This window comes from Rhinoderma darwinii, chromosome 3, assembly GCF_050947455.1.
Source record: "Rhinoderma darwinii isolate aRhiDar2 chromosome 3, aRhiDar2.hap1, whole genome shotgun sequence".
NCBI lineage: Eukaryota > Metazoa > Chordata > Amphibia > Anura > Rhinodermatidae > Rhinoderma > Rhinoderma darwinii.
This window is the reverse complement of record NC_134689.1, coordinates 95,053,068-95,125,156: the sequence shown is the minus strand read 5'-3', so window position 1 is coordinate 95,125,156 and position 72,089 is coordinate 95,053,068. Positions and strand designations below refer to the sequence as shown.

General features: G+C 41.3%; 1 protein-coding gene across 1 annotated transcript; it reads right to left on the bottom strand.

Moving 5' to 3' along the window:
• Window positions 1-19,543: 19,543 nt before the first annotated feature.
• Window positions 19,544-46,649, bottom strand: LOC142751045 (epithelial sodium channel subunit beta-like). Its single transcript, XM_075860012.1, has 10 exons — window positions 46,303-46,649; window positions 42,935-43,056; window positions 42,275-42,438; window positions 40,603-40,707; window positions 32,811-32,931; window positions 32,643-32,715; window positions 32,296-32,353; window positions 27,799-27,857; window positions 20,928-21,003; window positions 19,544-19,937 (listed from the first exon to the last, which is right to left on the bottom strand). Exons 1-10 carry the CDS (start codon window positions 46,647-46,649, stop codon window positions 19,599-19,601), a joined length of 1,464 nt encoding a protein of 487 aa, XP_075716127.1. The 3' UTR covers window positions 19,544-19,598.
• Between the last annotated feature and the right edge of the window lie 25,440 nt (window positions 46,650-72,089).

The window sequence follows — 72,089 nt, the reverse complement described above, 5'->3', positions numbered from 1 at the left end:
AAAAATTATTATGTTTAACCCCTTCCCGTTACAGCCATTTTGCAGATTTTCATTTTCGTATTCCTCCCCACCTTCCAAAAGCCATTACTTTTTAATTTTTCCGTTGATATAGACTGCCAGTATAAGGATATACTGTATTACATTAGTATTGCAGAATATCATGAAGCCATCCAATGATCGCTGGTTCAAGTGCCCTAGGGGGACTAATTAAAAAAGTTAAATACAGGTAAATAAATAAGTTTTTCCAGTTTCCTATTACATTATATGGTACAATAAATGCTGCCGTGAAAAACTACCACTCGTCCCACAAAAAACAAGTCCTTATACTGTCAGGGATCATTAGCATGTATAATGTTTGCAAAAAAATATTATCCTTACATGTATATATATATATATATATATATATATATATATATACATATATCAGTATATTACACAAAGAACTTGAATCTATGTAAGAAGATCGAGCCTGCATAAGGAACAAGCCTATGGAGACACCGCCCCTGGAATGCAAGAGGAGTGTACAGATGAACTTACAGCTGAATAGAGCCAATGGGGCTTAAAGAGGCTCTGTCACCAGATTTTGCAACCCCTATCTGCTATTGCAGCAGATAGGCGCTGCAATGTAGATTACAGTAACGTTTTTATTTTTAAAAAACGAGCATTTTTGGCCAAGTTATGACCATTTTTGTAGTTATGCAAATGAGGCTTGCAAAAGTCCAAGTGGGTGTGTTTAAAAGTAAAAGTCCAAGTGGGTGTGTATTATGTGCGTACATCGGGGCGTTTTTAATACTTTCACTAGCTGGGCGCTCTGAAGAGAAGTAACATCCTCTTCTCTTCAGAACGCCCAGCTTCTGACAGTGCAGATCTGTGACGTCACTCACAGGTCCTGCATCGTGACGGCCACATCGGCACCAGAGGCTACAGTTGATTCTGCAGCAGCATCAGCGTTTGCAGGTAAGTCGATCTTACCTGCAAACGCTGATGCTGCTGCAGAATCAACTGTAGCCTCTGGTGCCGATGTGGCCGTCACGATGCAGGACCTGTGAGTGACGTCACAGATCTGCACTGTCAGAAGCTGGGCGTTCTGAAGAGAAGAGGATGTTACTTCTCTTCAGAGCGCCCAGCTAGTAAAAGTATTAAAAACGCCCCGATGTACGCACATAATACACGCCCACTTGGACTTTTACTTTTAAACACACCCACTTGGACTTTTGCAAGCCTCATTTGCATAACTACAAAAATGGTCATAACTTGGCCAAAAATGCTCGTTTTTTAAAAATAAAAATGTTACTGTAATCTACATTGCAGCGCCTATCTGCTGCAATAGCAGATAGGGGTTGCAAAATCTGGTGACAGAGCCTCTTTAAGCACGTCCCACCTTTCTACAGAGAAGATTTTTGTAACCTCTTTGTTCAATAAAAAGTTAGTTGTCCTTCCTGCTTCACTGAGGGAGGATGTGTACCAACACTATTCTGCCTGGTATATTTCTTCCATGCATGCACTCAGTTTCCAATTTACAGAGGTGGCTATTCGGTGTGGAATAACAGGGTGAAGGAAGTTACCCTGACAATACGGCTATATCAATGGAAAATAAAAAAGTTATGGCTTTTGGAAGGAGGGGAGGAAACAACTAAAGTGAAAATCTAAAAAATGACTGCGGGGGGAAGGGGTTAATTTCTTGGTTATTTATCAATTCCTCATGCGATCTTGTTGTGGTAACATCTTCTTGTGTTGACATTTCTGTCCCCCCTTCTGAATCGTTTTCAGACACCTGCTTGCTGGTGGTTTGAGCAGATTTATTTGAGTAATTTTTTTGAAGAATTGACAAAATCTTTATTTATAGATGACACTTAACTTGCTAAAACAAATGCGCAGTTTCAGACTTGTTGTTAGCATCTGAAAATGAATCTGATTTGTAAGTTTCTGTTGAACTCAAACTGACTCTGTTACAATTCGAGTCGATATATCGTGTCCAATTATAAACTTGTTCTGATTGATAATCAAAAAGGTTTCATTATAAATTTATCTTCTTAGTCTCCATGATGATTGGCTCCATTTTTGCAATACAGTTTATTGATAATTTTTGCTATCAGGAGCTCAGAAGGGGGTTGGGACCTGAATGCAATACTTGGAAAAGAAAGAAGAAATCCAGCAGAAGTAAAATCCTGACTCTTTATTCCAATTTACAAATAGGCAGGTAAATATTAAATCAGTTTCTGTATTCAATGCCAACTCGTCTGAAATACCGATTAATGTGGCTTTAAAGAGCAATATGGCACAACTGGAACGACTTATGGGACAAGAATTTGGTGAGAATTTAGTTATCTCCTAAGGCCTTCTATTCCACTAATAGTAACAAGGTCCCTGTTTTGATTAAACAAAATAGTTGTGAATTTAGGAAATATAGGATAATAGTTGTGAATTTAGGATAATACCTGTATTTTATCATGATGACACTTTGGTCAATATTTTGGACAAGGGTTGGAGAATAGTTTCCAGAAGAGCTGCCACGTCTAGAAGCATTCTATGTGCTGGTCTAATTTTTTTTTAACACCAAAATGGTTTCCAACACATGCTTAAAGAGGCTCTGTCACCAGATTTTGCAACCCCTATTTGCTATTGCAGCAGATAGGCGCTGCAATGTAGATTACAGTAACGTTTTTATTTTTAAAAAACGAGCATTTTTGGCCAAGTTATGACCATTTTTGTAGTTATGCAAATGAGGCTTGCAAAAGTCCAAGTGGGTGTGTTTAAAAGTAAAAGTCCAAGTGGGCGTGTATTATGTGCGTACATCGGGGCGTTTTTAATACTTTTACTAGCTGGGCGCTCTGACGAGAAGTATCATCCACTTCTCTTCAGAACGCCCAGCTTCTGCCAGATCACGCTGTGACGTCACTCACAGGTCCTGCATCGTGTCAGACGAGCGAGGACACATCGGCACCAGAGGCTTCAGTTGATTCTGCAGCAGCATCGGCGTTAGCAGGTAAGTCGATGTAGCTACTTACCTGCAAACGCTGATGCTGCTGCAGAATCAACTGTAGCCTCTGGTGCTGATGTGTCCTCGCTCGTCTGACACGATGCAGGACCTGTGAGTGACGTCACAGCGTGATCTGGCAGAAGCTGGGCGTTCTGAAGAGAAGTGGATGATACTTCTCATCAGAACGCCCAGCTAGTAAAAGTATTAAAAACGCCCCGATGTACGCACATAATACACGCCCACTTGGACTTTTACTTTTAAACACACCCACTTGGACTTTTGCAAGCCTCATTTGCATAACTACAAAAATTGTCATATCTTGGCCAAAAATGCTCGTTTTTTAAAAATAAAAACGTTACTGTAATCTACATTGCAGCGCCTATCTGCTGCAATAGCAGATAGGGGTTGCAAAATCTGGTGACAGAGCCTCTTTAAAACCTATAGTTTTTTTTCCAACTGTGGACATCAGATTTGTGAAGTTTGCCCATATTCCTAGGTATGCAAACCATTCAAATTTTATCAAATGGACGTTCCTTTAAAATGAAACGATACTTAAGCTGCAATACATCTAATGTTGTATAAAGCACTACAAAATAAATTCCGAAACCTTCATCAAACCCCAAAATGAATTCAGGCCCCAGACATAAGACCCTAAAATGTATTTAGACAGCAAAGAGAATTAATTTCTGTATCAATATGTACAGATATGCAGTGCTGGGTCCAAAGGGGTCTGCCTCTGGTGGAGGCCCCCTAAGTTGTCCTAGGTAGTGGAGGCCCCATTTGCTATTCCTATAATCCGGCCCTGTAACTATAGCATCTATGTGATCTGACTACACCTCCCTATGAGATGTATGGGCATTCCATGCACGGAAGAAATACAAGAACACTATAATAATGTAAGCTGGGCTAGGGGATGTTTGGAATTACTTCATGTGTCTGCTGGAGTTTCTCTTTTATAGTGCTGTCTGAATTTTTTATCCTAGTAACTTACTTGACCCAGATCATCCGATTTTAGGATGTTTCTGGCATAAATCTAATACTTTTAGCTACTGGCTACTTTATGGGTCAATCATCAATCATTAGAAAACTTGTACAGACTATACTATGAAGACAAGTTACTGTATAATGAAGTCAATTTTTATTTTTAAAGAAGTTTGAAAATTTATTTTGATCAGGGGACTAGGGATAATTTGTTGAATGTAAATAACCACACCACACTGTATGACATTGGGCTAAACAGCCACAGCAGCCCTTTATTAAATACAATTGAATAATATTGAATAATATAAATTTTCCTCGTTCCTTTACATTTTTTCTCCTCTTCTTCCCATTAAATGACCAGATCTCTCCTGAATTGATGCCATGACAAATTTTCTTCCGAAAGAAATCCTAAAATGGGGCGGGAGGGCAGGAGGGAAAACAACACCTTGGAGCTCTTGAGGAGAAAGAGGGGGCTGATCCTTCCCTCCACCACTTAAAGAGGCTCTGTCACCACATTATAAGTGCCCTATCTCCTACATAAGGAGATGGGCGCTATAATGTAGATGACAGCAGTGGTTTTTATTTAGAAAAACTATCTATTTTTACCACTTTATGAGCGATTTGTAGCTTTATGCTAATTAGTTTCTTAATGCCGAAGTGGGCGTGTTTTTACTTTAGACCAAGTGGAAAAATATTCTGCAACTCAGACAGATTTCTCAATTTCTTGCATTGTAACATATTTTTCCTATAGGCTCATATTGTAATGTTTTCCACAACATGTTTTTACACTGCAGAAATACAAGGCGAATACGCCACATGTGACTGCACCATTATTCTTGCTTCTTAAAGACATCAGAGTAGCCATGGTGGATAATGGCTTTCTCAGGGATTTACAATGTACTGTATCCTAATGTGTACTTAAGTGCTTACTATGCTTGGCTTTCAGTAAATGGTCATTTTAAGTAACAGGGTTACATTGCCTATAAAGCCTTACATGGAAAGCACACAATAACTAGGAGTCATATAACAATAACTCATACTGGGAAAGTGTAACCCATATGTATATGAAGACAGAGCTCTTCCTTCATTATTGTTTACACACTTGGATACATACACGCACCTGCAGGCACATCCCTCTAATCCTTTCTACAAGTAGAAGACGTAATACATTTGGTTAAATGAAAATCACAGGATTATAATTCCTTTTTATGCAGAATTTTACTTATGTTACTATTCTGGGACACGCACTGCCGGTGTGCAGTTGTTTCTAGGGTACCTCTACAAGCTTCGAGGAGGCGATACCTCCCAACTTTGCAAAGTATGCCTTTGGGAAAAATGTTCCAAAAAAGCAAGAACTAAAGAAACCTGCTTGCAGAATATTTTTCCCATAGGCGTAGATCGTAGTTTTCCGCAGCGCAAAAATACAATGCACGTCCGCCATGTGTGACTGCACCCTAAGGGTTATTTCCGTTGCTACTCAGAATCAACACTATAGTGCCAGGACTGACTACTAGTATATTAATGGCTTTTCAGAGACAAAAGCATTGGTCTATTTGTTTTTAAAGAGCAACTACATTTAGATTTCAGTCCATAGTAGTATATTATTGTACATATGTTATCCTTCAGTCCTGGAGGTAGCGCGCTGTAAAGTTCCACTCACCCCTACATCTGCCAATTGTCTAATGCTTCTAGAGGTAAATGACCTCTATAATACCTTTGTAAATTCTCGGAAGCAGTCTATACTGGTACTAGTGTTTGCCCAAGCTTCATGATGCATTCAGTCCATGCCTCGGGTTTGTTAATATTTATGAAACATCTTTTTGCACTATATTATCAAAAGTTCAGTGTGTGCAAATACAAGCAATGACATAAAATCATTTTTTAGACACACACAGTATATATTATTGATTTTATTCAGAATTCGTATTTACCTTGTGTTTTTTCCATGCACAGCATTTCATATACAAGATGTAACACATCATGTGATTGCATATTGGTCAACCGTTTAGTGACCAGCCTATTTTGCGTCTCAATGATCATGCAATTTTAATTTTTTTTTGTTCATCGTCACATTTCAAAAGGCAGAACTTCTTTATCTTTCTATAGACATAGCCGCGTGAGTGCTTGTTTTTTTGCGGGATGTGTTGTATTTTTGAATGGCACCATTTTGGGGTACATATATTTTATTGATTCACTTTTATTAACTTTATTTTAAGGGGGTAATTGAAAAAAACAACAGCAATTCTGCCATACTTTTATGTGTCTTAAATTTACGCGGTGTACTGGTTGGTATAATTAACCTAATAACTTCATTTTGCAGGTCATTACAATTATGGCGATACCAAATTAATATTATTTGTTATGTTTTACTACTCTGCACAACAAAAACAATTAAAAAAAAAAAAAGGATTTGTTTTTGTGTTGCCATATTTTAAGAGCCATAACATTTTTATTTTTCCATTGGCGTGGCTGTGTGAGGGCTAATTTTGGTACCATTTTGGGGTACATTCGATTTTTTACTTTCATAGAATTTTTATAAAAAAATTTTTAAGAGCATAACAAAAGAAAAGAAATCCAAAGAAAAGATAAAAACATATAATAAAATAAGTTTGTATAGTCAAGAATAATCAATATAATCATATGGTCAGAAAACAAAGTCTTGTAGACCGCATTATTCTAGAAATAGCAGTGAAAATTGAAAAGTTTGCGGCAAGAAAACAAATATAAGGACAATGGCCCTAGAACAGGGATCAGCAACCTTTGGCCCTCCAGCTGTTGTGAAACTACCATTCCCAGCATGTCCTGACAGCCTTTGGCTGGAATAAGAAAGCCTTGGGCTGTCAGGGCATACTGGGAGTTTCCGTTCTACAACAGCTGGAGTGCCGAAGGTTGCTGATCCCTGCCCTAGAATATAGTATACAACAACAGACACAAGGGGATCGACAAGACAGACAAGGGAAAGAGTGTGATGGGAAGGCTAGCTAGCCCACAAAAAAACGTAAGAACAATAAGGGTATGTGCACACACAAAAGAAAAAACACCTGAAAATACTGAGCTGTTTTCAAGGGAAAACAGCTCCTGTTTTTCAGAAGTTTTTTTAATCAAAGTAGCGTTTTTCGCTGCGTTTTTAACGGCCGTTTTTGGAGCTGTTTTTTTTGTAGAGTCTATGAAAATCGGCTCCAAAAACGGCTCAAGAAATGACATGCACTTCTTTTTCGCTGGCATTTTTTTACGCTGCAGTTTTGAAAAACGGCCACGTAAAAAACGCCTCGTCGGAACAGAACGCCGTATTTCCCATTGAAATCAATGTGCAGATGTTTGTAGGCATACTGATTCCGATTTTTCAGCTGTTTTTCTAGATGTTTACGGCCCGAAAAACAGCTGAAACCACTCCTTGTGAACATACCCTTAGCGTGATTATCCTTCTAGATACAAGATCCAGGGTCCCCACACAGCATCAAGCAATGAATGTGAATCTTTCAGGTGCACAGCGAGTCTATCGTTCACCATAATCCAACCCAATTTATGTTTGACTAGATCCAAAGAAACCGACCAGGTTTTCCAACTTCTCGCTATAGATACATTCAACTTTTTGATTGCTTTTATTGTATTTTTTGGAAGGCAGGATGAAAGGAAAACTTAAATTCTGGCATTGTTTGTTATTTTATTTTTTATGGCGTTTACCCTGTTGGTTAAATAAGGGGCTGTTCACATATGCGTTGGAGGCTCCGTTACCGGAAACACGGATACCATGCTCCATTACTGGAAACACGGACACCCTGACGGAACACCGACGGAACCCATAAAGTCAATGGGTTCCGTCAGGTTCTGTCGGCCGCCGGTGGTGTCCATGATGCAGCAAAACCGTTGCATCCGGCATTCCCTTCTGCTCCTCTGATGGTGCAAAATAATGGAATGTCCTGATGTGAACAGCCCCTTACGTAATATTTTTTACGAACGCAGCAATAACAATTATGTGTAGCCATCTCCACTGCCTCTGACGCTGTCCAATCAGCACAAGACAGCTTATGACAAATGTGTTTGATTAGAAGTCTCCTCCCAGAGTAGTCTTGCGAGATCATGCTGGGCAAGGCTTGAGATAAGCTGACTCGTGCTAATTGGACAGCATCAAAGCAGTGAGGATGGCTCGACCCGAGAAAATACACTGTAGTTCATGCCCCCTTGGCTAACTACAGTGAATTACCATATCAGGAACCAAAATAATGGTGCACAATTACTCAGGAATGGGGAGGAGCTGATAAAAAAAACGGTGATGTAGACAAGGAGGGAGTGGGGTAACAGGTCCTCTTTAATGTTTCATGCACACGGCTGAGCCATCTGCAGGTGGATGTATGGTAGCACATGGAGTCCCAGAGATTCCAAAGTAGAGCCGTCGAAATAGACAAAAAGGTCTATAGACCCCATTTGAGCATCAACACTTTTTTGGCATCTGCTGGGCAGGTTTATGTTTTAGTTACTGTATAGGAAAGCGCAGACTGCTGCTTTCTCGTATATAGTCGGGAACTGAAAAAAGGTATACCGTGCAGTATATTTTTATTTGCATTTGGGATTTTTTTTTTAGATATGTTATTACATGGAATACAGTGGTACATGCCATGGCTTTACGTTCAGCACAAATGTCCGGCATATACGCCAAACATAACGTGACGTGCACAGAACCTACATACACACAAATAAATTAATGACAGAAAATTAAATGGGAGTTTGTATATGAGTGTAATGTAAAGACCAACTTCCAGACAGCCAATATTCCAATTGTAAAAGCTTTGATATACAAAGTGAGAGTGATTACTATAATTGGTTTATAACTGTCAGTATTCTTTATTTTCACCGACATCCAAGATGGATTCACCATGCATTTCTTCTCTTTGAAGCAGTGCTGTAGTTTTGGTTCTTTTGAGAAGTGCAGCTAGTCGTGTGACTAGTAGCCATTGTTAATGATATGGCAGTTTATCTTCCTGGAAAATAATTACGGCATTGACATTGCTAATTGACTGCTAAAAAGAGTCACAGATTTATTGAGCATTTCCTTTCAATAATTACACCAGCTCATACATAAAGGTCTGACATACCTGATGCTGAATGTGAAATGACGGTAGCGGTGACAGAGAATATATCCCACACTCCAACTCTCTGACAATATCGGAGCTCTGTGCCCGACGTCAGGAGTATTTTACATGACTACAGAAGTTTTATCATTATGTATGAATGTCACTGAGAAGAGACGGAGATGTCAGCGTTTCAGGATAATCAGCACCTTATAAAGAGCCTAATGGGCCTGGAGCTCAGAATTAGAACTGATCCCTGCAATATACAGTAGAATGAGAAAGGCACAACATATAGAGACTGCTGGTAGACTGAACTTAAAGGGGCATTCCCATCTTGATAAATAAACCTAAAAAGCTCATCAACTAAAAGTTATGCACTAAATACCTTTATTTTTTTGAAAAGCTGTTGTTTTGGAGATAATATACTCTCTGTATATTGCTCGTTGCCTAGAGATCCGCTAGAAATCCGCGCTCGCCTTGGGTACCGCCTTATGTACCGGCTGTCCCATCGTGAGCGTATCGGCAGGGGTGGTGGTCGCGAGGAGAGTTAGATAGATATTGTTTTTGGTAATGATGTGTGAAAACTGGTAGTTGCCAGGAATACGATTGGCCTGGTTGAGACGATCGTTTAGCCGCCTTAAGGGTATGTTCACACGAGGGCGTCCGTAACGGCTGAAATTACGGGGATGTTTCAGCCTGAAAACATCCCCGTAATTTCAGCCGTAACGGCATGTGCAGGCGCTTGAACGCCGCGTCAATTACAGACGTAATTAGCGCTGCTATTCATTGGAGTCAATGAATAACGGCTCCAATTACGGCCAAAGAAGTGACAGGTCACTTCTTTGACGCGGGCGTCTATTTACGCGCCGTCATTCGACAGCGGCGCGTAAATTACGCCTCGTGTGAACAGACAAACGTCTGACCATTGCTTTCAATGGGCAGATGTTTGTCAGCGCTATTGAGGCGCTATTTTCGGACGTAATTCGGGGCAAAAACGCCCGATTTACGTCCGTAAATAGGCCGTGTGAACATACCCTTACTACCGACGCTGCTAGTACTACAGTATCTAGCAGCGTCGGGTGAGGGCAGTAAGAAAGCAGAGAATCTTGATTGACATCAAGCTTCTCACGTCCCCATTTAGAAAATAGAACAGTCAGTAGCTACATTTAAAGGATTATAAAAAAGTATGTTAGAAAATGAATACAAACAAAGTATTTACATAATTAAACTAATAATTGCCAGTATGCTCCAAAAGAAAGAAAAAAAAGGCTTCACTTGGGAATAACCCTTTAATCATATACCCCAGTTATACTTTGGACACCTGAGCCATAACCTGAAATAATTGACACCACAAACAATTGTTGACTGGGGTAGGTTACAGGTTTATTAAAATAAATTCCAGCCATAGATTGTTTTAAGGTACTTTAAAGGCTTGTCCACACGTAACGGAATTGCTGCAGAAAAACTCTGCAGAAATTCCACAGAAACTAGCAGGATTCCGCTGCGGAAAAACCACACCATTTTCTGCGTGTTTCACTGCAGAAAATGGTGCTGATTTTGCTGTGTTTTTCCTCATTGTCTGGAGATGGTAACATCTCCTCTGAAAAACGCAGCAATTCTTTCCACTCATAAGGAATTGACATGCTGCGGTAAGAAAAGTATGCACCGCAGGTCAATTTCTGGTCGGAAATTTTACGCAGCATTTCTTAAATCTCACCCAATTTGCTGCTACTGTATTCTGCTGTGTATTTTCCGTCCGCACTTCCACTATGAGTGGAGAAGCCCTAAAGCTTATAATGACCACTAGCCTGAAAACGGTATGCCAGCGGCCAGACTCCCGACCATCAAGTCCACATTCCAGGCTCCACCACCACCATTCTCTTAACGACCAACCGGCAGCTCTGACTTATATAGATGAATAACTTAATAGATGCATAACTTGATATGTAATGGAAAACAGTATGAGATAATAGAAATGAAACAATCAACATAAAGCCCTAACCATCAGCAATACAGGGAGGTCGTGAAAATCTGACAACAGATACCCGGCAACAGGAGAAACAGCCATGCGTACCCTTTTTAACAGGCCCTACCCAGCTCCTGGGGCATACCATTTCAGCCATAGGGAAAGGGAGGAAAATGGAGCATCAGCTAATAGGGGAGGGAAACATAGCTTTCCTGCATGTGACTCATCGGAACAGATCAATGGGTTGGGTGGGGGGGCATACAATAGTTTTCAGCAGTCAGGTTGTCACATTCCCAACATTGTTGTGTACACATCATACCAGTACAAAGATCTGCCCCTGTATAAAATCTCCCAGTTTTAGGGCCATGCACACAGCATTGCCCCATGCATGAACCCTGTACCCCACCATCACATGACCATGTAACGAGCCGTGCATCTGTGTGTCATCACATGACCATAGACAGAATTTTATCCAATGGAAGTAAAACAATGAATGTTCCTACTGAATAACAACAAGCATAGATCCTGAAAACCGTGAGGAATTATTACAGAAAGTATATTGGAAAATTGTATAACTTTTAATCATACAAAAAATAACCATAATTTGCTGAAACCGGACAATTCCTTTAACATTGTTCTGCGATGAGCTATCATTCTCTGCTCCCGCTTGCTTGTTTGACTTGACAAATAGAAATGTATTTTCTTTTAATGAGGAGATAAGTGGCTCACGCAACGCTGGCACTATTTATCTCAGGGAAAACAATAGGATTGGATGGGTTCATATCCAACTACCTTTGGTATGTTCCATGGATGTGAAATAGTAGGCAGATTGTACTGAAATCAGTGGGATCCACTGCCAGAAATCTTATACATATAGTGTATATATATGACCTAAGCCTCCCACTACATTATAATATCTCAGCTAAGGTGTTCAGGATGTCGACAAGCTTGTTGACTGTTTCTAATGGCAACCAACAGAACTGTGAATGAGCAGTTCTGCTGATTGCAGGATCAGTGGACAGATTTCCAAGGTGTAACTGATGCATGGTGCATGCTTTCCATCTCTACTCTGTATGTTACATTATTGAATTAAATTCTGAATAAAGTGCAAAGCTAATAAAATAAAAAATTGCAATATTTAGCTCCTGGATATCATTAACATGATACCCAGTGGCGTAACTATAGGGGTCGCAATTGCGACTGGGCCCCGAATGAAAATTTACTATAGTAACTGGGGCCTATGTAATAAACTACACGGGCCCCCGTTACTGTAGTAACTGAGAGTACTTACATTCCTCCTTCCGTAGCACAGCGGTGGTCCTGACGTCACAGCTCTGTGCGCAGCGCATGACGTCACAACGCTATGCACAGCGCACAATATCCCGACCCTGGATGTAGTCAGGACGGAGGTAAGTTTAATACCACTGTTTGCTGGAGCTGACGGGTCGGGGTCCGACTCCCGGTACCCCCGCCAATCAGCTGAATCGAAGGGGGTGTAGCGCTCGTACGAGTGCTACATCCCCTTCATTCCGGTCACTTTCTCACACTGAATCGCCGACACGAACGTGTCAGCGATTCACAGTGTGCGCAAGTGGCGGGTGTACCGGGAGTCGGACCCCGACCCGTCAGCTCCAGCAAACAGTGGTATTAAACTTACCTCCGTCCTCCGTAGAATACTGTCTACTGGGCCCTATGTCTAATCCTATCATGTATGGTACTGTCTGCTGAGCCACTGCATCTAATCCTATCATGTGTGATACTATCTGCTGAGCCACTGTATCTAATCCTATCCATAGCTATAGGGTCATAGTGCTATAGATATGCTGTCTCCTATATACACATATACATACACGCACACACACTTTTTTTGGGGAGGTATATGTATTGGGGCTATTTCCCCTGACGTTTCAAGACCTTAGTGACGCCTCTGGCTGCTAGTGCTGCATCGTTGGGTCAATTAGGAGACCCAGCGATGCAGTTGAAAGCTGCGTGCCGTCGGCCATGAGAAGTTTGGGGGGGGGGCAAGAAGAACCTTTGCATCGGGGCCCATGAGCCTTTAGCTATGCCACTGATGATACCTGATGTATAAATTCCATAATAAATGTGCATCCTCTGCCCCTTTGAAGCTTAGAGTATAATTTCCCTATAGTTTGTAGGAAGCAGAATCTACAAAATACAGGAAAGTTGGAACTGAAACAATGGAACATATTCTGCAAATAATTTAAACTGCTGCACTACTGGCCACCTCAATGTGCGGTAACTTCTGCCAATCGTATTCATCACTAATTCAATAGAATAAGTTGCTTGGGCATTTGTACCTTTAATACAATTCAGTGAGTCTGAACAATGGCAGATGTCAAACAAGGAACCATTTACTCACTATCTGCCATATTAATCTTCATTGTTGGTCATAACCTTCCCAAATGGTTGGCAAATATTCTCAGATTGAATTCTTTTAGAAACAGTTGCCTATATTATTAACACTAAGATAACGCCATAGAGAGTAGTGCATCCATTTGTATTAGAGAAGATGAAAATTCATACACAACACCCATTACAATTATGTAACTGTGCGGATAGATTGTCCTTTGTGTTTATTTGCGTTGTCATGTTATCTGATGGCTTCTTATGTGACAATCTTTATGCTGCCCTATTATATATTATGCTGCGAGAAATGCCTGCCACTCGCATTCCAGCTCAGTGGTGCGGATCGAGAGATAAGAAGCAGAAGATGGAATGATAAATATTAATAGGTATTTTAAATTCTCAGTACAGCAAACACAGCCTAAAAAATCTAAACACTAAATAACAAGCCAAATTATTACATTGTGAAATAGACAGGAGTACAGCTGTATGAGGCAACATGTGTTATAATAAAATGATACAAAGGAAAAGAAGAATCAAATAGACTTTGCTTAACCCATTTAGTACCAAGCTATTTTCGAACATCATGACCATACAAAATGGTTCTTTTTCTTTCTATTTTTGCAGCGGCACAGCTATACGAAGTCTTTTGCAGGACAAGATTTAATTTATATACATACCATTTGGGAGAAAGTATACATTATTGATTCGAATTTCATTTTCGGGGGACAAGCAAAATAATATCCATTCTATCATGTGTTTTTTTTTCTTTTTTTGTTAATGTTATTCGTCACTGAATTAAAATAAACATATATATTTATATTACATAATATTCCAGTTATGGGGATACCTAATACATAGGATTATAGAACTTTTTTGTGTTCTACTAAATAATATATATTTTGATTAAAAAAAAATAGTTTTTTGTTTTTTAAACCTTTATTCCTTTGTCCAAAAAAAGACTTCTTACTTTGACTTTTAAGTTACAATATACTGGCATACTTATGTACTGTTTGCCAGTATATTGTGCATGTGTTCATAAATACGCAAAGGCAGCTAATAGGCTATAATAGACCGTCCGCTTATACATTGATGTTATCAGGTTTAACAGCGTGTGCCCAGTGGCAGTTCCTGCGTGATTACCTTAGGAAAATAGTGCGCTAAGGTGCCCAACCTACCTCAGGCCCCTGACGAAGGCCTCATACAGACTAGCCTATTTAACATCCGTGTTTTAGTAAGATCTGTAACACCTTGTGTAAAAACGACAAACACCATTAGCGTTTTAACATACACTTGTTTTCCCACACGTGACGCATTTTCAAAATCGCAACATGTCCTATTACATGGCGTAGTATTACTCATTGAAGTCAATGAGATGTGTGTAAAATATGCATATTTTATTGAATTTAGCACGTATTTCATACATTTTTGTTGGTGTTTTTCCTTTGTTACTTTGTAAAAAAATGCTAGGGCGGAGTTTCAGAAACGGGACGTAATACACGGATGAGAATACTGAATAAATACGATTGTACATACAGATCCAAATACAGATCAAACTTTAAACACTGACAAAATAGTGTACAAATACTGACATTAAGATGCATGTACATATGCACAGTAAGTGGCGTATCTATTGTCCGTATAGTGATCCATTTCACTTCAGTATTTAAATACGCTTGTGTGAATGAGGCATTACTATTATGTAAATGTTTTGGAAGTTTAAGCAGTTTTCTATCAATAAAAGCCTAAAGAATAACTACACTTTCATCAAACTTCTGATATGTCATAGAGAGATATCAAAAGTTGGGATCGGGGGCGTGGCCTGAACCAGGATGTGAGCAGTCGCAGGAAGTGAGAGCTCTTCAGAAATTGTTCGTTTATCCTGCTACATTTATCCTGTCGGTGCATGTCGACACCCTACCTGTTGAGCATGATACATAGAGATCTAGGTGGTGAAATCGGCTCCCGAATCTCATGACGAGACAGAAGAAATGTTGATTTTTTTGACCTGATGATGAAGTTGGTTCGGCGTTGAAACGCGTAGCCGCTTACATTAAAGCTTTTGATATTTATACATCTCCTATTTTTCTTTTTAAACTTTATACTAGCAGCACCACTTTGGTTCACTACTTTTTTTTAAAAATCCTTTAAAAAAAGGTTTTTTTTCTCTCCTCCACAATCCTCCCCCAGCGGTAACTATTTCCAGTTTCCGTTTTTTGTGTACCTGGCTGTAGCGGTCTTTTTGTACTTCACCGATTTTACCTACGTTGTGTTTTTGGTTGCACAACCTCTATATTTCATCAAAAATTTTTCCCGGAGATCTGTACCATTATGGCGCTGTGTGTTTTTCGGCACTCCTGGTTAATTGGACAAAGTCACAACTGTTGCCATTAGATGAACCCCTAATTACTTTAGATTGGGAACGTATACCATTTAAATGTGCCACAGTTATTAAATATCTGGGAGTGCAGATCTCGACAGTACTGACAGATTATGAACGTCTTAATTTATATTGTGAGTGATTTTGAGATTCAGAAAGAAACTGGAGGCCTAGTGTGGGTTACCATTGTCTATAGTGGGTCGCGCAAATCTCATAAAGATGGTGTGGATGCCTCAGTTGTTATACCTTCTCCAGAATTCCCCAGTTTGGATACCCCAAAGTTTTTCAGGGATCTTATATGGAAACGTGGACATGTGCGTATTAAGTTAGATACATTGCAAAGGAGTTAGGTGGATGGTGGATTGGTGGTCCCTAATCCTGGGATTTACTATTTAGCGCCGCAGCTGCAACATCTTAAGGGATGGGGGTTAGAAGATCAAGAATCCATTCAAGACATGCTGAAAAGTTTCGTGCACTGTGACAATCTCTTTGCAGCTCTTGATAGTAACAAGTTTAGGACACACTCTAGAAAGCTCCCCACTTTATATCAAATTCATAGAGCATAGGATAAGACGAAGACCCTTTTAGGTATAACAGGGTATACCCAAGTCACTCCCCTTTGGGACAACCCAGGATTACCGGAAGTTGCTAGTTTGGAGGGTTTTGGTAGATGGAAATATAAGGGTATTAGATGGTTAACGCAACCATATAAAAAGGGGCTCTGAAACTATTTTCTGATTTACAATTGAAATTTGCCTTGCCGAATGCTTCCTTTTTTGAATACCTAAAGATGAGACATGCATTAGAGACAGAAGTGCACTTAGTAGACTCTGTTGTATGTACCCTAACCCTGTTGTCACTCCTATATCTGATTCATAGTGTGTATAAAACACCCACCTATTTGACATTGATCTGAGAGACTCTCCCACTTGCAATAGATGTAAGATTGATAGTGCTGACCTTATACATCTGATAAGGTCATTCCCAGACCTTGAGCGCTTTGGATGGAAGTGGTTGATATTATAAATTCGGCATACACTGTTAACCCCTTCCTGACATTTGACGTATCCATATGCCAAAGTCGGGTAGGGGAAGTATGGAACTCTAACAGCTCATCGTGCCCCCCACAATGCAATCGCAGGGTGGCGATGGTTGCTATGGCTGCCTGGGGGCTTAATGAAGGCCCCCAGGTCCGCCATCTTTGTGCTCCTATTAAGCCCTGCCTCTGGCAGTGTTTAATAAAAGCCTGTCAGAATCATGATATACTGCAATACATTAGTATTGCATTATATAGTGCAAGCGGTCTAACGATCGCTGGTTGAAGTCCCCTAGGAGGACAAATAAAAAAAGTAAAAATTAGTATGTACAAAAAAAAATTAAAAGCTCAAAAACCCCCCCTTTTCCCATTTCCCCCCTAGAGCATAGTAAAAAAAATAAAAAATAAACATAATTGGTATCGCCGCATCTGTAAAAGTCTGAACTATTACAATATATCATTATTTAACCCGCACAGTGAACGCCGTAAAAAAGAATAAATTGTAAACCAGAATCTCTATTTTGTGGTCACCTCATCTCCCACAAAAAATGAAATAAAAAGTGATCAAAAGGTCGCATGTACCCCAAAATGATATCATTAAAAACTACAGCTTATGCCGCAAAAAGCTCTCATACCACTTAATCGATGGAAAAATAAAAAAGTTATGGCTCTCGGAATTTGGCGACACAAAATAAATTTTCTTTTTTACACTTAGGTTTTTACTTGTAAAAGTAGTAAAATATAGAAAAAAATAGACATATTTGGTATCGCCGTAATCGTATTGACCCACAAAATAAAATTAATATGTTGTTTTAATTGCACAGTGAATTCTGTAAAAACGAAGCGCAAAAAACAATGGAGGAATCGCTGTTTTTTTCATTTTCTACCTGACAAATAATCGTTTTCTAGTTTTCTAGTACATTATATGGCACAATAAATGGTGCTACGAAAGACTACAACTCGTCCCACAAAAATCAAGCCCTCATAGTACTATATCGACGGAAAAATAAAAAAGTTATGGCTTTTGGAAGGTAGGGAGGAAAAAACGAAAATGAAAATCTGAAAAATGGCTGGGGCGGTAAGGGGGTTAATGTCACCATATGTTTGTATTCTGGGATATGTTGATGACTTACAGGGATCTGAGGTGTTCAAAACGGCCATAGCTCGAATGTTGTATATGGCAAGGAAACTGATTTCCCAAAAGTGGTTACCCCCCTATACGTCAAGAGTTCATAGATAAAATAAAATAAACTGGCTCATTAGTATGGAAAAACCTATCTACCTAAAAAGGGGTTCTGAGAAAAAATTTGAAGAAAAGTGGGCCTTGTGGTTGGATGATTCAGGTCTAGCTTCCTCTATTCTAACTCAAGATAGAGCCCTACAAAATGGTCTTGTATAGTTATAGGGGTATGAACACTAACTTTCTGTATCTGCTATCTCTGGTTTTCTTACTGATTGGCATTATTGTGGAGGGGAACGTTAACTGTTCTAACTAACACGATTATGTAAGATCGTACATGTATTGGAATTGATGGAACCTGTTTCAGGTGTACCGGGGAGGGAGGGATGGGGTACGTTGGGCTGGAGTTATGTTGGGAAATGTATAATGTATTTGTAGTTTTGTATCTTTTTCTGTACATGGGTACATGTATTTTGTAAAATTTTGTTTTTTGTACAACAAAAATTATTTAATAAAAAGATACTTGTTTTTTTTTAAAAAGTTTGGATCGGTGCGGTCCGGGGGCTGAGGTCCCCACTGCTGCTAAAAAGGAAGGTGCTGAAGCACTCCGCTGAATGCTTTGCTCATTCGGCTGTGTTCGCCGTTGTTAGGCTGAAGATGGCTCACGTAGAACGTCTGAGAGACGTCTTCAGGCTGAGTTGGAGGAGCGCTCATCACAGCGAAGGTGTAAAGCACTCAGCTGAGCGCATTTGTACCTTTGTTTCAGTAATGGTGGGGGTCTCAGCATCTGGACCCCCATCAATCCAAACTTTTGATATCTCTCTATGAAATATCAAAAGTTTGAGGAAAGTGTAATCACTCTTTAATAGCTTTATAATGAATAACTATGTAACTTGCTTAAAATATATCTTATTTCGCAAATTACTTATTTACAAGATTTCTGTTTGCCGTTAGTAAATGAACACAATCTTGTTTACATCCAGAGATTGAAAACCCATACAGATTTCTCACAACTGAGAGCTGGATACAGTTGTATTGAAGTGTAGAGCGTTGTGTATTCTATTAAAGAATATAACTGCTTGGTTGCATATGCATTAGTTAACCATTACTTTTCTACACTGAAAAGTGTCAATAAATTTTAAAAAATCAGTCACTCTTTTACAGCAAATATGCCAATTTTGTAGGTGTCGGAAAAAGTGTCCGACTCTATAAATATGACCTAAGGCAAGAACAAGATTCTTGTGAATGCAATTACAACAGGTAAAATGAGCCACAATGTGTTCCTTTAATAAATATAGAAGAAAAGATTATTGTTCTATTATTGACATCAATGGGGCATTTAATGATACGGAAACATGCAGCCTCATATGCCATTCAGGCTTTGGGGAAAGCTCCATGACAAACGATATGGGCACTTTAATGGCTGCCATAAGCAATTGTCACTTTTAGCAATTCAGCATCTGTTAAACCAAGATAACTCGGAAAGACAACAAGATATTTCCAGTATAATTTATTTTTTATTTCGTATTCTAAATTCTCTTGATACCATATCTTCAATATCTCATATCACAACAAAACATTTCAACTACCGGTAAACACACATTGGATGCAGTTCTATTCAATTCTGAAGCCTACTTCTAGGCTACACATTGTAGATGGGATCATTTACAGTTTCACTGCTCTGGTAGGGGTTGTGCAGGGTTTGATAATACTCAACATTTTTACTGAGCAAACTGGAAACATCTTCAACAGAATCCCATAGAAGGCCGTGATTAACAGAAAGCACTGGGGAGAAAGGTTCAGGCTGAGGGCTTGAGATTGTGTATGGATTCTCTGGAGACTCTTCTTCTCGATTTGGGATGCATATAATGACAAATGTCAAAATATTTAGTATCAGTTCTAGAAACTCAGCCACTGTACAAACTGAGACCCCAATCCAAAGGCCTACCAGACCTCCAATACTTGAGAACAGGTCAACAAGCTGCAAAAACAGGAAAAGGAATGATACATTTCACATAATCGTTTTGTAATACTATAATAGACTTCTTTACTTTGGACAGAATTCAAGCAGTTGAATTGTGAAAGCTGGGTGAATAAAATACCAAACTATTATTCAATGGAGCATCTAAGTTATGAGGAAAGATTAAAAGAATAAAACCTATTTAGCCTTGAAAAAAGAACAAAAAAATATTAACTCCTATGTGTAGAAATTTCTACCTTCCCTTTTCCCATCCCTTGGTTGAACTTGATGGACAGGTGTCTTTTTTCTACCGTACTAACTATGTAACTATGTAATGTTCAATTGTCTATTCTCATAGACCCATTGTAAAGAGACGTTAAAAACTGACAAAGAGCCATGTGGGTGAAATTATTATTTCATTACACATAGACTGTTAAGGCCCTTTTACACGGGCCAATGATTAGGAAAAGTAGCTCGATCTCCATCATTGCCCTAACGCTTGTTCACCGGCTGATTTTTTTTTTATGATCGTAGTAACTGTAAAAGGAACGAACGAGCGCTGATCGACAAGTCATTCTGTCAATCGTGTCACTTGTTTTCATGGCCTATATCGGGACCCTTACAAGATCCGATGTTTACTCAACAATGCTAGTAACAATGACAGGATGAAATAAATAATTTATATGCAGCAATGGTAAGTCCCATGAACTTGAGATAAAAAAAAAAAATGTCTGCAAAGTCAATGATAAGCTAAGAAAACAATGTAATTGGTTGAGTTAGGTTGGGAACAATAACCATTTTTTGTCTAGTAGAATCAATCCTCGATTTATCTCTTATATTAGGGCCTTATAGAATAGTGCCAGAACTCCAATACTGTCTTGGTGAATCCTGGCATCTCACTGGTCCTGGAGTCAGGAGCTAAATGATTGAGGCTTGTGAGCTTTGTGACCAACCTGGTAATATTACTTTATTACATTCTAGTGCAGGGCAGGCTGACGTCTCCAGTCTTACCTTCATAGAAGGAACTTCTTCTATCAGTTCATAATTTAATTGCTGGTAATACACCACAACCTTTACTACGTTGTCTCTAAAAAAGAAAACACAATCATTTAGTACATCTCTACTTGTTGTAGCCTGTTTTATATTCACATGGGGAGGAGTTTGAGTAGTAGTAGAAGAAGGTAATAACTTCTAAAGGGTGTTTGAGTAGTAGTAGAAGAAGGTAATAACTTCTAAAGGGTGCATTTGTTCAGCTTAGTAATAAGTAAGTTCAGCATGAGATGTTGCATGAACTGAAATTTGCCATCAAAAGGACAGCCCCCTTTTGTTTGGCAACTGTTCTGACCTTGAGCCGATCCAGCGACTGGACCTTTGGCAGTCAGCAGATATCGCTGGGAGAAGCTGCCAACGTAAAACAAGATCGATCATGCCATCCAGAGCAAGAGCTGCTCTTTAGCCGTTCTGGCTAATAAAGAGAGTCCCTATGATGTCCATATGCCCCATTAAGGCATATGGACTGGGCGTGTTTCAATGTGTTCCTGAAATTATTGTGATTACATTGATGGATCTAATGTTCTCATTAGTGAGCGAAAACTAAACAGAATCTGCAGGTAAAAAAGGAAATTCAATATTTTGCAGATAGGTGGTCCATGCTACTACTTACCTTATTTACCGCGGGACTCATGATGAAAAGAACTTACAGGATTCAGTAGAAGTAATTCTTGTTTCAGAGCCCCCTGATAAGTAAGGTTTCTGGGGGTTCTTTCTTGAAAAATTAAGGCCCCTTTTACATCACGTTTATGGCCATACTGTTTTAAAGTATATTGGTTTGTTTTTTATTTCAAGAAAAAATGTATACTGAAATGTATGCTAAAATGAGTCTCAAAGAAACTGTGTCACAATATCCAAATGTATACTTTTGATGGAGCCAATAAATGTGGTGCGAAAAAGGTGTAACTTATTAAAAGTAACTGACTATATTATTGCCTAGAGGGAAAGCAACTTTTTGGAGTATTTGCATCAACTATTTTGTTAGGCCCCATGCACACGACCGTAGATTTCGTCCGTAATTACGGACCATAATTACGGTCCGTAAATATGGACTCATTCATTTCTCTGGCCAACGAACACCTTCCCGAATGTTTACGGGAAGGTGTCCATGCCGTAGAAAGGTTCCGCAAAAGATGGGATATGTCCTATTTTTTGCTTTTTACGGAACGTGCTTCCATACTTTATATGGGAGCACAGCTCGCAAATATGGTTGGGTGTCTGCGGCCGTCAGCAGCTGGCCGTGCCCGTAATCACTGACCATGATTACCAGCACGGTCGTGTGCAGGGGGCCTTATGTAGTACTTTGTGTGAAGTGAAGTTTATTTATTGACACTTTAATATTATACCGAGTGACTGATTCCATCCACCACTTTTTCTCTTTTACAAACTCCTATCCTGTGTCCCCTCAATGGACCATCCAATTGTCAATTTGCAAACCAGCATGTGAGAGGGAATCGCCCTCCCTACTATAGAAATCAGTCATGGAAAGAAATGGTTAATGTTTGCTGACTATATTAATTATTATTTTTGCAATACAACTTTTTGTTAGATGTCTTTATTAATAAATTGTATTTAGTCAAGACACTTCATAGGAAGACAGTCTATAAATCTATCAGTGTATATGTTGTTTTGTATTCTTCAACTTGGTGTACTGCTTAAGGCCCCATGCACGCAACCGTAAAAATTGTCACTTTAACAACCGGTTCGGGAGAACCGGGGCGAACCAGCCGGATCCCACCCCTGCACCTATTGAACTATAGACTTTAACCTGTGTCCTGTTGGCCAGCTTCCATACCGTTAAGGCAGTACGGCCTTGAGGCTCCCCGCACCCAACGTGACAGTACGTTCAGGCCATGGACTCCGCTGGTCAACTCAAGTCCGTGACGACATCACAAGCCATGCAGTCGGATATGCTAGTCTGCCAATTACGACAGAACCAACTCATCCAGGCAGTAAACTCCATTACCCAGCGACTGGATGCACAAGCTGCAGTTCCCCCGGCATCTGCTCCTATTGCCTCTGCTGTTCCTCTTACTACACCTCCTGGCAGTACAAATACTCCAACTACACCTCCTGGCAGTGCCAATCCCCGATTTTCTCTGCCACTACCTCATGACTATGATGGAGACGCGAGGACCTGCAGGGGATTTCTCAACCAGTGCCAGATCCACTTCAGCATGTATGCCAGAACATTTTCCACTGACGGCGCAAGGGTCGTTTTCATTGTCTCTCTACTCACTGGCAGGGTCCTAGGATGGGCAAACCCCATCTGGGAACGACAGGGACCAGAGAACCGTGATCTCCAGGGGTTCCTATGGACATTTTGTATGGTATTTAAGGAACCTGGATGAGTTTCGTCGGCAGCCGCCTCCTTGCTGAACCTTCGCCAGGGAGACACTTCCGTGCGCGAGTACCGAGTACGCCATTCACTTCCACTCCCTAGCCAGAGAATTGTTGTGGAACAATGAGGCCTTGGTGGCTACATTCTGGCAGGGACTGTCTCCTGAGATTAAGGACGAGCTTGCCGTCCGAGATATGCCGTCTACCCTGGATGACCTCATCCTTCCGGCCGCCCGGATTGACATAAGGATCCGAGAACGGTACCAAGAGGCTCGTCGGGAGGGAGCACTCCCCAACCCTGGTTCCTACTTTGCAGTAACCCCTGCTGTCCTCCTCAGCTGTTCCTCCAAAGGAGTCTTTGAGGCCAGACCAGTTCAAGCTGTCTATCCAGGAGAGACAACGCAGACGCACCTTGGGACTCTGTCTATATTGCTGCCTCAGAGGCCATCTTGTGCGTCTGTGCCCCCAAAAGCCCCAGAGTGTAGGGTTCGTTGGAGAGACAACCCTGAGTGAAGGACATTTTTGTCTAGATGTCCTTTCCTGTGACCATAATGTCCGGTGAGAAAACGCACCGGGTCTCTGCTTATTTGGACTCAGGATCCGCAGCTAATTTCATTCCGAGAGACCTGGTGGATCTTCTCCAGTTGCCCACAACCCCTCTGGAGAGGCCTTTGATTGTTGCATCGGTGAATGAACTACCTCTGCCAGACCCGGTTGTAGCTGTGACCAAGCCATTGAAGCTCCAAGTAGGAGCCCTTCATCCCGAGCTCATCTCATTTTTTGTCTTGTCTAAAGCCGTCAACACTGTGCTGCTGGGCCTGCCCGGGCTCCGACTTCATGCCCCTTTTCTGGACTGGAATTCTGGAGAGGTCCTCCAGTGGGGTTCCGAGTGTCTCAACTGCTGTCTGGTACAGATTCGTCCAGTCCAGCTTCCTCTGCCTCGGTCCTTGGCAAGATTGCCGTGTCATTATTCTGCGTTCTCAGATGTCTTCAGCAAGAAAGAGGCGGAGATGCTGCCCCCACTCCGGGCGTATGACTGTCCTATCAAGCTGATTCCTGGTGCATCCCTTCCCCGTGGTAGTGTATATCCTTTCTCCTTGCCAGAGACTCAGTCCATGTCCACCTATATTAAGGAGAACCTGGAGAAGGGATTCATACTTAAGTCCTCCTTTCCGGCAGGAGCTGGGTTCTTAGATATCCGTTGCCATTGATTTCTGAACTGTTTGATCGCATACGAGGAGCCAAAGTTTTTTCTAAACTCGACCTGCCTGGGGCTTATAACCTAATCCGGATTTGCCGGGGCGACGAATGGAAGACGGCATTTAACACCCGTGATGGACACTATGAATATCTAGTAATGCCCTTCGGCCTGTGTAACGCTCCCGCGGTCTTCCAAGAGTTAGTTAATGACATATTCCGTGACTTTCTCTATGTTTGTGTTGTGGTCTATCTCTATGACATCTTCATTTTTTCTTCAAATCCAATGACTCATCAGAGACATGTCCGTCAAGTTTTGCTGCAGTTAAGGGAGAATCGTCTGTACGCCAAGTTGGAGAAGTACATGTTTGAGAGAAATGCTCTACCCTTCCTAGGCTACATCATCTCGGATCAAGGCCTCAAGATGGATCCTGAGAAGGTAAAGGCCGTCCTAGAATGGCCACGCCCTCAAGGCTTGAGGTCCATACAGCGTTTTCTTGGATTCGCCAATTTCTGCAGACAGTTCATTCCAAACTTCTCCTCACTGACATCTCCTATCTCCACTCTCACCAAGAAAGGCATGAACGCCAAGGTGTGGACTCCAGAAGCGGAATCCGGATTTAATAGCCTAAAGAGTGCCTTCACGTCAGCCTCTATCCTCCATCATCCAGATGTATCTCGACAGTTTTCATTGGAGGTTTTTCATTGGAGGTGGACGCCTTCTCTGTTGGTTCTAGTGCACTCCTGTTCCAGAGAGGGTCCAAGGGCAAGACAATGGTATGTGGCTATTACTCTAAACTCTTCTATTCCGCAGAACGCAACTACTCGATTGGGGATCGGGAGTTACTGGCCATCAAATTGGCCCTGGAGCAGTGGCGACATCTACTAGAGGGTGCAGTTCATCCCATCTTGATATTCACTGTCCACAAGAATCTCACCTATCTCCAGACGGCCCAACGACTGAACCCCCTGTCAAGCCAGGTGGTCGCTGTACTTCGCCCGGTTCCAGTTTGAGCTCCACTACCGCCGACAAGAATGTGAGGGCCGATGCTTTGTCCAGGTCGTTTGAGACAGAGGACACCTTGGAGTCTCCACAAACTATTATTGACCCGTCTTGAATTGTTTCGGCAACCCTCTGCACGTTAGACAACTTTCCGTGGAAGACTTTTGTGTGCCTGGCAGACAGAGAAAGAATCCTCTGCTGGGGACACAGCTCCAGACTGGCAGGTCACGCGGGTACCCGTAAGACCCGAGACCTGATCGCCCATCATTTCTGGTGGCCCACGCTGCCAAAGGACATCATGGACTTGTTTCCTCCTGCTCAGTGTGCGCAGCTAGCAAGGTTGCTTACTCCAAACCTGCTGGCCTGCTTCAGCTGCTGCCTTTGTCTGATCCTCCCTGGCAGCATATAGCAATGGACTTTGTTATGGACCTGCCTTCCTCTGCGGAATGCAGTGCGGTCTGGGTGGTTGTGGATCAATTTTCGAAGATGGCTCACTTCTTTCTGCTGACTGGTCTACCTTCTGCTTCTCGATTGGCAGTCCTCTTCATCCAACACATCTTCCGCCTGCACGGCTTGCCTCGGTATATTGTGTCTGATCGGGTGGTTCAGTTCACCTCAAGGTTCTGGAGAGCCCTCTGTAAACTCCTCAATGTAAAGTTGGACTTTTCCTCAGCCTAACATCCTCAGTCCAATGGTCAATTCGAGGGGATCAACCAAATCATGGAGAACTACCTACTACACTTAATCTCCAAGCAGCACGATGACTGGGTGCAGCTTCCTTCTTGGGCCGAGATCTCGTACAATAATCATACTAGCGAGTCCACAAGAAATACACCGTTCTTCATAGTATACGGCCAACACCTAGGAATTCCTCTCCCGGTGTCCGTTATGTCCAAAGTGCCCACAGCTGATTCTGCTTTCAGGGACTTCCTGCAGATCTGGCAGCAGACCCGATCTTCCATTCTGCTGGCGGTGGATCGCATGAAACGTAAGGCTATCACAAGGAGAAGAGAACCTCCCCAGTTTTCTCCAGGTACCAAGGTCTGGCTGTCCTCCAAAAATATCCAGCTGAGGGTGCCATCATACAAGTTTGCCCCAAGGTTCCTCGGACCCTTCGAGATCTTGCAACTGATCAACCCGGTCTCCTACAAGCTTCGGCTGCCTCCTACCCTCAAGATCCCCAACTCCTTCCATGTCTCCCTTCTGAAGCCTGTGGTACTGAACCGCTACTCCAAGACTCCTACTCTTGCAGTGGCTCCCAGCGGTTCATCAGATACATTTGAGGTAAAGGAGATCCTGGACAACAAAAGAGTGGGTGGAAAAGACTTTTATTTGGTGGATTGGAGGGGGTTTGGTCCTGAAGAGAGGTCCTGGGAGCCAGAAGAGAACCTCAATGCTCCTACCCTCCTGAAGTAGTTTCTCTCTCGCTCTGGCCCCAAGAGGAGGGGGCATAATAGGGGGATACTGTAATACCCACGACCGCCAGCCGCCAAGTTTACTTACCTCCTGACGGCCACAGCCATGGATCAGTGAGCGCTGGTCCCCATCTCCTCCTCAGGAGACGCCATCGCTCAATTCCGCTTCACTCGGCTGGGTCTCGTAGGGTGCGCGCGCACACTCGTGCCCGCTCTTAAAGGGCCAACGTGGGCACCTGAGTTTAAGTATCAAATTAGCCCATGAGCACCATGGACTATAAGAAGGGCCCAGCCTCTTCCTGCATTGCCTGAGAGTTTTTGTCGACACCTAACGTGACACAGACATACCCGTGATGTATGGTGCCACCCCAATCCCTGTTACCTCTAAGGCAATAGTAATACCCAGATTTACCTACAGTCACTGTAGACTTGTGCCTTTTAGTAGCCCTAGCGAAGTGTGCCTGCTGAAAGCAAAATTTACATATAAACTCATGCTATTCAGTGTATTCATATTTAAATTATATATATATATATATGTTTATATGTTAATTAGACACTCATAGTTCTGTGGTAAAAGAAGGACACCCAGAGAGGGTGCTAGTGCACACCAATGTTTTGTTTTATTTTATAATAGCAGTGAAACATTTTAAGGCCATGGCCTTTGAACTCTCTTGACACGTCTATTTTATTAAATACTAACATTCCCTATAAAGTATCAATTCTGAAGCATCTTTTCTTAGAACTCTGCATTCTTAAATTCTTCTGTTATTCCTCCTGGAAATGTATGAATAAATTGCTAACTTGGTGTAATCATTTCCCTTGTCAGTGGCATTTGTTCCTATAGTGGTCCAACCAGTACTATGGTTTTTAGGCTTACCTGATAGTTTGCATGTCATGATACCCTCTTCTACTTTCCAGACGCTTTGAGAAGGAGTCCTAAAAAATAAAAATGTAATACATTTATAGAGAGACAACAGATGTACAGACATGAATACACTGCTTTTAGTTTCCAAAGGGTCTTTGAAAAATAATAGGTGGAAGCTGATTGGTTGCCATGGGAAACTATGCCACGTATGCATTTGTAATTTACATACTAAATGTCAATAAAAGCTGTGCTATGTGGAAGTGGAAGAATGGCGGAAAAATATGCCTGATATTCCTTTATTGGCTGTTATATAATAGCATTCCCTTCTCGTGTAGGTTTACCAGATAAACATCTAAAACACCTTTATGCTTTTCTACAATTTGTACTGAATCAATTTGTATTGGATTACTACATTATGGGTATTTTCTGGTGACACTAACATAAGTTACATAGTATATGACTGGAGGCACCAAAGTTATTCATGAATGATCCATATAACTGTTTTAAAGGGGTTTTCCAGAGATCTAAACTCATGACCATTAGTTTGATGATATGAATTCAACTCACTTACCGATATACTTTTATTTCCAATTCTAAATCTATAACGGCAAATACTCTTTCCTGATTCTTCTAGAAATCTCTACAGCCTTTGACACTGTAGACCACCAACTCCTATTTAACAGGTTTTCTTCCTACGTCTCTGACCGCTAGTTCAGTGTGTCATTTGCTGGTTTGGCTTCCAGTACCATCTCTACTCTGATGACACCAAATTATATGCCTCTTCCCGAGATATCACCCCTAACCTAATACTTAACACCAGTGATTGTCTGTCAGCTGTCTCTAACATCATGTCCTCTCTCTATCTGAAACTGAATCTTTCTAAAACTGAGCTCCTTGTGTTTCCACCATCTACTAACCTACCTAAACCTGATGTCTCCATCTCAGTGTGTGGCACTAACATAACTCCCAGGTAGCACGCCCGCTGTCTTGGGGTTATTTTTTACTCAGATCTTTGCTTTACTTTGCAGATCCAATCACTTTCACGTCACTGTCATTTTCACCTCAAAAACATCTCCAGAATCCGCCCTTTTCTTACTGTGGAAACAGCCAAATCTCTCATTGTTGCTCTGATTCACTCTCATCTTGAATACTGTAACTCATTACTGATCGGTCTTCCACTCACTAAACTTTGCCCACTCTAAACTATCCTTAATTCAGCATTCGGACCAACCACGACATCAATGCCTCTACCCTGTATCAGTCACTCCACTGGTTGCCCATACCCTTCAGAATTAAATTCAAACTTATTACTCTCACCCACAAAGCTCTCCACAGTGCTGCACCACCTTATATGTCCTCTCTCATCTCTGTCTACCACCCTATCCGCGCTCTACGTTCAGCCAACGATCCTAGATTAAAATGCTCCATAATCTTAACCTACCGTCTTCAAGATTTTTCTCGTGCTGCACCAGTCCTCTGAAATGGACTACCCCAGAGAATCAGATTAATTCCCAACATCCATAGTTTTAAACGTGCCCTGAAAACAAATCTTTTTCCAAATCACATTCCCTAATCTGACTCCTTTCTCTGGCCCCCTTTTACATTAGTCATGAGAACAAGACCCCCTCATTCAGCAGTATCCCCCACACACCTTGCACCCTAATGCACTTCATGTCTGTCATACACAGATACTGGCTGGTGACCGGCTCATGCATTTTAATGAGCACTACCTAATATGTATAAAAGATGGCTGGACCATTGTACTTAACAAGAACTTTTTTACATTTTGTGTCACCCCTACTTCGTCATAGATTGTAAGCTTTTGCAAGCAGGGTCCTCACTCCCCTTGTTTGAATTGTGATTAGTTTTGTCAATATGAAATGTCTGAAATTTTCTGCACATGCAGTGGCAGATTTAGTAGACCATAGACCCTGGGCTGTTACCCAAACTTGGGCTCCCCTTCTCCACCCGCGCAGTAATTATTGTTAACACTACCGTTTTGTCCAGGCATTAACAAATGGGTGTTACGATTCCCCTTGTCAAAAGGATGTGTCCCTACATACTGACAGTCTCCAACCATCCCTGACAGTATCACACTGTGTAGGGACACATCCTCCTGACAAGGGGAATGGTAACACCCATTTGTCTATCAGTCCTGGACTGCACAAAGACTTTTTGTTAATACAAGGATTTCCTATAATAAACATGTCAGGAGAAGTGACAGATTCTCTATAAATCTAGTGACTCACAGGTGACGACTTCTCAGATTCTACTAGCTTTTTTCCTATTTTCTTCTCCATCCGGTCCAGACTTCATGACGACTTCTCCCGGCCATGACCAGTTTCTGCACAATTTGCCACTCAGATGTCTTCGGCTCCTCACTTTTCCGTCATTTCCACACCTATAAACGAAGATAAAATTATCATGGTACCACACATTGTGCCCCTAAAGATAATAGCACCATAGACTGCGCCCATGAATATAATTGTGTCAAACACTGTAAAGTAAAGCACCACATACACACAGCCCCTGTAGATCGTGCCACACCCCCTTATAGATGGCACCACACACCCCCTGTAGACAGCATCACACACTCCCCTACCTTCAGATAGCACCACACATACTCCCCCGTAGAGAGCGCCACATAGACCCCCTGTGTAGAGCGCCACACAAAGTCCCTGGAGATAGCGCCACACACATCCACCTGTAGACAGCATCACACACAGCCCCCTGTATATAGCACCATACACAGCCCCCTGTAGATAGCACCACATATCCCCATGTAGATAGTGCCTCATAGTGCCCCCTGTATATAGCGCCACATGCAGCCTCCTGTAGATAGCACCACTCACAGCCTCCTGTAGATAGCGCCACACACAGCCCTCTGTAGGTAGCGCCACACAGACACCCTGTAGGTAGCGCCACACAGACCCCCTCTAGTAGATAGTGCCACACACAGCCCCCTGTAGATAGCGCCACACACACACAGCCCCCTCTAAATAGTGGCATACACCGACCCCTGTAGATACCGCCACACACACAGACCCCTGTATATAGCACCACACAGCCCCCATGTATATAGTGCCACACAGCCCTCCCTTGTATATAGTGCTACACAGCAATCCCCCCTTCTATATAATTCTACACAGCAATCCCCCCTTAGATATAGTGATACACAGTGCTTCTCCCTTCTATATAGTGCTATACAGCAATCTCCCCTTGTATATAGTACCACACAGCGCCTCCCCCCCTTGGACCTGCAGCTCTTGTAATTGCTCAGTATATTGCCCCCCATAGCTGCCCCCACAGTATATTGCCACCCATTGCTGCCCCATACAGTATAATGTCCGATACAATATAATGCCCCATACATTAATGCCCCCATACAATATAATGCCCCCATAGCTGCCCAATACACTATAATGCTCCATACAGTATAACGCCCCCATAACTGCCACATTCAGTATAATGCCCATACAGTAAATTGCCCCACATAGCTGTCCCATACAGTAGTGACCTCCAAAGCTGCCCCATACAGTATAATGCCCCGTTTAGCTGCCCCAGATAGTATAATACCCCATACAGTATATGCAATGTGCTGTGAGCGACTCGGCGCAGACAGGCATGATGATGTCACTAGCAATGCTCCAGCATTCAATCCATCTGAGTTTGGGTCCCTGCGGGCCACCCAGGCTTAGGGGCCCGTTCGCAACTGTGACCGTTGCGAGCCCTATAGCTACGGCACTCTCCCCATCTCCACAGCAGCAGCTAGAAGCGCTAGCGAGCTGCATAGTTTTTTAAGATAATGTGCGGTTCGGGAGCTTCGGTCCCCGGGCGGCCGCCCGCACCGCCCATAGGATGATCCACCATTGTGTACATGTTCCCTATGAATTGTATAGTGCTGCGGAATATGTTGGTGCTATATAAATAAAGATTGTCATTATTATTATTAGCGCTGTGCAGAATGACCGGTTGAAAACATGGTCACGTGATGCAGGAAGCTCTGTAATTTCCTCCTACTTGACGACGTGCTGACACAGACCTACATGAATTAGAGCTGCGTCCTCCCCCGTTCATGCCGTCACATCATTAATCAGGCAATTTCGTGACCGCAAGGGCTGGCACTTTGACTGCTCCTTTCCTAAGCCAGCCTTTGTGGTCCTAGTTCTCTCAACAAGTTACATAAAGGTGTAAGGGTTGGGTGGGGAATAGCGTGGAGAGAAGAAAGAAGAGCATACTGGGATTTATTGTTTTTCAGTGCAAGCCGAAAAACTAAGAACCGTCAGAAATAGATGAGCGTTTGTGCCGTGATATAGGGGTTTGGTGAGTAATACTAAAAGATTACTTTCTTTCAGGAAATGATCTATAACTATGAAGAAACCTATTTAAAAGTGTTTAGGTGATTTTTTTTCTTTTTAGACCCTCAAACAACTCTTTATTATGAAGTCAGTATATTGAGTGGCAGTGATCACTTTACTCATCAGTTTACAATCGTTGTGGGAAACTTACCAAGTAGATATTGCTGGGCCATTGAGATGAAGACAGAGTAAGTTCAAAAATCTCCTCACTATTAACAAAAATACAAATCACCATCTTTGCAAGTGCGATCATTTCACTCTACTATAATACATCTGATATAAAAGGGTAAAGTAGAAATGACTGGATTTAGTATGTTTTAAATGGAATGATCTATTTTGGGTAGTAGAAATGCTGTTCTTGCCTTTGACGTGAAACACATTTCTGTAAATTTTATTTTTTAGATTACTGTCAAATTAACGAGAGCCCTTTGTAGAAAATTGACTGTTAGTGTCAATAATATGAGGCAATTGTCTTGTCGCATCTCGAATGATACTTACTCACACTGAAGAGGACAGTGACATTTGAGTTGGTCGTGGGATAGTTTATATTCATACATCTCCACACAGTTATCTGGTAAGAGAAATCATCATCTCAGGTTACTGGGTGGTCCTTGGCATGGGTTATGTAACCTAAAGAGGCTGTCATTTCTGGTAAGATATACTTACTCACGGTGGGCTCACTGATATTACACAGAGGTACATCCAGCCCAGGGGGTGCGGGGAACTCCCACATTCTACAACCACAATTCTTGATCATCTTGGTCTGGGCGCAGCTCTTCTTGCAAGCCTGGGGACACGTGCAAATGTACACAACTGTATGAGACATTGTATACACAACTAGACTTCAAAAGTACAAAATAGCTGGATTTATGGCTTCCTTCTTCTCCAACTCTGAATAGCAACAGTATCTGACGTTGCTACAGACTTCTGGTTTTGCTATTACACAGCATAACTTTGATAAATTAGGGAAGAATTAGAAGTACGACATTTTTCTTTTTCTGGGTCAATTCGTACTTGACCATTCTGAAAATGAGAGCAGGTGGAATGTCTCGCCTGTACATTGAAATGGCTTCATTATGTTAATGAAATATATACTATCATTTTTTACATGTAACGTTATGCTCAACCCATCTTAAAAAACAGCTAATACTGAATACATTTTAATCTAACTCAGTTTAGTAAAAGTAATTTATTATTTATTTATTTACAACTGTTAAGTTTAATGGTCGCTAGCTATGGCTGGAAACAAATAAATTCCAATATAGGCCACTTATTAAAATGATGTACCGGCAAAGTGGCACGTGCCCATCGAAATGTTCAGAGTACCACTGAAATGCTCATGAACAAAAAATGCAAAGCATATAAACATATGGTCACATATTAAATCCCAAATAAAGATAATGCAACATAACTAACACTAGCTGCTTTTATGCTATTCTATTGAAATAAAACATTGCATACTACATTAGACTATATATCATTGCATCATTTCAGTAGTAAAGAAAAGGGCAAGTGGACTATTAAGTATCACTCAGATGAATAGAAATAATGCAACTGCCATCCAAGTGGTCAAGTTCTGACAACATACTGCATTAAAATGGCTCTTAGGCTTCGTTCACATCTGCGCTAGGGTCCCATTCTGACGTTCCGTCTGAGCTTTCTGGCAGAACAGGACCCTGACTGACACATTGATTCCATCAAAACGACGGAACCCTTGCACAACACAGACAAACGGAAAGCATTGGCACCTGATCCGTCACCATTGAGATCAATGGTGATGGAAAGGGAAACCTTTGGTTTCTGTTTGTGTCAGTCAGGGTCCCGTTCCGACGGAAAGCTCTGACGAAATGGGACCCTAGCGCAGATGTGAACGAAGCCTTACCAGTATTATTACTAGTACTACTACTACTACTACTACTACTACTACTACTACTACACTAAGAAAGCCCACGACAACTTTCCAGCACCAGCCTTCACAAGATTAAAGGAAAACAGTAACTGAAACAAGATATATAAGGGCCTGTTCACATCTGCAGTTGGAGGCTCCGTTGGGGAACTCCGTCACAGATCCAGCAGAGATCACCAGAAACAATAGCGCAGCATGCTGAGCTATTGTTTCTGGTAAAACCACGGACACCCCCACGGAAAGCCGATTAAAGTCAATTGTTCCGTCGTCCGTTGGTGGCGTTGGAACTGTTGCATCCGGCATTCGCTTGTACTGCTCCTCTGACAGAGCAGAACAACGGAATGCCCTGACGCCGATGTGAACAGGGCCTAACAATATACAGGTATAAATATAAAGATAAACACTAGAGACACAAAGGAGCATACTAGCCAATAGTAAAAGAAAATAAACTTTATTGGACATATAGAAACATATATAAGAGATAAAAAGGTACAGAGCTGGACATGAAGACTCTGGATAATTACACTGTAGCACAGCTAACAGGACTCTCTCTATATTACGGATATTGGGTAGTGTACAACATATGAACTAGAGTGGATGGACTGATGCTATCATAATGCAAGTCAATTTACACCAACACTGTGGGACAGCAATATAGTAGCTATGCTCGTAACGGTAAGTGTCATGAAAACAGGTAATGTACGACCTACAAGCAACGCAACAATCTAGAAACAATACACAGACCATCAGTCATATAAGATAAATAAGTATGAGGACTGCAACCTAAATAGGCCAAAAGTCCAACCACTGATACGATAACTTACCCATAGTAGACGATAACTTAGAGAGTCAGGCTAGTGTGAGACGAAAACCCCAACGCGCGTTTCGCGATGTGCTTCCTCAAGGGGTGTGAAGTGTCTAAAGAGGTAACGAGTATAAATAGAGCAAGCCCCAGGTGAATTGAATGTGACTCAGTCCAAGTAGATTCCGGCGCACGTCATCTGCCGAGACCGGAAGTGAGGCATGCCCCACTTCCAGCCCCCAGCGCTGGAGCGCACACCGAGGATCCCCGACGCGTACAGGAATCCCAGGCATGCGCAGTGCGCTACAGGGGGCAAGGAAGGGGGACGGCCACAGACCAGCGTCGCGCAGACGACGGGCGCTCCTGATTGGACAGAGAACACCGAAGGAGAAGAAAGGTATGTATCGATGTCCCACTACTTAAAAGACGGCAATATCAAAAATCTCTCTAGTGCAATCAAGAACTACAATAAGTTTAAAATAAACAAATGTCACATGCACACTGTTACATGTACAGTATCGAAGACTCAGTAAGAAAAGAGATATATATTAACCCCACAGACCTATTAATAAAGGTGAAGATATGTAGCTAAATGTGAATGCATAAGATCCACGACATATTGGACATATGAGGGGAAGTAATGTTAGAACCATAAGGGGTGATTGAATTAAAAAGTGCAGTGAATTGCATAACCCATGGATGACATTACACACATATAAGATCCATGAAGATTACATAAATTTAAATATATTAACAAGAAACGGAATTATCAATCCAAGAAAGATAGAAAAGAAAAAAACCATGTGATGACAGATTATACACAAGTAAAAACAATATAAAAAAATAATATTCTGAATATAAATATACTACAAAAAGCAAAAAAAAATAATAATCACATATATGAGCCATTGTATATAACATGCACTATGCAAACAAGGATAATGTTGGAAAAAGGACATATAGTAAAAGAGATTATTTGATCCCCAACAAAGGTGGGGCTACGGATAGCCAGGAGTTCTTTTCCCTCCGTGTTCCAAAATAAATGCAAATCAGGAAGGACGAGTTCTCATCACAGGGAGCTGTCAGAACTATGGTATAGCGAGTACCTATATGATTAAGAAAAACAGACACAAACAATTAAAATCCAAGTTAAAAACCAGTGGAAGTGGGAGATTCTAAAGAAAGGAGGTGAAATTGAGTTGTTCGTTAAGACCGACGGGTGTCATGGATCCCACTTTAACAATCCACATACACTCCTTTTGGGCTAGAACCTTCCTCAGATTACCCCCTCTGATGCCGCAATGTACACGTTCAATACCACGGATCATCAAAGAGACAGGATTGCAATTGTGGTATTGTTTAAAGTGTCTAGGCAGCGTTTTAAGCTGTCCAAGATCACTTATTGTTTTCGCACCAGAGATGTCACGAACGTGTTCCCTGGTACGAATCCTCAGCTGCCTAGAAGTCAAGCCAACGTAGATCTTAGGACATGCACATAGTGCATAGTACACTACATATGTAGAGCTACAGGAGATGTACTCCCTGATTTTAAAAGTTCTTAATCCATCAGCTGTTGAAAAGTCTTTGGCTCTACTAATATTAGGGCACGCCACGCATCCACCACATGGATAGCATCCAATAGTGGGTTCACGTGGACCGAAGGGATTAGTATGTTGGGGCACATAGTGACTCCTAGTAAGAAGATCCTTAAGATTTTTACTCCTTTTGGCCGTCATCGTGGGTTTTAGGGGGAGACATTGTGCTAGGCTCGGTTCTGATCTAAGGATCGACCAGTGATGTCCAAGGATTGACCTTATTTGGTCCCATTGACTATTGTAAGTAGTAATGAAACGTACATTATTGTCTACAGGTCGATGTGTTTTAGTTCTTAAAAGGTCACGTCGCGGTGTTCTCCTGGCCCTGTTGTACCCTGATTTAATGAGACGTGTACTGTACCCTCTGTCAGTGAATCTAGATTTTAATTCATCTGATTGGCGCTCGAAAAGTCTGTCTGTGGAGCAGATCCGCTTCATCCTGAGAAACTGCCCAACCGGGATAGCTTTAACTGTTGGACGTGTGTGAAACGATGATGCATGCAGGAGAGAGTTGACTGATGTGGATTTACGGTGAACATCCGTCTGGAGAAATCCATCGCAGTCAGCGAAAATCTGAACATCCAAAAAGTCTATTTGATGTTTATGGAATTTATATGTCAATTTGATGTTATACGGGTTCAGATTAAGCTGCTGCATGAACCCAGTCAATTCACTCTCCGACCCCTGCCAGATAAACAAGACGTCATCTATATATCGCAGCCAACACTGCACATGTTCAGCGGCCTGGGCGCCACCCCCCAGGAAAACCTGCCTCTCCCAAAGACCGAGAAACAGGTTTGCATAGGATGGCGCGCAGGCCGCGCCCATGGCAGTGCCGGTAGTCTGCAGATAATAGTGATCCATAAAGACGAAAAAATTGTGGGTCAAAATATATTGCAACAATTCTAAAATAAGATCACATATTTCTCCATCCCGGTTGCTAGTCCCCAGGAAGAAGCGGACCGCCTCCATGCCATCACAATGCCGTATACAGGTATAGAGGGACTCAACGTCTGCCGTGACCAAAAGCATATCAGATTCAATTTGGATACCATCTAATGTGTGATCTTATTTTAGAATTGTTGCAATATATTTTGACCCACAATTTTTTCGTCTTTAAGGATCACTATTATCTGCAGACTACCGGCACTGCCATGGGCGCGGCCTGCGCGCCATCCTATGCAAACCTGTTTCTCGGTCTTTGGGAGAGGCAGGTTTTCCTGGGGGGTGGCGCCCAGGCCGCTGAACATGTGCAGTGTTGGCTGCGATATATAGATGACGTCTTGTTTATCTGGCAGGGGTCGGAGAGTGAATTGACTGGGTTCATGCAGCAGCTTAATCTGAACCCGTATAACATCAAATTGACATATAAATTCCATAAACATCAAATAGACTTTTTGGATGTTCAGATTTTCGCTGACTGCGATGGATTTCTCCAGACGGATGTTCACCGTAAATCCACATCAGTCAACTCTCTCCTGCATGCATCATCGTTTCACACACGTCCAACAGTTAAAGCTATCCCGGTTGGGCAGTTTCTCAGGATGAAGCGGATCTGCTCCACAGACAGACTTTTCGAGCGCCAATCAGATGAATTAAAATCTAGATTCACTGACAGAGGGTACAGTACACGTCTCATTAAATCAGGGTACAACAGGGCCAGGAGAACACCGCGACGTGACCTTTTAAGAACTAAAACACATCGACCTGTAGACAATAATGTACGTTTCATTACTACTTACAATAGTCAATGGGACCAAATAAGGTCAATCCTTGGACATCACTGGTCGATCCTTAGATCAGAACCGAGCCTAGCACAATGTCTCCCCCTAAAACCCACGATGACGGCCAAAAGGAGTAAAAATCTTAAGGATCTTCTTACTAGGAGTCACTATGTGCCCCAACATACTAATCCCTTCGGTCCACGTGAACCCACTATTGGATGCTATCCATGTGGTGGATGCGTGGCGTGCCCTAATATTAGTAGAGCCAAAGACTTTTCAACAGCTGATGGATTAAGAACTTTTAAAATCAGGGAGTACATCTCCTGTAGCTCTACATATGTAGTGTACTATGCACTATGTGCATGTCCTAAGATCTACGTTGGCTTGACTTCTAGGCAGCTGAGGATTCGTACCAGGGAACACGTTCGTGACATCTCTGGTGCGAAAACAATAAGTGATCTTGGACAGCTTAAAACGCTGCCTAGACACTTTAAACAATACCACAATTGCAATCCTGTCTCTTTGATGATCCGTGGTATTGAACGTGTACATTGCGGCATCAGAGGGGGTAATCTGAGGAAGGTTCTAGCCCAAAAGGAGTGTATGTGGATTGTTAAAGTGGGATCCATGACACCCGTCGGTCTTAACGAACAACTCAATTTCACCTCCTTTCTTTAGAATCTCCCACTTCCACTGGTTTTTAACTTGGATTTTAATTGTTTGTGTCTGTTTTTCTTAATCATATAGGTACTCGCTATACCATAGTTCTGACAGCTCCCTGTGATGAGAACTCGTCCTTCCTGATTTGCATTTATTTTGGAACACGGAGGGAAAAGAACTCCTGGCTATCCGTAGCCCCACCTTTGTTGGGGATCAAATAATCTCTTTTACTATATGTCCTTTTTCCAACATTATCCTTGTTTGCATAGTGCATGTTATATACAATGGCTCATATATGTGATTATTATTTTTTTTTGCTTTTTGTAGTATATTTATATTCATAATATTATTTTTTTATATTGTTTTTACTTGTGTATAATCTGTCATCACATGGTTTTTTTCTTTTCTATCTTTCTTGGATTGATAATTCCGTTTCTTGTTAATATATTTAAATTTATGTAATCTTCATGGATCTTATATGTGTGTAATGTCATCCATGGGTTATGCAATTCACTGCACTTTTTAATTCAATCACCCCTTATGGTTCTAACATTACTTCCCCTCATATGTCCAATATGTCGTGGATCTTATGCATTCACATTTAGCTACATATCTTCACCTTTATTAATAGGTCTGTGGGGTTAATATATATCTCTTTTCTTACTGAGTCTTCGATACTGTACATGTAACAGTGTGCATGTGACATTTGTTTATTTTAAACTTATTGTAGTTCTTGATTGCACTAGAGAGATTTTTGATATTGCCGTCTTTTAAGTAGTGGGACATCGATACATACCTTTCTTCTCCTTCGGTGTTCTCTGTCCAATCAGGAGCGCCCGTCGTCTGCGCGACGCTGGTCTGTGGCCGTCCCCCTTCCTTGCCCCCTGTAGCGCACTGCGCATGCCTGGGATTCCTGTACGCGTCGGGGATCCTCGGTGTGCGCTCCAGCGCTGGGGGCTGGAAGTGGGGCATGCCTCACTTCCGGTCTCGGCAGATGACGTGCGCCGGAATCTACTTGGACTGAGTCACATTCAATTCACCTGGAGCTTGCTCTATTTATACTCGTTACCTCTTTAGACACTTCACACCCCTTGAGGAAGCACATCGCGAAACGCGCGTTGGGGTTTTCGTCTCACACTAGCCTGACTCTCTAAGTTATCGTCTTCTATGGGTAAGTTATCGTATCAGTGGTTGGACTTTTGGCCTATTTAGGTTGCAGTCCTCATACTTATTTATCTTATATGACTGATGGTCTGTGTATTGTTTCTAGATTGTTGCGTTGCTTGTAGGTCGTACATTACCTGTTTTCATGACACTTACCGTTACGAGCATAGCTACTATATTGCTGTCCCACAGTGTTGGTGTAAATTGACTTGCATTATGATAGCATCAGTCCATCCACTCTAGTTCATATGTTGTACACTACCCAATATCCGTAATATAGAGAGAGTCCTGTTAGCTGTGCTACAGTGTAATTATCCAGAGTCTTCATGTCCAGCTCTGTACCTTTTTATCTCTTATATATGTTTCTATATGTCCAATAAAGTTTATTTTCTTTTACTATTGGCTAGTATGCTCCTTTGTGTCTCTAGTGTTTATCATTATATATGGGAGTTGCCTCCTTTCTATACCAGGGTAGTATGCTATACCGTAAGCATCTAGCCCCACACGTGCTGTATGAGTTGTTTTGTTTATTCATTTTTAGGTATAAATATAAAGACTATTAAACAATAAAAAGATGTCCAGTTGCTGAATTTAGTATTATTCTCACCTCTCTACTATAGTCTGTACCATAAACATCGGTATAATAATTTCTTATGTTTTGGCCACTGCTACAGCGACTGTTGTATGGTTCTTGCAATCGTTTGACATGAACCTATCATAAAGAGACAGGTTTTGTTACCATTAATCCTTATATGGTGTATTTATTAGAAATCCTTATATAGATGCAGGAATAATAAAATGTCTGTTTGATCAAGGGAATCTTAATAAACGACCTTTAAATTGTGAAAAATATAAATGTTATTATTCAATTAAACTTTATAAAAGTTTACGCTTAATACCCCCAAAATAATGTCAGTCTCAGTATTAGCATTTGTGTAGGGTACCTCATACTGTCTTATTTACACTTTTAGGTAGGGCCTTAGTTTTCACATGTAGCTGGGATGTCTGTATAAAAAGTCGTTGTCTGACACAGTTGGTTTCATAGGAAATCCTTGGGAAGATGATGGTTTGAGATGCCAAAAAAGAAAAGTGTAAAAGATCTTGATCATACAGTAGATAAGTGTTAAGGGTTTCAGCAAATATTCTTTTTTCTTTGTTTAATAAAATGTTATACAATTTTCTAATATACTTTCTGTTAAGGATCTGCCAGGCACAGCTTCTGTATCCACGCCCATAGGTAATCAGTCTGCACCTGCTTCTATGTCTGTGAGACTGACTCCATCTTCCACCACTCAGGATGGCAGGCTTAGGAGTGGGAGGGCCTATCACAGCCTGGCCAGACGGAGCTAGCTCCCGCCCTCTGTCTATTTATACCTGTCTTTCCTGTTCCTCCTTGCTTGTGATTCTTGTCTGTTGGTTTCCTGGCCCTGCTGCAGTTTCTTGAACTACTTGTCCCTGCTTCGTATTGACCCTGGCTTACTGACTACTCTTCTGCTCTGCGTTTGGTACCTCGTACACTCCTGGTTTGACTCGGTTTGTTCACTACTCTCCTGCTCTGCGTTTGGCACCTCGTACTCTCCTGGTTTGACTCGGCTCGTTTACTACTCTTGTTGCTCACGGTGTTGCCGTGGGCAACTGCCCCGTTTCCCTTTGTTCTGTGTTTCCTTGTCTGGTTGTCTGTCGTGCACTTATTGAGTGTAGGGACTGTCGCCCAGTTGTACCCCGTCGCCTAGGGCGGGTCGTTGCAAGTAGGCAGGGACTGAGTGGCGGGTAGATTAAGGCTCACTTGTCTGTTTCCCTATCCCTGTCATTACACTTTCTGTATCAATTTCAGTCATTTAATAGGAACCTACATTGTTTACTTCCAGTTGATAAAATTCTGTCCATGGTCATGTGATGGACACACAGGTGCAGGGCTCGTTACAAGACACAGCCCTAATACACATACTGTGACGGTAATTATTCCTGCACCTGTGTGTACATCACATCACCATGGACAGAATTTTATCCAATAGAAGTAAATTATAAATGGTTCCTATTGAATGACAGCAGGGAGATATTTTGAAAACCATGAGAACTTGAACTTTATATAATTCAAAGAATAACCTTTATTTGTTAAAGTGTAATACCCCTATCAGAGCTTGGTATATAATACATATAGTTTGGGTCGCATGGAAGCTATTCACGTATACAGAATTGACCATTATTTAGGAGAAATTCCATCATTTTAAACAACCTGTAACCGCTCTTGTAGGGGATTTTTTTTCCTGAAATCATACCTTCACTACACCAATGTCTGACTCCTGTCCTGGGGGGACATTTACTCCCTCGTCCTCAGGAAATGGCATCTTTCCTTGCCCATGTAGGACCACTCTCAATCCAGCGGCTGTGCTTAGGCTACTGATATACTCATGCTGCTCAATAAAAAGCTCCATTGTCAGACCTGTAATATAAGATGAGCAGGCACTATATAATATTAGAGTAGCTCAATGACTGTTTATATAGAACACATATTGAAAATATATAAAATCAAATGCTCAGATCACATGTGGCAGAAATCTATTTAGATGTCCATTACATTTGTACAAAGGAGTATGCACTGGAATAGCTTTGTAATAGGTCTGACGGGAAAGTATTTCTTTCTCTTTACTGGTAAGAGCAACAAATTGGGTTTTACTGAGCTACAGTGCTTTTTTATTTTATTTTGCAGCTAAGTAAAAAGCCTTTGTACCAGGTTCATGCAGAAGTTCTGCAGAAAATATAGTTAAAGCTTACAGAATAGATCTAACACTCATGCTCATGGACACAACTGTAACCTCAATTCAATAACCTAGAATAACCTTGGTCTTCTAATCCTACAATCATCAAAACAGATGAAGAAATCTGATATGACACATATATGTTATAGGTTTAAAAGAAAACACTTAATATGATATCACCATAACTGAAGCCAGCCTTGGTGGCATTTAGGACCTCTACTTCCTTTCTCGCAGATTGATTACTTGGTCCATTGAAAGTATAACAGTTCCCAAGCTTGGGATTTGAGAAAGGAGTGAAGAAGCTGAAACAGAGAACATATGGAGTCATATGAAGCACGATAATCAGATGGAACTGTGCCCTGAGACAACGTATTAAGCATATATCAGAATGTGATTTATTTTATATCAAACAGGCCAAGATCTTGATGAATAAAGATGTTTTATTGCCACTAACGGTGAGTGCCTCGATCTTTTCTATTTTTTTTTTAATATATCAGAATATACATATACTGCAAACAGCAAGGACATACATAACATGAAAGCATCTGTAATAGCTGCTATGGAGGCCATGAGAAGAGGGCTAGGGGATTGCTTAGCAAAGAACACCAGGCTGACCAAGAATGGCGAGATGTGATGATGTGAACCGGAAACAGCTGTAACCCTTAGGGTCAGTTCACACTGAGTTTTTTTACGCGTTTTTTGATGCAGAAACCGCGTCGGAAACCGCGCCAAAAAACGACCTGCAAAAAACTCTGTGTGAACCCAGCCTTATGTTGATTTTTCCTTTCTCTCTGCTCTATGAATACCCCCAGTATACATGAAAATTATTCTGCAGCATCTTTTCTTAGAATTCTGCGTTGTGCTGTTCTTCACTTATTCTTCCTGGAAATTTCAGAAAAATAGTAACAGTCGTGCATTATTATTTCCTTTGTCAACGGGACATGTCCCTAAACACTGACACAGTCCAATAAGTGTTGACAGAGTCAATGCGTAGGGGCACACTGTATAGACAAGTGCAATGGTAACACGCAGTTGCAATTCATTAAAGGGGTTGTTCACTTTTTATTTTTTCTATTAATTTATTTATAGTATTGAAAATACAGATTTCTAATATACATGTATTTAAAATTCTGCTCACATACCTTTCTTATACCAGTGCAGTTTCCTCTGTCTAAAAAAAATAATGGTATAGCCCACGGATTAGTCCAAAGGAAAAACATCCATAGGATAACGGATTGAACTAAAGATGGCGGTAGTCATTTGACCCACATGACATCATGTGGCCTCTGGCATTTAGGTAACACTGTCCTGGTATATAATAGGTAAATAATAGGTTATTGAAGATCAGAATTGATAAAGTATTTCTACCTACAGCAACATATCATTATGTCAGTCAGTGTCTGGGGGGTCATATGACTGACGCCATGTTTAGTCCTATTCAGTTAGCCTGTGAATGCATTACACGGGACTAATCTGTGGGTTTTACCATTTTACTATGATAGGAGCCTCATGCACTTTAAAATATATATGTGTGAGGAATTTCTAATACATGTATATTAGAAAACTGTATGACTTCTTATTCTACAAATAAAGAAAACAAAAACTGGACAACCCCTTTAATATAGGGACAAAAATAACAGAGACATGGAACACAGAGTTTTAAGAAAAGATGCTCCAGTATAAGACTGGCATATTTTATGCTAGTCAAAGTACAGGTGGTAGTTGGAGTGATTCGCATCAAATTTATTAAAAGACGAATGCCCCTTTGCCGCATTTTGACCTCTCAAACAGGCATAGATTTGTGCCATTTACACTTAATAAATGTATCCAAAAATACGTATCCTTGGAGACCACGCCAACTTTTCTCTAAACTTTTCACCAATGTTTCGTGTAAATTTGGCGCACAATGAAGGCCAATGAGAATGAAAAGCGTGCCCACAGTATCTGTACAAATTCAATAGTCTATTCAGCAGATGTAGTGTTGTCTGTATTGATAGGTGTGCGTTATATTCTGTGACAACCATTTTTCAGAGCCCGATATGTGCACAGAATTTTGTCATTTCCCTTCCTGCACATTTGGCAAAGACACACCCGATCATGGTCCATCCATTATGGGGAATATTTTTTTTTAAAAGTGGTTGAAAAGGCATCATGTGACACATATAAGGTATTTATTTTATAGTTAATGAGCCCGATCATTCATATCCTACAAATGTGTCTTCAAATCGTTTCCTGGAGTTGTATTTTAATTCCTAGCCCTTAAATAGTGATTTGTCAGAACAGAAGAGCTGAAGTAGGCAAAATTGTATATATTGTTTTAGAACCATTCTACTTCACCATATCACTATTTGCTTTTGGGTGGAGTTACCTTTTACATACTACATCTTTCAACACAGACAAAATGCCTTAAAGGGATCTGGCAGAGAATACAAAGTCAATAATAACATATCATCTGTGACATATTCCACTATATATCAATGTTTCTCATGAAACATGCAGTCTTTATAGAACATTTTTGTGAACAAGGAAAATGCCAACTACCCTTTCATGTTTTGGCTCTTACTAGAATCTCCTTATGTCTAGTTAAATACATATAAGGAGATTGATTGGTGGGGATCCGACCCCTGTGAACCCCATCAGAGTAATTAAAGGGCTCAGACCCATTCCCTTGTGACTGAGACTGAGCTGCAGTACCAGGTTCAGCCACCCATTGTGCCTGTGTAAACAATGAGCATTGTGGCTGCTTTATTCTGATGATCAACGGGTCCTAAGGTTTGGACCGCTACTGATCAAACATTAAAGGGAACCTGTCACTAGATTTAAGGGCAGTAAACCACCAGCATCTTATTATGCTGATGGGGTTTAGTATCCTTAACATGCCCCTCTCTAAAATGTACGTTTTAGCATTTTGACTTAAAAGCAGTTATAACATATCCTGCGCTGTAAGTAATCTACCAGAGAGAAGTCTTGAGATGAGTCCAGGTGTTCCAGCCTCGGCTTCTTCCGAGTACTGAGCATGTGCAGGATGCCGTTAGACTCCTCTCAGGACTCTTTTCTGGTTATTTATATACAGAGGTTGCTGTATTATAACTTCTTTTTAGACAAAATGCTAAAATGGAAAGTTTTGAGAGGAGCATGTTTTGGACGCTAAATCCCAGAGTATAACGACATGCGGGCGCTTTAGTACCATAAAATCTAGTGACTGGTTCCCTTTTTGGGCTATCTTAAGCAATGAAGGATAGGCCATTAATGCTTCACTCTCAGAAAACCCCTTTAAGCATATTAAAAAGTTATTGCATCAATTTGAAATCGTTTTTCAAATATCTTCTAATAGGTATTGTATTAATAACAATTAACTAGTACAATGTAATAATTGGAATCACTGTAGCCACAAGGCAATTTCTTAACATTGTGCAGGGTAGTTTACTGACAGTTATGGGTGTTCTGAAATTCTTTGCAAACAAATGTATTATTATTGGCAATATATAAGGAAGAAGATCCTATAACAACATATTGTATATTCTATGTGGTTCCAAGATTGTGCTGACCTTTCATTGCAGGACTCATCATGGAAGACACAGGAAATGAGCATGTCTTCTAGCCGGTGTCCTAAAGCCATCTGCTCCTCGCTACTTAGTTGAGACATGGCAAAAGCAAAGTTCCTTTCCATTGCATGGCCGAGTAGACCATGTTCCCTTTCATGATCTGACATCAATAATAACTGGTCATTTAGAGCCTTGTATCTTGATGAATTAAGCTGGGACTTGCGAGCACGATTAAGGTTGCAAAAAGTGATGGCTGGAAATGGAAGCCTGGCACTGTTTACAAGTGTGACCTTCTCTTGTGTGGGATATTGCAGGTAGGTGGCAGTTAACTGACTGCACTGCCACAACATGCAGCCCAATACCAAAAACACAAAAGCTGCCCAACAACAGCTCCTCCATCGGTTCTGGGAGTGTATGATGTTTGGCACTCCATGAGCACTAGTGTGACGAAGAGTATGGCTGCAAATTGAGCGTAAAGTAGTCCTCTGCTGCCATCCCATGACTGTGTCAAGCATTCATCTTCTACATACAATAGGGTATGAGGATGATCAAATGATGTCTCCTTAATGCAATTCTTACGACTTTCAGTAGTCCAGTAACACAAATTATAAAAATGTATAATCAGGTAAGCTGAGGCTATGGCTTATATAGCCCAACCTATGTTAATTGATGACATTGGCGTCCCAGAAGAGTATCTCCTACCGTTAATTAGTAGACCGGTAATTAAAACTAAAGAAAGCTGCTTTCAATTAGATTTTACAAGTCCTAGCACACTGAACTCAAATCTATAAGCTTAGTGATTTTGTGCAAATAATTAATAATATTTTAATGACTTTTTACTTATGTCCTATGTTGAAGCACATCTACTTGTAATTTTAGGTTATATTGTATTTTGTGCTGTACACTATTTGCATTCTTGGATAATAAATGTTATTTTCCATTGTGCTCACTCTCTGTGCATTGTTATATAATAATCAAAGGACGATCGAATGGTCTAAATTATCCAATGCAGATTTTGTTAAACCATGATCTTGTGTTCATTAGAACATGGGTTGGAGTGAAGCACCAGAGGACTAGATGTTCCTTCACTGGCCCAGGCTCTGGAAAGAAAATTGAGCCCATCCACGACGCCATTTAAAGCTGTCAGTAGAGAAGATGACTCACAACTGGATCTCACTTTTTTGTGTTATATCAGTTCTTGTTGATGATATGGCCTGTGAGAGCAGTGATAATGGAGACTGCAATGCAATAGTAGTTGATATGTCGACATTCTATACAGTACAAGTATGAGCAGTCAATCATTTTCTCTGTTGGAGACAACCCAACTCTGTGTAGAGATGTCAGAGGCAGTAAAAGGAGTTAAAAAAAAACTAACAAAGAATCCACCACCAGCTCAAAAGATAGTGCTAGCCCAATACACAAGTTTGAGCATATGCTATTACACATTAAAGGAGTGAATATTTTTAATACTTTTTTTGCCTTTTCATACACGTAAAAAGATGTTCCCAATTCAGACATTTATGGCATATCCATGGGATATGCCATAAATGTTTGATAGATGCTTGTCACACCTTTCAGACTGGCACCTACGTCGAGAATGGGGATCTCCCCACCCCATCCTGCTGGTGTCCAGATGGAGAATTAATGGAAAGATGGGCTCGGCGGTTTCCATAACTGCTATAGAAGTGAATGGAGAGAACTGCGTTGATTTAATGGCACCAGTCCAATCATTCTCCATCTGGATCAGGTGACCACCATTCTGGAGATAGGCACCAGGTCCAACAGCTGAGATCCGTGTTTGTCAGATATTTAGATATGCCATAAATGTCTCAGTTCGGCATACTTCTTTAACCCCTTCAAGACCCAGCCTGTTTTGGCCTTCAGGATTTTTTCAAATCTGACATGTGTTACTTTATGTGGTAATAACGTTGGAATGCTTTTATCTATCCGAGCAATTCTGAGATTGTTTTCTCGTGATATGTTGTACTTTATGTTAGTGAAAAAATTTTGTCGATAATTTTGGTATTTATTTCTGAAAAACATTTTTCTAAATTTAAACGTATCTGCTTGTAAAACAGATAGTAATACCACACAAAATAGTTACTAGTTAACATTTCCCATATGTCTACTTTATGATTGCATCGTTTTTTGAACATCCTTTTATTTTTCTAGGACGTTACAAGGCTTAGAACTTTAGCAGCAATTTCTCTTATTTTAAAGAAAATTTCAAAAAGCTATTTTTTCAGGGACCAGTTCAGTCTGAGGTGGCTTTGAGGGCCTTATATATTAGAAAATACCCAGAAGTCACCCCATTTTGAAAACTGCACCCCTCAAGGTATTCGAATCAGCATTCACAAAGTGTTTTAACCCTTTAGGCGTTTCACAGGAATTAAAGCAAAGTAGAGGTGAAATTTACAAATTTAATTTTTTTGGCCGAAATTAATTTCTAATACATTTTTTTTTGTAACACAGAAGGTTTTACCAGAGAAATGCAACTCAATATTTATTGCCCAGATTCTGCAGTTTTTAGAAATATCCCACATGTGGCCCTAGTGTGATAATGGACTGAAGCACATGCCTCAGAAGCAAAGAAGCACCTAGAGGATTTTGGGCCTCCTTTTTTTTAGAATATATTTTAGGCACCTTGTCAGGTTTGAAGAGGTCTTGTGGTGCCAAAACAGTGGAGACACCCCAAAAGTTACCCCATTTTGGAAACTACACCCCTCAAGGAATTTATCTAGGTGTATTGTTAGCATTTTGACCGCACAGGTTTTTCGCTAAATTTATTAGAATTAGTCTGTCAAAATGAAAATCTACTTTTTCTGAAAAAACATAGAAATTTTTAATATTTACAAGAAATAATAAAGAAAATGCACCCCAACATATGTAAAGCAATGTCTCCTGATTACGGTAATATCCCATATGTGGTAATAAACTGCTGATTGGACCCACAGCAAGGCTCAGAAGGGAAGGAGTGCCATTTGGATTTTGGAGCACGGATTTTGCTGGATTGGTTTTCGGTGCCATGTCGCATTTGCAACGCCCTGGAGAGACCAAAACAGGGGAAACCCTCCAAAAGTGACCCCATTTTGGAAACTACACCTATCAAGGAATTTATCTAGGGGATAGTTAGCATTTTGACCACACAGGTTTTTTGCAGAATTTAGTGGAATTAGGCAATGAAAATGAAAATCAACTTTTTTTCTGAAAAAGCATAGAAATTTTAAATTTTTACAAGGAATAAAGGAAAAGAGAACCACAACTTTTGTAAAGCATTTTCTCCTGATTACGGCAATACCCCATATGTGGTAATAAACTGCTGATTGGACCCATGGCAGCGCTCAGAAGGGAAGTAGCGCCATTTGGATTTTGGAGCACGGATTTTGCTGGATTGTTTTTCGGTGCCATGCCGCCTTTGCAACGCCCTGGAGAGACCAAAACAGTGGAAACCCCACAAGTTACCCCATTTTGGAAACCCCCCTCAAGGAATTTTTCTAGGGGTATAGTGAGCATTTAGACTCCACGGGTCTTTTGCAGAATTTATTAGAATTAGGCGGAGAAAATTAATATCACAATTTTTTTCCACTAAAATGTTGAATTTTCTCATTTTCACAAGGGATAAAGGAGAAATAAACAACCAATTTTTATAAAGCAATTTCTCCCGGGTACGGAAATACCCCACATGTGGTCATACATTTTTTTCATTAGAAATGAATTAACGCTTTCAGGACTGATCCATTTTTTGCTTTCTTATTTTCGTTTTTCACTACCCGCCTTCCAAGAGCCATAACTTTTTTCTTTTTCCGTCAGTGATGTGAGGGCTTATTTCTTGCGGGAGGAATTGTAGTTTCTATTGATACCATTTAAAGTGCCATAAAAAGTACTGGGAAACTGAAAAAAAAATAGGAAAATATAGGAATATAGGAAAAAAATCTGATTCCATTTTTTGGGGTTTTAGTTTTTACAGCTTTCGCCGTGCAGTAAAAACGAAAACTACAGCGATTTTGGCGGTTTAAATTATTTAAGTTTTTTACGGTGTTCACTGTGCGAGTTAAATAATGGTATATTGTAATAGTTCGGCCTTTTACGGACGTAGCGATGTCAATTCTGTTTATTTTTTAAAATTACTTTTGAAGAAAAATGGGAAAAGGTTTTTTTTTTACTTTTTTTTTCTTTCTCACTACTAATAACTTTAATTCTTCTACACATTTTCTTAGTCGCCTTAGGGGACTTGTACCAGCGATCATTGGATCGCGGGTACAATATGCTGCGATACTAATGTATTGCAGTATATTGTTATTCTTAGGGTATGTTCACACGGCCTATTTACGGACGTAAATCGGGCGTTTTTGCCCCGAATTACGCCCGAAAATAGCGCCTCAATAGCGCTGACAAACATCTGCCCATTGAAAGCAATGGGCAGACGTTTGTCTGTTCACACGAGGCGTATATTTACGCGCCGCTGTCAAATGACGGCGCGTAAATAGACGCCCGCGTCAAAGAAGTGACCTGTCACTTCTTTGGCCGTAATTGGAGCCGTTCTTCATTCACTCCAATGAATAGCAGCGCCAATTACGGCCGTAATTGACGCGGCGTTCAAGCGCCTGCACATGCCGGTACGGCTGAAATTACGGGGATGTTTTCAGGCTGAAACATCCCTGTAATTTCAGCCGTTACGGACGCCCTCGTGTGAACATACCCTTACAGTCTTCTGTAACCGCACGATCGCTGTTCCTGTCCGTTAGTCCTGGGTGTCAGCTCTAATACACAGCCGACGCCCGCAGCGTATGGAGCGGGCTCAGCATGTGAGCCCGCTCCATACATCACCCCCGCACCATGACGTGCTATTAAGTCATAGTGCTAAAAGGGGTTAATGCACAGCGGATGGTGTGAATATTGCAATTTTGCACTGATGTGCCATTTTAGTGCATAATATGTTGTGCCCAGTTTGTGCCACTGAAGACAAATACCACATAAAGGGTTCTCCCGGGTATGGTGATGCCATATATGTGGGCACAAACTGCTGTTTGGGCACGCTGCAGGGCTCAGAAGGGAGGGACGCCAATTTGCTTTTGGAGCGCAGATTTTGCTTGGTAGTTTTTCTGTTTTGGGTTTCGCTGGTATTTCAGTTTATAATGTGGGGGCATATGTAATCTGTACGGAGAACATCAGGGCATAATAAGAGGGTATAAAAATGCGGTAAATAAATAATAATTCATAGATGTGTGGCCGGTGTCGCACTGATAAATGGTGTCGGATCTTATCCGCTTTTAGAAAACACTGCACATTTTTCATCGCCATATTTCTGGGAGCCAGAACTTCTTTATTTTTTCACCACCGGAGCTGCGTGAGGGCTTATTTGTTGCGGGACAATCTGTATTTTTCATTAGTACCATTTTGGGGTACATGTGATTTTTTTTGATCACTTTTTATTAAAGTTTTTTGCAAGCCGGGTGACCAAAAACAAGCAATTCTGACAATGTTTTTTTTTTTTGCGGCATTCACCGTGCACTATAAATGACCATTATATTTTATTCTGCGGGTCGGTACGATTACGGCGATACCATATGTATATAGTTTTTTTTTATGTTTTGCAGCGTTTGCGCAATAAAATCTCTTTTTTATAAAATAATTTATTTTCTGTCACCATATTCTGAGAGCCGTAACTTTTTTATTTTTCAGTCAAAAAAGCGGTGTAAGGGCTTGTTTTTTGTGGGACGGGTTGTAGTTTTTATCGGTATTATTTTCGGGTACATGCGACTTTTTGATCACTTTTTATTCTCTATTTTGGGAGGGGTGGTGACCAAAAAATAGCGATTCTGGTGTCGTTTTTTATTGATTTTTTTGGGGATGTTCATCGTACGGGAAAAATAACATTATAGTTTTATAGTTGGGGTCGTTACGAACGCGGTGATACCAGATATGTGTACTTTTTTTAACACGTTCATTTTTTTCCTATAATGAAATATTTATTATAGGAAAAAAATGAAGTGTTTGTTTATATGATTTATAACTTATATTTTTACACTTTTTGAAAACATTTTTATTATCTTTTTTTTACTTTTTTCACTTGTCCCACTAGGGGACACTTAGACTTGCAGCTTTGATCGCTGCTGGAATGCATTACACTACACACGTAGTGTAATGCGTTCCAACTGTCATTGTGACGTGACAGTCACACTGACAGGAAGTCTCGGAGGACCGGCCGGAGGCTGCTCCTCCGAGGCTTCCGTACATGGCAACCCGGAGGTCATTGTCTGACCTCCGATTGCCACGACAAGCATCGGTAGCCCCCACGATCACTTCGTGGGGGCTGCCGTTGTGCTTCAAACCACTTAAATGCGGCGACGGCAATCCGTCGCCGCATTTATGGGGTTAATTGCCGAAATTAGCGGCGATGGTCCGCTGACCGGCAAGGCTGGAGTGTCAGCTGTCAGGGACAGCTGACCTCCCGGTTCTCGGACACTGTCCGTTAGGACAGTGTGCGCCGGGAACTACTCCGCAATAGTACGTCTGGATGCGGGAACTAACCCCTCTGCAGGACGTACTATTGCGGAGCAGCGCGGCAAGAGGTTAACCACATATAACCCCCCAAAAAAGAAATCCGGTATAAATATTATACAAAAATAAATTGTATGTATCACAAAAAAGGCACAAATGTTATTTTTTATAGCCTTAGTCCCTATTCACACGACAGGGTTTCCCGGCGATGTGACGGCCATTCAAAAACCGGCCGTCACACGGCCGCAGTAGGAACAGTAGACCCCAAATGGGGCTATTCACACGACCGACTTTTTGACGGCATTGAAAAACGGGCCGTCAAAAAATGGGACATGGCCTATTTCCGCCGTTCTCCCGGCCGCCCGGCTCCCATAGAAGTCTATGGGGCCGAGTAATGCACTGCCATCACCTGAATGTGTTCCGAGTGACGGCCGTGTCTTCCGTCGCTCGCTCTCTCCTCCTCCTCCTCATTGTGCAAAGTGCATGTGAGGAGGAGGAGGAGGGTATTTTTTTGCTCCCTGTAGAAGCGGAATCCCCAATCCCCGGCCACAGCTTCAGCAACGCTGTGGCTGGAGATTGAGAAATCCACTCCAGGAGAAGTCCCTGACTTCTCTTTCCATATATGGACACAGCGACGTCAGGGACTTCTGAAGCGGAATCCCCGGCGCTGTGGCCGGTGTTTCCGCTCCAGGAGAAGTCCCTGACTTCACTGTCCATATATGGACACAGTGACGTCAGGGACTTCTGAAGCGGAATCCCCGGCGCTGTGGCCGGTGTTTCCAATCCAGGAGAAGTCTCTGAAAGTCACTGTCCATATATGGACACAGTGACATCATGGACTTCTAAAGCGGGATCTCTGGCGCTGTGGCCGGTTAGTTTTCATAATAAGACTTCTTAGTTAAATGACTTCCTATTTGGATTGGATACTCCTCCTTTGCCAGACTTCCCAGCTCTACCAACATAAGCAGTGTCAGGACTAGGTCAAGTGTAAAATTGCTGGTGGGAGATTATCTGCTGGCAAGACAGCAGGTAGACAGTTTAAGGCCCTGTTCACACAGAGTTTTTTGCAGGCAGAAAAACCTGCCTCAAAATTCGGCAGATTTTGACCTGTGTGCACGCCGTTTGCCGCGTTTTTCACTGCGTTTTTTGGCTGTGGCCATTGACCCCCTCAACCTCTCTGCTTCTCATTTATGTCAATGGGAGGTCAGAGACGGAAATGCCCGAAGAAAGGGCATTCTTTTTCCCGCAAGCGTTTATTTCCACTTGCGAGAAAAAAACGCCTCCGCCTCCAATTGAAATTAATGGGAGGCAATTTTGGACGTTTTTTGCTGCAGTTTCCGTCAACGTTTCCGCAGCAAAAAAACACAGTGTGAACAGGGCTTATGATTCCAATAACACAAATTATAAAAATGGCAAGACATAGAACATCGATGAGCCCATCTTCAGGGTGGCGAGAAGAGACAATCACAGCCTAAGATGCAGAGTGCGCTGCTGAGCACTACTGCCCTGCCGTTTTGATGATGGTGGGGGTCTCAGCACCCGGACCCTCAACTTTGAATGTGTCGCTATGGCACAACAAAGGTTTTCTGCAAGTACAGTTACTATATAAGTACTTGCGTTATAGTAGGGAATTGATCATAATATAATTACCTAATGTGTTATACACAATGACTCCAAACCAGAGCATTTTAATATGAGAAATGTATTTGCACTCTTTCTTTGGATTTGTATAGAGAGAATATTCATTGAGGTCTTCCACTATATTGGAAGTAAGTCTGCTGTCAGGTTTCCTGGAGATAATTATCCTATGTTCAATAGTATCTATGCATTAAGGAATAATGAAGACAGTGGCCTCCCACACCTTCACAGAGCTTACCTGACATGCTCACTATAATTGGTATTTTCTAGCTCAATTAATCCAGCTGAGACTGGTATTTTCCCCAATGAGTCAATAGGTTCCTGTCTGTAAGCTTCATATGAATCCTAGTGAACACTATGCAAATGGTGTAATGTTTAATCTTCCAGTCTCTTAAATGGACACCAACTTTTCAAGCAACTTCTGTTAATCCAATAGGATACCTAAAACTGTATATATCAACTTTGTAATTTACTAACTGTTAAAATGCAGTGGTTTTATCCAAGCAAATTCTATGTGAAGATACTGCCACTAGGTGTCCCCTTCCTGTAATCTGCTGCCAACTCACTGTTGCCAAGCTAAATTCATCCCTAGTTACATAGCAGAGGAGACGGACTACAGGAAATGTGTGTGTGTGGGGGGGGGGGTGTCTACTGCCATCCAATAGAAGTCTATGTAGAAGGGAGAGGGAGCAGGAGGAGGCAGCAGCAGAGAGAGAGACACAGATACTGCTGCCTATAGACATCTATGAAGAAGGGAGGAGGAGCTGGCTGCTGGTAAGAGTTCTATCTCCCCTCAGAGCTAGATTCTCAGCTACACTGCTCCTTAGGCTGGATTCACACGAACGTGGCGTTTTGCGCTCGCAAAAATCACTTGCCAGCTCTGTGTGTCATCCGTGTATGATGCGCGGCTGCGTGATTTTCGCGCAGCCGCCATCATAGAGATGATTCTAGCCGACGTCAGTCACTGTCCAGGGTGCTGAAAGAGTTAACTGATCGGCAGTAACTATTTCAGCACCCTCGACAGTGAATTCCGATCACCATATCTAGCAACCAGTTAAAAAAAAAAAGAGGTTCGTACTTACCGAGAACTTCCCGGCCGTTGCCTTGGTGACGCGTCCTTGGTGACGCGCCCTTGGTGACGCGCCTCTCTTGACATCTGGCCCCACCTCCCTGGATGACGCGGCAGTCCATGTGACCGCTGCAGCCTGTGCTTGGCCTGTGATTGGCTGCAGCTGTCACTTGGACTGAATTGTCATCCCAGGAGGTCAGACTGGAGGAAGAAGCCGGGAGTTATCGGTAAGTTAGAACTTTTTTTTTTTTAACACGTTCATGTATATTGTGATCGGAAGTCACTGTCCAGGGTGCTGAAACAGTTTAACTCTTTCAGCACCCTGGACAGTGACTATCTCCTGACGTCGCGTACCGGATATTTTTTTGCCGGGTTCGGCCAAAACGAGTTCGGCCGAACCCGGTGAAGTTCGGTTCGGTTGTCCGGGTTCGCTCTTCTCAAAGACACTCCGTTTGGATGTTTGTAAACAGAAAAGCACGTGGTGCTTTTCTGTTTACATTCATCCTTTTGACAGCTTTTTTACATTCATCCTTTTGACAGCTCTTGCGCGAATCACGCAAAACGCCCAAAGAACGGACATGTCGTGCCTTTTTTTCAGCGGACTCACGCTGAGCAAAAATCACGGACATGTCTGCACGGCCCCATAGACACATATAGGTCCGTGCAACGCGCGTGCAAATCACGCGCGTTGCACGGACCTTTTTCACGTTCGTCTGAATAAAGCCTTGCTGCTGTATAATCTCCTCCATGCTGCTGTTTTGAGCAGGATTCTCCTTTTCTATGTGTGCTGTGTATAGTAGACATGATAGCAGCTGGGCCCCACTCACTAGATCAAGGAAAACTGAGAATTGGAGATAGAGCCTGCAGAGGGGAAAACTGCTAAAACTGATACGAGTCTTATAATGGTCAGAAATAGTGTTATTTCTCATGCACACATGACAACTTATTCTAAAATGTCACATGAAAAGCTAGGTATCCTTTAAGGATCTTGTAAAATTTTAACTTTTCAATTTGTTAGCGAAACAAAAATAATAAACAATTTAAGTCGTATGTTCTACATATATAGTCAACAGTAATATATATATATATATATATATATATATATATATATATATATATATATATATATATATATAAATATGTGTCTATGTACATAGTGGTGTGTCCTATGGTTACGTTATTAGTTAGGTATAAAGATGTAAATAATCTAAATACGGCATTCCAGACATTTTTGGTGGAGTGGGGGGGTTTTTAGACGGACCGAGAGTAGCTATGAAAAATTTGCAAAAGGATAGACAAATGGGAGGCATTTCCTTTCCTGATATAAGAGTGTATAATATAGTCTGTATCGCAAGATGTATGCTACAACGAATTAACAATAAGAATACGTTTCAGATCTAGAGGGACAGCTGATCTATCCAACTACACTAAGGCCTAGTTCACACAGAGTTTTTTTGCAGGCGGAAAAATTGTATCTTGCTACGTTTATCGGCCGCGGCCAATGAGCGTTGATGGAAAAAAACGTTGTGAAAGCATTTTGCTACATAAAACTAGCACAGGAAAGTGATAAATCTGGCACATTTCACAACTCAACAAATCCATGGCCATTTTCTAAGTATGTGACCCTTCATTGCGAGCAAGTCACAAAACAATGTTTTTTTTGGAGAACGCATTAATAAATATGGCCAACACTATAAACGCCAAGAAAATAGGCACACAAAACGCCAGAAACGAGACGCAAAGATAATAATACATCTGCCCCATTGTGTAAGACATGTCACATGAATTGTACATGTGAGTTTGTTTCAGGACTTGCGAATGCTGCGAGGACTGTGGTAGTGGTTGTCCCAAGGGTAAGAGGGGTATGCACGTTCAATGCTTATCACTCCAATGCCAATGTAATTGTAATACAGTTAAAAATAGCACCCATACTATGCACAGTGCAGAACATCTTAGCACAGATTCTCGGACAAGGAGCAAAGAGAATGGAATGTAGCAGCTAAAAGAGTATGCCCAGATGAGGAAGAGTTTTAGGCCCTGAATAACAACAATGATTATGGCTTATTTTTTCTAACACTAAGAATATGAATTAAAGGAGTATTCCGGTTTAAGCAAATTTATTTATTTGTATAATTAAAAGTTATTACATTTTGAAATATAATTTTTGTATCAATTTCTCATGATTTTTAAAATTTCTGCTTGCTGTCATTCAACAGGAAGCTTCATTGTTTTTTTCAAGTGGATAAAAATCTATCCTGGTCTGATTTGATTTATTATGTAGGTAGGGCAGTCCTTTCCTGACTATGTGCCAGCTACAATCTCAGCGCACCTGCCGCCAATCGGTGAATACTCTGGGGACCACGACTTGGGAATCCAATGGGAAAGTCCATACTTCCTTGTGGGGGTTAGGGGTGAAAAACTGGGAGATTCCTTAGATTCCGCACACCATATTAGCCAGCGGCAAACTGATTGCGCCTCTACAGACCTAGATGTTTCCATGGAAGCAGACAACAAACAAACCGTGTGTAGTCTGATCCTGCAGTCATATTGCTTTCCATCATTCCCTTAATTCTTAGTAATATATTTGGTAGGTTAGGGAGTAGTGGACAGATGGAAGGCAATATAACTCCGGATCTCACTACACAGAGTGTGATTGTTATATATTATCATGGAAACATACAGGCCTGTAAATAGCTGCAGACAAAATGATAGTACATTTCTAATTAAGATTATTTGCATTGAACTAGATGCATTGAAACAATAGTAAAAAAAATGGTGGACACAGGCTTTAAGTAAAAAATTAAATCTACATTCAGCAAGGCACCCACAATTTTACTATTTATGGCAGTATGAATGTAAACAGGTATTTTAAGTTCTGTATAAGAAAAACATAAATATAACATAATAATACACATTATTATGACCACCTCCTACTTTCAACCTTGGCCACGCGTGGCCCATGAAGAAAGTGATGTGTCGTGGGCTGGCTTGGTGGGTATATAAGGTGTGTGATAGGCTGTCTGAACACATATCATTCGTTGTTGCCATGGGTAAAAGGGGCGATTTATCAGAGTTGCAAAAAGGGATGATTATTGGCTTTTGGGCTAAGGGTGGCGGTATTTCTCAAACAGCGCAGTTTGTCAACTGTTTGCGTGCTGCTGGGGTGAAAGTGTATCGTGAGTGGACAAATGGCACCATTGGGAATAACCGATGTGGAAACTGTGGAGCACCACATGCCATTGACATGAGAGGTGAACGTCGGCTACGAAGGTGCGTGAGGGTCGAACGACATGCTACATTGAAGCAGCTCACCGTGAAAATCAACCAGGGGGCTACCAGACGGGTATCTAAAGCAACAGTTCAGCGAACCCTACTGTGTATGGGGCTCCGAAGCAGACGGATGGTCACTGCTCCTATGCTAACAATGGTGCATTGGAAAAAAAGGCTTAAAGTGTAGCTAAACGTTTGGCAAACTTCTGACATGTCATAGTGACATGTCAGAAGTTTGGATTCGTGGGGGTCCGAGCACTAAGAGCCCCACCATTCACTAGAACGAAGCAGCTGAAGCGCTCGTGTGGGTACTCAGCCGCTTCGTGTCTGTTCGGCTTTTTCCGGAAATAAATGTACCGGTGTACGGACTCAATAGAAAGTCTATGAGCCCGTACTCCGATACATCGGCTTTCCGAAAAAAGCCAAACAGACACGAAGCGACTGAGCGCTCACACGGGTGCTTCAGCTGCTTCGTTCTAGCGATTGGTGGGGGTCTCAGTGCTTGGACCCTCACCAATCCAAACTTCTGACATGTCACTATGACATGTCAGAAGTTTGTCAAACGTTTAGCTACACTTTCAATTTGCACGGCAGTATCAGATTTTGACCACCAATGATTGGCATGGGGATTCCTTCTCCGATGATTCACGTTTCCTGCTTCATCAAACACATGGACACTGGTCTGTCAGGTGAGAAACATCAGAGATCATAAAGCGGTCACGAGCCATTCATTGCAAGTGTGCCGATGCAGCCAATCACTGACCTCAGCAGTCACGTGCCATTCATAGCAGCATTACTGATGAGGCCAATGATTGGGGGCATTTCAGGGATGATCGGAAAGTTTATTATTTTAAACTATTACCTGCCGTGGGAAAAATTTTAAGAGTCCTGGATAACCTCTTCAAGTCTTAATTCTTAATAGATATTATCATAAGTCGTGAACCGGTGGATGATTTCAACACTCTAACACCACACATTCTTTATTGTGTAAGGACACAATTCGTATTTATTTAATGTACCTCACAAACCACAAGATAAAGTGGCTAGTTTCTTTCTTTGACAGCACAGCATATTCTTGGCATTGCCTGAATAAAAAACAACATTATCTATTCATAGGCAGTAGGTCAGGGTAAAGTTTACTCTTAGCAGTGTGTAAATTAAAAAAGAAAAGGAAACATAGTTCATAGTGAAACTAGAGCTCATGCACATGACTATTTCTGATCTGTGTAGCAACATATCCATGTACCTCTATATACCTCTGATATTTATAAAGCCCCAGCCACACTTTTTCCAAGACGAATGTGCCCAAAAAAGTGCGGGGGGGCTTCAAAATCACATAGAGCGTTTCTTATTTACTAAAGATTTCCAATACTTTTCTAACTAGTGCGCCAGTAATAATACACCTCCCCAATGTGTTCATATAGCTTGTCTACACAGTATTCAGTATAGTTAGTATACGTATAGTAATTCAAGATTTTTTCCCAGCTAGGCAACCTCTTATTAGAATGAAGCTGCCCCGGCAATCACTTGATCTAATTTGGATTGATCTTCTATTCCATGTCTAAATTGTTTTATATCCCGCTAAGGTTCCCACGTAGCGTAAATGGTGCGGAATTTCCGCAACGGAATTCTGTGCGGAAATTCCACAGCATTTACAATATTAGCAAAGTGGATGAGATTTTGAAAATCTCATGCCCACGCTGTGGAAAAAACCCGCAGCATAAACGTTAATAAATTGACTGTGGTGCGGAATTTAATTCCGCAGCATGTCAATTTATGCTGTGTTTTAGTTGATTTTCCGTTGCGGGTTTCCCCATTGAATTCAATGGGGATGCAAATCCTGCAACAGAAAGCCGTGTTGCGACTTTTACGGCGTATTCGCAGAAATTAAATCACAACTACGGAAACAAAAAAAAATATCATACTTACTCAGAATGACCTCCTTCTTCCTGCAGTCTGGCCTCCTGGAATGACATTTCCTCCCATTTGACCGCTGCAGCCAATAACAGCCTGCAACGTCACATGGACTGCAATCGTAGGAAGCCAGACTACGCACAGAGAAGAGAAAGGGGGTAAGTATAGACATTTTTTCTTTTTTCAAGCGCTGCTTTCCGCAGTGGAAATTCAAATATATTTAAAAAGACTTTTCTTCCATGGCTACGTTTCATTAACTACATTATTGTTCATGTGTAGCATAAAGTGGGAGTCTCTTACACAGCTAATATAACTTCCTCTGATAATTTCACTACATGTAGCTATATCTATTGTAATGGACAGGGAGCCAAGTAGTTGCCAGGCAATGACCCTGCAGAATCCAGTAAGGGGGAGCAATAAGATGAGAAATTTAAGGGGTATTACTATCTAAGATATTTATGGCATATCTACCAGATATTCCATAAATGTCTGATAGATGTAAATCCTAGCTCTGGGACCCGCACCTATCACAAAATCAGGGGTCATCCGACCTCCATCCTGCCTGATGATTCGACTACTGGCCGCCGCATCATTAGGGAGAACCAATGGACAGGTGGCTGTGCTTACTTGGCTGTTTCCCATAAGAATCAATAAAGAGTGCAGACACCTGTCCATTGATTTTTCTTCTGGATGACAGGTGTTCTGGTTAAAGGTGCTTTTCCCAGAGGTCATGGGACCCGCAACTATCCGAAATTTATGTCATTTCCCGTAGATTTTGAATCCCCTGAATAAACAGAGCTGATACTCCATTCATTCTATATGTGACCGCAGTATGTAGCCGAGTACTATCTCCGGCAGTCACATAGGGAATGAATGGAGCAGCTGTGCACATGCGCGACCGCCACTCTGTTTGTTCACGGAATTCGGGACCCCCGTTCTCTTGATTGGTGGGATCCCATCGGTGGGACCCCCAGCGATCAAACACTTATGACGTATACTGTGGATAGGCGATAAGTTAATATGATTGACTAACCTCTTTAATTGTTTTATGTTTTACTGACGTTGCTGTGTGAGGTCTTGTTTTTTGTGTTTCGGAGTATATTTTTTAAAATATAATTTTTCTACAATTCCGGACGCTGATGTGGAGTTGTCAATTAGAACTGCAAGCCCTCAGCACCGCACATAGACGGCAGATGGCGGCAATACGTTAAAGAGCACCTGTCAGCTCTCTTGTTAACATGTCTGTTTTAGTAAATACCTGCGTTCCCCACAAAATAACAATTCTAAAGCATCTTTTCTTAGAACTCTGCATTGTGCAGTTCCTTTGTTATAACTCCTGGAAATTGACAACTGTGTGTTACCATTTGACCTTGTAAATGGGGCATGTCCCTACACACTCTCAAATGGCCAATCGATGCTGACAGTTTTAGAATGTGTAGGGGCACACCTTATTGACAAGGGGAGAGGTAACGCCCAGTTGTCAATTTATTCATACATTTCCAAAAGAGGAATGGCACAATACAAAGTTTTAAGAAAAGGTGTTTAATAATTGTTATTTTATGGGGAATGCATAAAGCAGACATGTCTGGAGATCTGACAGATCCTTTTTGAAAGGACAGCCTGCAAACTAAAAATATTACAACACTGCAACATTTTTGGAAACAAAAAAAGAACAAGAGTCCCATACCTAGTAAAGGTGCAATTTCAGAAGTTAATGTAGAACTGCTCTTAACAATAAATGTCATCTCAGCCCCCATTATCATGGCATAGTATCCTGTAACCAAAGTGAATGGATATGGGAAATCTTTTATTAAGGTTAAAACTGTACTTAAACAGTACTTTGACATTTAAATCTAAGGCTGCGTTCACATCTGCGTCAGCGCTCCGTTCCAACGTTCCATCAAAATGTCCCGTCGGAACGGAGCCCTGACTGACACAAACGGAAACAGGTTTCCATCACCATTGATTTCAATGGTGACGGGTCCGGTGCCAATGGTTTCCGTTTGTCTCCGTTGTGCAGGGGTTCCGTCGTTTTGACGGAATCAATAGTGTAGTCGACTACGCTATTGATTCCGTCAAAATTACGGAACCCTTGCACAACTGAGACAAATGGAAACCATTGGGAAAGTATCCGTCACCATTGAAATCAATGGTGATCGAAACGGAAACCTATGATTTCCGTTTGTCTCAGTCAGGGCTCTATTCTGACAGAAATCTCAGATGGAACATCAGAATAGAGCCCGAACGAAGCCTAAGGTAAATCCAAACCTGTGAAAAGCAAATAATTTTGACCCCTCCCCCTATACAATCCCATACAATTAATAAGTGGCTTCAATGGAATACCAGCTAGCTTTTCACCTGTATCACACTTGTTTTTCAGCCAATCAGGATGCCTGTCCGCTCAATTGCGGTTTGCTGGTTTTACAGTGACAGTGAGAGTCTGTTGGATATATAAATACTAGCTTTTATACCCGGCATTGCTCGGAAGGTTGACTTATGGTATAGATAGAGTAAAAGCTCACTATTTACCCAATTATGTGTTGTAAGGCCCCATGCAAACGACCGTAGAATTTGTCCGTAATTACGGACCCATTCACTTCTATTGCCCATGGACACCTTCCTGTATATTTACAGGAAGGTGTCCGTGCCGTAGAAAGGCTCCGCAAAAGATAGGACATGTCCTGTTTTTGCTTTTTATGGACCGTGCTCCCATACTTTATATGAGAGCACGACCCGCATAATAATTAGAGAGTATTAAAAGTTAACTTACCTGCTTCTTCCTCCAGTACGGCCTCCCGGGATGACGTTTCATCCCATGTGACCGCTGCAGCCAATCACAGGCCAATCACAGGCTGCAACAGTCACATGGACTGCTGCATCATCCAGGGAGGTCTGACTGGATGACAAGAGGGACGCATCACCAAGACAACGGTACGTATGAACTTTTTACTTTCAATCGCTGCAGAAACTCTGCCTGAAAGGGCTGCCCCTTCTCTCTTTCTTGCACTGATAGAGAGAAGGGGCTGCCGATTAGTGCAGAGAAAACGGTTCCGTAAGTACGGGTGCAATACTGGTGACACCGGACCCAATGTTTTTGGAAGCACCATTAAATATCCTTAACACTATGATCACATGATCAAAAAAAAAATATTCCCTTTAGGAAATAAAAGTCCTAAGCCAGTGCTCCTAGGCTAAACTACAAATTGGTGGATGAGGGCCGGGGACTACTGATTCATGCCCATTTGGCATCATTTTTCCTCGCTCCTCATCATTAGTCCCTCCATCGCTCATTGCTTCTCCATGCATTTTAGTCCCTCAATCGCTCATTGCTTCTCCATGCATTTTAGTCCCTCAATTATACGAGACAGGACAACTTTCCTGCCTCTGTAAACCCGCTGTGGAAAAACATTGCAGTGCTGCTGTGTTAGGTATACTATACTATACTATACTATACTATACTATACTATACTATACATATACTCTTTCAAATTACTGATAGAGTTAATATGGTTTGATATAAGTCACTGTAGCCATAGATTTCTATACAGAGTGAGAACGTGAGCCACAAATATCTGAATCAGGCAGATAACAAGGCCCATTTTGTTGGGTCTTTCATGAGGCAGATTTTTAATTAATGGCCCATCTGTAGCAAACATTTATGATGCTAACCTTTAACTACAGTAGCATATATCTCAGCCACAATAATACTTTTTAGACTGACTGTGCCTTCTATTATGCCGTCTCCACTGTATAGCCACTGGCAGACCATTCACATGAGAGAAAGGTCATCCAAATACGCTGATATTGGTGAGATCGGGCAACAACTTCATGTGTTTAGGGGAAGGTCTGTCACCCTATGGCAGATGTTAGACGTAAGGGCATGTTCTGATGTGGCGGAATTTTTCCACTGAAAATGTTGCTGCAGATTCGTTGCAAATTTGCAGCAACATTGTCATATTTGACAGGTAATTTGGACATTGCGTATATCACTGCGGACTTGCCACATATTTCAGCCTTCGCATTGCAAGGACTGTGGACTGTCCGCAGCGGAATTCCACAGCAATTCCGCCACGTCTGAACATGCCCTACGAGGGATTAGGAATGTTGGATTTTAACCATGCCCGAATCTTTCTTCCAGGGGGAGAATGTATTTGGCAGCAGCTTATTCCCCTCTTCTCATTGAAATGAACATATATTTCATAAAATTAATTGTTGTCTTCTTCTACTTTACATCTTGCATAGCGTTGTAATGACCACTATTAGCCTCTTTATGTTAGTTATATTTATACCACATTTTAATATGTGAATGCCCCTCTTACCTATATTAATGACTTTTTTTTATTGGTCATGGCAATTTCACCCTTTAGGACAGAGTTGAGAATTTTTTGCCAACATCACTAGGCATATATGCAGTTTAACAAGTGATCCAGCCAAGAGTATCACTCCCACGGCCAGCAGAGGTAAGTGTGAGTTTAAAAAGAAATGTTTACCTGGAAAGAAAAAATATCATCATGTATTTAATCTGAATAAATATATCATGATAACTTTGATAACTTAATAAGTTTAAATGCTGTTATTGATACAGAACTTCCTCATCCACACAAAAATCTCCTTTGTTCCTGGGTAGAAACTGATACGTGTGGCCTATTGCCAAAAAAAACTACAATGCCTGTCCTATCTAGTATATTGCTCTGTTATACTTTATAATGGTGACTATTCACTCACCTTTTTCTGCTTCTTCAAGGACAGAATTATTGACTCCAGACCACATGATATTTCCAACCTCCCAACCCAGCCCTGAGGTGATACAGTGCCTAGGTCCTTTCATGGAAGTATTCATTAATACCTAAAGAAATATAGATAAAATGTAATACCATAAAATTGACAGTGAAGAACATTATGTTATGTAACCCATGGAGCACACATATTATTAACATTACCTGATATAAAATCATATGAACCGTCTTCGTTAAACACAATAATCTAACATGCAGGGGCATACAATGGGTTTTTGTCAAGGGGAGTTTATGGGGACATTTATAAATATAAAACGTGCACAGATACCAATAGATCACCAAATACTGATGCTAGATAATGCTGCAATACTGTACACGTATACAATCCCATCATAATGTACACATAAATAACACTGCCATACGGTACAAATATACGACATAGAGACATATCAAAAGTTTTCATCGGTCCAGGTGCTGAGACCCCCACCATTGATGAAACAAAGCTGCAGGAGTGCTCAGCTGAGCGCCCTGTACCTTCGGTTCAGGTTAGGATGAAGACGGGCTCATAGACATTCTATGTGAGCCGTCTTCAGCCTAAGGGTATGATCACACAGTGTTTTCAGGCGTTTTTAGTGGCGTAGACGCTTTGAAAACCGCCTGAAAAAATGGAAGCTGAATGCCTTCAATCTGCCCATTGATTTCAATGGGAAAAATGGAATTTCGTTCAGACGGGGCAGTTAAACGGCAGCGTAAAAAACGCCCCGTGAAAAAAAGTGCATGTCACTTTTTGAGACGTTTTTCATTGTGTCAATAGAAAAACAGCTAAAAAACGGCTCAAAAAAAGCATCAAAAAACGTTTGATGCTTTAAAAATGGCTGAAAATCAGAGTCTGTTTTCCCTTGAAAACAACTCCGTATTTTACAGCCGTTTATATTTTATCAAGTCAATATAGCCTCAGGGTATGTTCACACTGCCTATTTTCAGCCGTAAACACACCCCAAAAAACGGCTAAAAATGTGGGGCGGAACGCCCCCAAACATCTGCCCATTGATTTCAATGGGAAAAACGGCGTTCCGATCCCACAGGGCAATTTTTACGCGGCTGTTTTTAAAAAAAGTGTAAGGATATGTTCATACGGCTAATTTTCGTCCGTAAACGGCTGAAAAACATCAAAAAAATCGGAAGCAGAACATTTTGGAAAACGGCCACGTAAAAAAATGCCCGCGAAAAAGAATTGCATGTCACTTCTTGAGCAATTTTTGGAGCCGTTTTTCATTGACTCTATGGAAAAACAGCTCCAAAAATGGCTGTAAAAAAATGCAGCAAAAAACACAAGTTGCTTAAAAAACGGCTGAAAATCAGAGGCCTTTTTACCTTGAAAACAGCTCTGTATTTTACAGCCGTTTTTTGTTGAGCGTGTGAACATAGCCTTAAATGTTTTTTGATACGTCTTTTTGAGTTTGTGGAGCTTTTTCTATTGACACAATGAAAAACGGCTCCATAAACGGCTCAAGAAGAGACATGCATTTCTTTTTACGGGGCGTTTTTTTTACGAGCCATTTTTCTTTAAAAAATGCACCGTCTGAACGAAGCGCCGTTTTTCCCAATGGGCAGATGTTTGGAGGCATTCCGCTTCCGTTTTTTCAGGTAGAGCTCCCTGCTGCAACACTACTTAAAGGAGCTGTCCAGAAATAGACATAAAAGAGTTTCATTTTTTCCATAAATATATCCACACCTGTCCGTGGACTGTGTCTAGTATTGCAGCTCATTCTTAAAGCATACCTGAGTTTTCATAGACACAATGATTTGATGGTAGAGGAGCGTGCATTCGGAAAGTCTTCAGACCCTTTCACTTTTTTCACATTTTGTTATGTTGAGGCCTTGTGCTAAAATAAAAAAAACATTCACGTTTTCTCAATCATTCTGCACTCAATACTCCATGACAAACAGAATTTTAAATAATTATTTAAAAATAATAAATAAATTTCACATGGACATAAGTATTCAGACCCTTTGCTATGACACATGATATTTAGCTCTGGGGCCTTCCATTTCTTTAGATCACCTTTGAAATGTTTCTACGCCATGATTGGAGTCCACCTGTAGTAAAAAATTTTGTTTGGACATATTTGGAAAGACACCCCCCTGTCTATATAAAGTCCCACAGCTGACAATGCATATCAGAGCAAAAACCAAGCCATGAGGAGGAAAGAACTGGACAGGATTGTGCTGCACTGAAAGTTCCCAAGAGCACAGTGGCCTCCATAATTCTTAAATGGAAGATGTTTGGAACAACCAGGACTCTTCCTAGAGCTGGCCATTCCCCCAAACTACGTAATCAGGGGAGAAGAGCCATGATAAGGGAGGTGACCAAGAACCCAATGGTCACTCTGGCTGAGCTCCAAAGATCCTGTGTGCAGATTGGAGAAGCTCAACCATCACTGCAGCTCTCCACCCATCTGGGCTTTATTGCAGAGTGGCCAGAAAGAAGTCTCTCTTCAGTAAAATACATGTGAAAGCCCGCCTGGAGTTTGCAAAAAAGCACCTAAAGGTCTCTCAGACCGTGAGAAACAAGATTCTGTGGTCTGATGAAACCAAGGTTGAACCCTTTGGCCTCAATTCTAAGCATCATGTCTGGAGGAAATTGGCACTGCTCATCACCTGTCCAATACCATCCCTACAGTGAATCATGGTGGTGGCAACATTATGCTAGGGGGATGTTTTTCAGTGGCTGCGACAGGGAGACTGGTTAAGGTTGATGGAAAGATGAATGGAGCAAAGCACAGAGATATTCTTAATGAAAACCTGATCCAGAGTGCTCTGGACCTCAGACTGGGCCAAAGGTTCACCTTCCAACAAGACAATGACTCAAAGCACACAGTCAAGACAACACAGGAGTGGCTTGGGACAACTCTGTGAATATCCTTGAGTGGCCCAGCCAGAGCCCTGATTTGAACCCAATCTAACATCTCTGGGGAGACCTGAAAATGGCTGTTCACCGACGGTGCCCATCCAACCTAACAGAGCTTGAGAAGCTCTGCAGAGAAGAATGGCAGAAAATCCCCACATCCAGGTGTGCAAACCTTGTAGCATCATACCCAAGAAGACTGGAGGCCGTTATTGCTGCCAAAGGTGCTTCAACTAAGTACTGAGTAAATGGTCTGAATACTTATGTCAATGAAATATTTTAGTTTTTCCTTTTCAATAAATTAACAAAGATTACTAACATTCTCTTTTCACTTTGTCATTATAGGATATTAAGTGCAGAATGATGGGGAAAATGTGCATTTTTTTTTTATTTTAGCATAAGGCCTCAACATAACATAATGTGAAAAAATTGAAAGGGTCTGAAGACTTTCCGAATGCATTGTACCCTAACTTCCTGCATTCCCTCTTGGCGTCTGTTACTAGAGACAATTTTTTTTAAATGAATCCAATGCAAAAACCGCAGCAAAAAAATGTTTTGAACGAGCGGTGCATTTTTTTTCTGCCTCCCATTAATTTTAATGGATGGTCAGAGATGGAATCGACTACAAGAAAAAGCATGCTGCTTTTTTTTCCATTTAGCGGTCAAAAGGACCCTTCCTCCAATTGAAATCAATGGGGGGGGGGGGCAATTTGGGGCGTCCTATGGCGCTCATTCCGAAACACAGTTTTCGTGTCTAAATATGTGCCACGACAATGCCGTGTGAACTGACCCTAAGGCTGTAATGACACAGCAGCTATTTGAGGCAAACACAGGAGTGGATACAGAAAGAAGAAAAAGTGTAAGGGTATGTTCATACGGCTTATTTCTGGCCGTTTTTTGGGTGGTAAACGCCCGAAAAACGTCCGAAAAATTGGAAGCAGAATGTTTTGGAAAACAGCCGCGTAGAAAAACGCCCGCGAAAAAGAAGTGCATGTCACTTCTTGAGCCGTTTTTCGAGCCATTTTTTATTGACTCTATAGAAAAACAGCTCCAAAAATGGCCATAAAAAAACGCAGCAAAAAACTCGAGTTGCTTAAAAAAAGTCTGAAAATCAGGAGCTGTTTTCCCTTGAAAAGAGCTCCGTATTTTCAGACGTTTTTTAGTAAGCGTGTGAACATACCCTAATGGTACCCAGACACGTGGTGGATATGTTGCAGATTTTTCCGCAGCAAATCCGCAGGCAATCTGCAGCAAAAAAATAAAATTATATCTCTACTCTCTTTTGTATCTATACTTGTGCTTGGCTTAAATAACTGCAGCAAAAACTGCAGGTGTGATTCCAGACTTTGTTTTAGCTTACAGATACACTATCATAATGTCCTGCAAGTGCTGAACTCATACTTAAGGATATCCTGAGCTTCCTACAAAGGAAGAGCTATATAAAGAATTGATATTTAGTAAAGTCAGGATGTTTCCTGTAATGTGAATTATCCTTATCTGCTCTTATAAAATAACAACTATTTTTAATGTTTTGCTGTGGAAATTTGCTAAAACGTCCAAGTAAGGCTTTATTTAAAAAAATAGTCCTGTCTGTATTTTTCACTCATTTATCGTTATTTAATATAATTAAAACATATTATACAGTTGAAATTCATGTAGCATGAGTAGATAACTCCAAATATTTTTTTCTTATGGAAACTTGAATAAAATCCAGAAATAAATATTACCCACTATTTAAGGAATAAAAAACAGCATGCTGACAAAAATAAGACATAATAAAAGTAAAACAAAAACATTGTCCATTGAGCCCTACTGACATTATTGAACAGCGTCGCCATGGGGATATAATTGGTGCAGCGCTAACTCGCCATAGAGGAAATCAGCAAGAAGATAGGGAGACTTCAAAAACACTTCGGTGTGCATTAACGTGTTAATATTTTTGGTCCTTGTTAGGTCCATATATTTCTTGCCTGAAATGGTAGCATATCCTTTTGGAACTGTTTTCAAGTTTTCCTCTCATGAAATACAGTACATAGATTGAAAATATGGCCGTGTTTTTCCCCAGGAAGCAATTCCTAAAGGATTCTTAAAGAGGATCTGTCACTAGTTTAGTAATGCCCAATCTCCTATCTAATCTAATAGGCGCTGTCATGCTGATAATTCCAGTGAAAATTGTGTTCCAAAAAGTTTCATATTTTAAAAGTCATGAGCTTTTTTCTAAATATGCAAATGAGGCCATGCTAGCCAAAGGGGTGGTAACACTGCACTTTCTCTGTGGACGATGTTATTTTTTGTCTGTATGACGCTGTCCAATCAGTGTCATACAGTTTCTCCCCTTCCCTGCACAGCGTAATCTCAGCATCAATCGCGAGATCACGCTGTGTTTACACTTCCAGCCGCATGTTCTTCAACACATTGCCTCAGCGATCATCCAGGAACACGGTCCCTGCATCAACCGTCTCATCCAGGAACCGTCTTCCTGGATGAGCTCTGAGGCGATGTGTTGAAGGACATGCAGACATTAGTGTAAGCACAGCGTGATTTTGAGATTGAAACTGAGCACAAGTTGTGTAGGGAAGGGGAGAAGCTGTATGACGCTGATTAGACAGCGTCATACAGACAGCACACGCACCGCCCACAGAGAGAGCAGTGTTACCGCCCCTTTGGCTAGTATAGCCTCATTTTCATATTTAGAATAAAGCTCATAACTTTTAAATTAATAAAGTTTTGGGATACAAATTTCACTAGCATTATCAGTATGACAGTAGATTAGATTAGTTAGGAGATTGGGCATTACTAAACTAGTGACAGATTGTCTTTAAAGGGGTTATGTGAGATTACAAAAAAGGTCTCCAGGAAACAGCGACACTTATGTCCATGGGCTGTGTGGTATTCCATCTCAGCCTTGTCACGCCTGTGGGGTATGTGCACCCACTAGGCCGCTCTGCCATAGCGCAGCTAGCTAAAGAACCATCAGAAACAGTCACTTGGGTAGAGTACCTGGGAAAATGATCTAGCAGATACTCAAAGAAGTAGGCACATGGTGTAATAGACACTTGGCGCAGATGCCGCTTGGTGTGGTAGATGACACCGGACATAGCACATGACACTGGACGTGGCAGATGACACTGGAAGTGGCAGATGACAACATGACTCCAACACTAGATACAGCTCAGGAACAAGCAGAGTTATGGGATACAGGATACAGGAAGTAGGATATAGGAATACGGAGCAGGATAACAACTAAGGGACCATTTGCTTAGACTAACATGGGAATACAACAACATTCATGCATGGAGTGGAAGGGCAGAGCCCTTTATATAGTCAAGGATGTAAGGGGATAGGTTTGGGAACATGTCGTTGTCATTTCTACAGAGGGCACTGTGGAAGTCTCTACAGAGGGCACTGTGGAAGTCTCTACAGAGGGCACTGTGGCACTATCTAAAAAGGGGCTGCCCAATCGTCATATTCTTGTATCTGCCAAACGCTGCCAACTGAGCCGCCAGACTGCATTTAGCAACACTAAAACTGGAAAACTGGATTGTTAGAATAAGCAGGTGGAGTAAACTCGCAAATTTCCATTAAGTTTAAACCTAGCGCTATTATTATAGTAATGTAGTATTGTTATAGTAATCTAGTATTATTATACTAATATAGTATTGTTATAGTAATGTAGTATTATTATGGTGATGTAGTATTGTTATTATAGTAATGTAGTATTATTATAGTAATGTAGTGTTGTTATAGTAATGTA

Coding starts and splice junctions, on each gene's coding strand:
- LOC142751045 (XM_075860012.1), bottom strand. CDS start 46,649: ATGTTGTGGCAGTGCAGTCAGTTAACTGCCACCTACCTGCAATATCCC. Junction 40,708..42,274: donor CAGACATTGGTGTAGTGAAG/GTATGATTTCAG, acceptor TCTTTATGATAG/GTTCATGTCAAACGATTGCA. Junction 32,716..32,810: donor TATCAGTGAGCCCACCGTGA/GTAAGTATATCT, acceptor TTCTCTTACCAG/ATAACTGTGTGGAGATGTAT.